Source organism: Heteronotia binoei, chromosome 15, assembly GCF_032191835.1.
Source record: "Heteronotia binoei isolate CCM8104 ecotype False Entrance Well chromosome 15, APGP_CSIRO_Hbin_v1, whole genome shotgun sequence".
NCBI lineage: Eukaryota > Metazoa > Chordata > Lepidosauria > Squamata > Gekkonidae > Heteronotia > Heteronotia binoei.
Genome location: NC_083237.1, coordinates 13,857,047 through 13,928,206, shown reverse-complemented (window position 1 = coordinate 13,928,206; position 71,160 = coordinate 13,857,047). Strand labels below are relative to the sequence as shown.

The following is a 71,160-nucleotide window of genomic DNA, read 5'->3' as shown; positions in this document are numbered from 1 at the left end:
TCCTCTTAGTCTAACAGTAAGAGTATCCATCTCTGCAACCTCTAGCAATTTCTGTATAAATTCATTTCTATCTGGAACTTTTGATACTTTCCAACATTTAGCATAAAGAATTCTCGCAGTAGTAATTGCATATAGCAATATTTTTTTTTCATGTCTAGGAAGATTATCTTTACACACATTAAATAAATATAATTCAGGGGCAAGCCGGGTTTTTATTTTTAATATTTTCTGTATCCACATATTAATTTGGGCCCAATATTTTTTCGCTATTTCACAATTCCAACAAATATGATATAAAGATCCTTTTACTCTCCTGCACTTCCAATAGCTGTTGGAGTATTTAGGATAAATTTTACTCAGCCTTTCCAGCGTTAGGTACCATCTATACATCATCTTGTATATATTTTCTTTATATACAGCGGATTTGGTTAGCCTTAAGTTTTGATTCCATATTTTTTCCCAGTATTCCATCTCAATGCTGTATCCAAAGTCTGTCAACCACTTTACCCAGCTTTCCTTAACAACTTCGCCCTGCAGTTTAATTTCTAAAAGCCAATTGTAAAATTTTGAGATAAGCTTCTGTTTTTCCTCAATTATAATATCAAATTCATATGATGTTTTGATAAAGCCTGTTTCTTTATCTCATTGAAATTTTGATTTAATCTGATTCCTCAGCCACCAGTCTAGTTTGACATTATAGTCTAAATTTAAGTTGAGGTCCGCATCTAATAGGTTTCTGTAGCTATGATTGGTGTCCCATCTGTACAAATTAGGATGGGTGGAAGCTTCTATGGGCGATAGCCAAAGGGGGGTTTTAGAATAAATCACGTTTTTGACTTCCATCCACACTTTATATAGCGATTTTCTGACTTCATGTCTGTGGAATATGTTTTCTCTAGAAGGAGGGGAATACCACAAATAAGAATGCCAGCCTCTGACTAAACCCATGCCTTCCAGAACTAATAATCGTTTATTTTCCAGCGTAAACCAGTCCGAAAGCCACATTAGACAACAAGCCTTGTAGTATAAATTCCAGTCAGGCAGGGCAAGTCCTCCTCTGGGTACGCTATCTTGTAATACTTTTAGTTTGATTCTTGGTTTCTTGTTTTGCCATATAAATATGGTAATCAATTTATTCAGCTGAGAAAAATAAGATTGCGGAAGAATGATTGGTATTGTCTGGAATAAAAATAGGATTTTAGGCAGTATGTTCATTTTGATGGTTGCAATTCTCCCTAGTAGTGAGATATGTAAGTCTCTCCATTTATTTAAATCGGTTTGAATTTCTGTTAGGATCTTGTCATAGTTATCTCTTTGCAGAGTTTTTAAGTCATTCGAAAAGATAATGCCTAAGTACTTGATTTTTTTTCTCATGACAGAACCCTGATTTCCTTTCCAGCAGCTCTATTTCCTCCTTAGTCATATTCTGAGCTAAGAACTTCGTTTTCTGCAGGTTAACTTTAAAGCCAGAAATATTTCCATATTCTTCCAATATTTTCATTAATTGTTCTATTGAGGCCATTGGGTCCTCCAGTATAAGAAGCAAATCATCGGCGTAAGCACGAACTTTATATTTTTCCCCTTAATGTTAGCACCTTGTATTCCCTCATCTTCCCTTATTTTTATTACTAAGAGTTCTAATGTTAGGATAAAAAGCAGGGGGGACAATGGACATCCTTGTCTGGTCCCGCGTTCAATTCTAATCGCTTCTGAAAGATCCCCATTGATACAAATCTTTGCACTTTGTTTGGAATAGATAGCTCTCACTAAGTTTGTAAAATTCGGGCCGCATCCGATAGTTTCTAAAGTCTTCACAATGAGGTTCCAATTGACGTTGTCAAACGGCATCAAGGGCAATACAGGCAAACTGCTTCCCAGGATGTGATCGGTAGTATTCCAAAATGTCCATGAGAAATCTTGTATTCTGTCTCATTGTTCTACCAGGGACAAACCCTGTTTGGTCTTCGTCTATATCTTTTTCAATCTGTTGGACAAGATCGTTGCGAATATCTTATAGTCCGCGTTCAGAAGTGATATTGGTCTGTAATTACGTATTTCTGTGGGGTCTAAATCTTTTTTGTGAATTAATGATATCAAGGCCTCACTCCAAGAAGGAGGGAGATTGGCTGTATCCTGGATCTCCTCTATCAGGGATTTGTAAGGCAGTAACAGAACCTCATCAAAAGTCTTAAACAGTTCAATAGGTAGACCATCTGGGCCTGGGGCTTTATTATTTTTCTGCTTTTTCAAGGCTTCTGTTATCTCATGTATTGTAATTGCGGCTTCTAGAGCATCACGATGTTCTTCTGATATTCGCTTGATCCCAACCTTCCTGATATATTCCTCCTGAGATTGTGAAGTTATCTCTTGTCTTTTATAGAGATTCTGATAGTACTTTTGAACGATTAGATCCATTTGAGATTTTTCTGTGATTTCTTCTTTTTCTTCATTTTTAAGCGATCTTATGGCTTTCTTCTCCCTTTCTTTCCTTAATTTGTATGCCAACCATCTGCTCGGTTTGTTGGCACTTTCAAAATAATTTTGTTTGGTCCACTTCAGTTTCTTCTCCAATTCTTCCACCAATAATAGATTTATTTCATGTTGGATTGCATAAATTTTGACTGCTACTTCTCTAGAGTTTGTATCCTTTTGTTGCTTTTCGAATTTTTCTAAGTCTCTCATTAAATCATTGTATGCTTTCATTCGTTCTTTTTTCCTTTTAGTGGAGTAACTAATTGCGATTCCTCTAATGTAAGCCTTGAAGACATCCCAAATTATTTGCATTGGGGTATCTTTTTTCAAATTATGCTGAAAAAACTGCTTAATATCCTCTTTTACTTTCTCGACAAATGGTTCTTCTTTTAAAATTTGCAAGTTAAGCGTCCAGCGAATTCTACGTATAGAGTCTTTCAGGATAATTTGAATTGGGTTATGGTCAGCATAGGTTTTAGGGTTAATGTTAGCTTCAATGACCGACCACCCCAGAGAAGCTGACAGCCAACGCATGTCCAGTCTGGACCAACACTTGTGCACATGGGAGAAATATGTAAAGTCCCTTGTTTGTGGATTCTTCATCCTCCAAGCATCAATTAGATTGAATTCATCAGCCATCTTAAAAAAAGTTTTCGGAAGTTGGGATCGGTTCTTTTTTGCCTTTGCTCTCTCATATTTTTTATCTTTTTTGATGTCAAATACAGCATTATAGTCGCCTACCATGCAGAAATTTTGCAGATTGTAATTTACCAGCTTTCCATGCAAACTTGCAAAAAACTGTTCTTGGTTGTTGTTCGGGGCGTATATATTGCCCAGGATGATCTTGTTCCCATTTATTTCTGTTTCAATCACAATTATTCTGCCAGATTCATCTTTAAATAGCAATTTGGATGGTATATGTGCTTTCAAGTAGATTGCAACGCCTCTCTTTTTTTTTGTCACATGAGTGGAAAAGTTGTCCTAGTTTTTGGTTCCGAAGATATTTTGTATCTCCCTCCTTTATGTGACTTTCTTGCAAACAGATTATTTGAGCCCCAGTCTTCTGCAGCTGCAGGAATGTACTCCCGGTCTAGGCATCATCTTGTTGTTAGATTACTATCTTCTAGGGTCTCTAAAGTTCTTATTTATGTTTTGGACCCCACTTCTTATTTCTTGTTATCTCCTCCACCACGCCTTCTTTCTCTCACTGCACTTTAGCCTTGCAGCCTTGCAGTCTCTCACAACTTCCCCCACTCCAACTTCCGTCCACTATTCCCCTCCTCTCTTCTCTTTCCCCCGCTTAATCTCTTTCCCTTTAAAGTATCAGAGAAAAGTCCAGACCTTTTATTTCTTTCCTTCGCCCGAATGAGCTTCGTTTCTCAGCAACCGCTGCCGTTACCATCTCTCATTATCAGCCACCATCGCAAGCGCCTCTCTCTTCCCTTCCCTTCCAGACACTCCGCGGCTCGGTTTTCTGGCTTATTGCGGCCCCCGCGGCTCGGTTTTTAACTTGATGCTGCTCTCGGGAGTCTGCCTCGCCGCCGCTTATGTCTCCAAATGCTTCCTTCTCTTTGAACTTCAAATGGACTAAAACTTGTGAGGGTCTGTTGCCCTGTCTGCTCCTAGCCGGCGGCCCAGTTAAACGCACCAGCGTTAGGAGGCTCCGGTCAGAGGGAAGGGGTGAGTTCTAGAGGTAAGCCTCCACTTCCCCCCAGATTCTCTGCCAGCCCCCCAGACTGTGAAACATCCCCAGACGCTTCTTTAGGAGGTGTACTGAGAAGTACCCTCCCTGGAGCCTACTAAAACGGAGTGTTCGCCGGAGCACCGTGAACAAGCTCCGCTTCACAGCACCGTGAACAAGCTCTGCTTCACAGTGCCATCTGGCTACTTTTTCTGATTTGGGTGGCTTGGATTTCTTGGGGTTAGGGTGAAGGTTTTTTGGGGGGAGGGGTTGGTAAAGTTCCTGTATTGTTAAAAGTCAAGTTTTTTACTGTTTTAAAAGCATTCTGTATTTGATTTGTTGCTGCTGTGTTGTGCTGCTGTTGTTCCTTTTCTCTTCTGGTTCTTGGGGGGGCGGGCGCTGTTTGGATCTAATTTTCATTGTTAAAAAGGTCACTTTTTTAACAGTTGAGTTTGTTGGCCTTTTCTCAGTGATCTGTTTGGATCTATTCTCTGTTGTTGCTGATTTTTGCATTCTGTCCTGTTGTCCCTTTTCCTGGGTCTGGTTTGGGGGGGGGGGGGGTTAAAAGTTAAGATTCTTTCTGTCGCATTTTGTTTTTTTAATGACCTCTGGTTGGTGTGGGGGTTGGTGTGGGGGTTGGGTGGGGTGGGTCACTTTCATGTTTTTATAGAGTTTTTGGAGTTTGAGGGTGCTTTTAGTTTGGCTAGTGCCACTAAATAGGTTGCCCTACCAATAAGGGTGTTTTTAGGGATTGTGTTTTTTGAAATTAAAAAAAAAATAATCCAGTTTAGGACTTTATCTTCTTTCAAAATTCAACTAGGCCAGATAGGGGCAATTTAAAAAGATTTTAGGTTTCTCATAAAAGGCAGCATGACTACTAGGCCACATCTCCATTTTAAAAAGACTAGGGTTGCAGTGCATCTTGCTTTCAGTCAGGGCTGGAGAGCTGGTGCATCCTTAGATTTCCATAGGGTAAACCACAGTTTCTCTCTAGTTATACGGGACACCTGATTTCTAGTTTGCAAGGAAATCCGGTTTGTCCCAGGATCTAGTTAGGAGAAGTTTAACTAGGAGGATATAACAAGGATTGCCTTCATTTCAAGGTAGCCTTTTAAAAACTGTAGCCAGGTAGAGACAGGGATGGAGAGCTGGCATCTGTAGATTGTGTGTTCTGTGACAGGGAAGCTGGAATCTTGGTTTTGTGTGGGACAATGCCCTGAAGCTGCATAGAAGTTTTGGAGGCTCTCCTCAAAACCCCCTGCTCCCCGGAGCCACTTTTCCCATGACAATTACAGTAGGGGAAGTGGCTCTAATTGTTTTTTTCTCTCCATTGGGAACAGTGTTCCTTTTGGGTTGCCCACAGATGGGTGCAGTCTTTTTGGGCCAGGGGGTTGCATGCGGGGGAGTCCCCTGAAGCTGCCCTGCAGTTTTGGGGCCTCTCCCTCAAACCTGCCTCTGGTCATAGCCACTTTCCCCACAGCAATTATAGTGGAGAAAGTGGCTAATTGGACTTTCTCCAGCATTGGTGGCAATGGGCCATTTGGGGAGTCCAAAGACAGGGACCCCCCAGCCCAATCTTTTTGGGACTTGGGGGTTTTGTAGGGCAGAACCCCTTTCGGGTTCTCTCTTCATCAAACCCCCTGTCCCCCAGTAGCCTCTAATTATGCCCTATGTTGCCACTGATTTCAATGGCTCATAGGGTATAATGGTGGAATGAGACCCCCTGTCCCAATCTTTTTGGGACTTGGAGGGTGTGTAGGGGAGAGTCCCTTGCAGGTCCCCTGCAAATATGGGGGCTCTCCCTCAAGCGACTTTCCCTCCAGGCGGTTTCCAATATACCCTATTTTGCCATTGATTTCAATGGCCCATCGGGTATAATTGGGCCATATATTCCGAAATAGCCATATATCTCCTATATATACGGCTATTCCGAGTACCGGTATTTGGAAATATATGGTATCCTGAATATTTTGGCCCCGTATATTTCCAAATCCAATTATTTCTGATTTTTTTTTTGCACACCCCTACTTTGCCCCCCTTCCCAAACAGCAAGAATACAGAGCATCACTGCCCCAAAAAGTTCCAATAATATTCTGTGGCTAATAGCCACTGATGGACCTCTGCTCCATATTTTTATTCAATCCTCTCTTGAAACTGGACATGCTTGTAGCCTCCACTAGGGATGTGCATTCGGTTCGGCCGAACCGTAGTTACAGCCGAATCAGTGCTGATTCGGCTGCATACGGAATAGGCTGCAGCCGATTTCCATAGGCGCCCATTATACGGCAGCCGAATAGGCTCGCCGTGTACTTACGAATAGCAAATTAGCTTCTGCAGCTTCAAAGGAGCTGCTTTGGCGCCTTTAGTGGCCTCTTCCCGCCTCTCCCTTAACCTTCCTGGGATCAGGGAGGGGGGGAAGGGAGAAGAGGAGCCCCAGCAGCCAATCCAAAGCATGCATTTGCAAAATGCATTGCAAATGCATGCTTTGAAGGGCTTTTTAAGGAGTCTTCCCTTCCTGGCTGACTCCTCCATTGTTGTTGTGTGTGAGAGATTGTGCAAAGGGCTGGCAGCAGTTTCTGGCCCTTAGCTCAAGCTGGTGCCTGCAGCTCTCTCACTCAGACTTCCCTGGACTAGAGAAGACAAGGTAAGACTCTCTTGGGGTTCTTGTTTTTATTTATTGTTGGTAAAAGGACTTTTTTTTAAGACTTAGAGTCCCTTTACTTAACCAGATTTGGGTGGTGGTGGTGGTGGGGTAGCTTATTTGGGGGTTTCTGCTTGGGGAGGGGGCCTGGGGTGGGGGGGGTTTGCCAATTTGCCCATATCTTAATTTAGTGAGAGGACTTTTAAAAGTGCAGTGTCCTTTTACTTCTCCTGATTTGGGTGGCTTGGATTTCTTGGGGTTAGGGTGAAGGGTTTTTTTGGGGGGGAGAGGGTGGCAAAGTTCCTGTATTGTTAAAAGTTAATTTTTTACTGTTTTAAAAGTATTCAGTGTTTGAGTTGTTGCTTCTGTGTTGTGCTGCTGCTGTTACTCTTTTCTTTGGGTTCTTGGGGGGGGGGGTGCTGTTTGGCCTAATTTCCATTGTTCAAAGGGCCACTTTTGTCCCCTTTTTCCTGGTTCTGGTTTTGGGGGGGGGGGTGTTGTTGACTTATTTGGCCTGAGCTTTCTTGCTGGTGAAAAGGCCACTTTTTAAACACTTGGCCTTTTGTGATTCTGCTGGTTTTGTTTTTTAAATTGCCTCTGGTTGGTGTGGGGGTTGGTGAGGGTGTGTGTGGGCTGGGTCACTTTCTTGTTTTTATAGAGTAGATTGTGTGTTCTGTGGCAGGGAAGCTGGCACCTGGGTGAGAGACCCAGAACCAGCAGGTTTTTTGTGGTTGGCCAGCTCTCCCCATGTTGTGTGGGGCAGGGCTGGAGAGCTGGCATCTGTAGATTGTGTGTTCTGTGGCAGGAAAGCTTGCACCTGGGTGAGAGACCCAGAACCATCAGATTTTTTGTGGTTGGCCAGCTCTCCCCATGTTGTTTGGGGCAGGGCTGGAGAGCTGGCATCTGTAGATTGTGTGTTCTGTGGCAGGAAATCTGGCACCTGGGTGAGAGACCCAGAACCAGCAGGTTTTTTGTGGCTGGCCAGCTCTCCCCGTGCTGTTTGGGGCAAGGCTGGAGAGCTGGCATCTGGGTTTGCTGCAGCCAGGTCTGCAGAGCAGACCTTGAGCAGATTGTGTTTTGTGTGGCAGTGACGTTGCAACTGGGTTTTATATTGCTTCCAGGCCTGCCCTGCAGGGTTAGAGTAGATAGAGGGATGTAGTGCATTTGGGTCCTATAGAGATTCTCTGATGTGGTTAGGTTTGGCTTTGGGTGCCACAGGAATTGGACCCCCTGGTCCAATTTTTTTTCGGCCTTGTGGGTTTTGTGTGGGACAGTGCCCTGAAGCTGCACAGCAGTTTGGGGGGCTCTCCTCAAACCCCCCTGCTCCCCAGAGCTACTTTTCCCACGACAATTACAGTGAGGAAGTGGCTAATTGGGCTTTCCCCATCATTGTTAGCAATGGGCCATTTGGGGAGCCCAAAGACAGGGACCCCCTGGCCCAATCTTTTTGGGACTTGGGGGGGTTGGAGGGGAGAGTCCCCTGCAGGCCCCTGCAAATTTGGGGGTTCTCCCTCAAACCCCCTGCCCCCCAGTAGCCTCTAATTATGCCCTATGTTGCCATTGATTTCAATGGCCCATAGGGTATAATGATGGAATAGGGGCACCCTCTTTGGGTGCCCCTGGAATGGGATCCCCTGGCCCAATCTTTTTGGGACTTGTGGGGCTTGGAGGGGAGAGTCCCCTGCAGGTCCCCTGCAAATTTGGGGGCTCTATCTCAAACCCCCTCCCCTCCATGCGGCTTCAAATATACCCTATTTGCCATTGATTTCAATGGCCCATAGGGTATAATAGGGCCGTATATTCGGTAATAGCCGTGCATCTACCGTATATGCGGCTATTCCGAATGCGGTATTCAGGAGTATACGGGGAATCTGAATTTTTCTCCCCCGTATACTTCCGAATCCGTGTCAATCCGAATTTTTTTTTTTTTTGCACATCCCTAGCCTCCACCACCTCCTGTGGCAGTGAATTCCAAACGTTAACCCTTTGGGTGAAGTAGCACTTCCTTTTATCCATTCTAACCCGACTGCTCAGCGATTTCATTGAATGCTCACAAGTTCTTTTATTGTGAGAAAGGGAGAAAAGTACTTCTTTCTCTACTTTCTCCATCCTATGAATACCTTGTAAACCTCTATCATGTCACCCCACGATCGACGTTTCTTCAAGCCAAAGAGCCCCAAGCTTTTTAACCTTTCTTCATAGGAAAAGTGTTCCAAACCTTTAATCATTCTAGTTGCCCTTTTCTGCACTTTTTCCAGTGCTATAATATCTTTTTTGAGGTGCGGTGATCAGAATTGTACACAGTATTCCAAATGAGACCACACCATCGATTTATACATGGGCATTATGATACTGACTGATTTGTTTTCAGTTCCCTTCCTAATAATTCCCAGCATGGGGTTGGCCTTTTAAATTGCAATCGCACACTGTCTTGACATTTTCAGTGATTTATCTACCATGACCCCAAGATCTCACTCTTGGTCAGTCTCTGCCAGTTCACACCCCATCAACTTGTATTTGTAGCTGGAATTTTTGTCCCCAATGTGCATTACTTTGCACTTGGCCACATTGAACCTCATCTGCCACGTTGACGTCCACTCACCCAACTTCAACAGATCCCTTTGGAGTGCCTAACAATCCTCTCTGGTTCTCACCACCCTTTCTGTCTGGGGCAGTGTTCCCTCTAAGATGAGTTAGTGTGAGCTAGCTCACAATTTTTTAGCCTCTGGCTCACACATCTTTATTTTAGCTCAGGAAAAATGGCCCCAGATCAAACTAATTTATGCAGTAGCTCACAATTTTCATGCTAGTAACTCATGAAGTAGAATTTTTGCTCATAACACTCCACAGCTTAGAGGGAGTTTGGGTCTGGGGCAAGTGATGCTCTGTATTCTTGGTGTTGAGGGAAGCAGTGGGAGGGCTTCTAGTGTCCTGGCCCCACTGGTGAACCTCCTGATAACACCTGCTTTTTTGGCCACTGTGTGATACAGATTATTGGCCTGATCCAACATGGCTTCTCTTATGTTCTTATGTTTCTTTCCTGAACAGGGCTCCCATCATTTCAGAACAACAAGCAGTTGGTTAAAAGATCATGAATCAATAAAGAAAACATAATAAACTTTTATCTCCCTTATCATGAACAGGTTGTGCCCATTGCTCTGTGTAATGAGAACTGCCTTCCAGGTTACAGCAAGAAATGGATAGAGGGGCAACCATTTTGTTGCTATGAGTGTGATCCATGTCCAAAAGGAAAGTTTTCAAATGAAAAAGGTAGGGAATGTCATACCATAAACCTTAGAATTTTAGATGCTGATATAGTGGGGAATCACTTGAGAAAGGGATGACCAGTAGTACAGAAGCAACTGCTGTTTCAGAGTGCCAGAAAAACAAATACAACTTAAAGTGAAGGCACAGTAGAACTGAACAAGTCCCTGTGCTTGTGTGCGTTAGAGAACATAGCGGTTTAGATTGGAACACAAAGCTGTTTTTCCATTGTATATGGTTACATAGGATATTGAAACTTTATGCATGTGGATTTTATGGCTTAATGGTAGGGCTTCTTTATCCAATCCTGGTAGTTCCTTTCATGGGGCAAATAACGAGATGTGGAATGGAATTGTACAGCCGTATCTCATCATATCTCAGAAGCTAAACTTGGAAGGGAGAACACCAAGGATGACACTGCAGGGGAAGGAAATGACAAATCACCGCTGCTTAAACACTTGCCTTGAAAAACTCATCAAACACCATAGCTCAGCTGTAACCTGTCAGCAGTTTACACATGTAATTCAGAGTCACCTTTGTTCTGATAAGCCAGGCTAACAGGGCCTGAAAAGCCAACCGCAAGAGCAGCAGATGGTTAGGGCAGCAGAATAAAGGAGATCAGTCTCTGCAAAGGACAGCAATGGCTAACCAGTTCTGCTTCTAATTTGACTTAAAAAAAAAAAAAAAGCCTTGCTGGGGTTGCAGCAATTCTGACAGTTGAAACAATTCAGCATTTATGTGTTTAATATTGGCCTTGGTTGTAGCCAATATGGCCAGAGCTGATGCATAAAAGTGCCTCTTACAAGCCAGACTCAACACAACTTGACTTTAAAGTTATGTCTTGCTTTTGGAATGTGTTGAACTTGCCTATGGCAGCTAAAGATGAAGCCCGAAATAAGTCATCTCAGACAACTTCTCCAAGCAGTTCTTGAGGTATCAAACACATGGTCACACACATAAACCTCATCAGTTTACACCCCAATGCCATACCTATTTCAGTTCTCGCTGAGACATTGGCATAATATGTAATTTTTGGTGCATCTGCTGCAGAGCTTATCCTTCTGAATTTTCTTTTCCCTACCCGAAAATTACCAGCATTTTCCCATGTGCCCATATTCTTCCCTTCAGAAGAAATGGGGGGTTAGGCATGCAAGTCTTTGGGTGGGGCCTGGGGATCCTCTGGAATTTCAGCTCATCTCCATAGTGTAAACATCAATTCCCCGCTTTTGAGGGTGGACATGACAACATTGAACTTCACTGATGTCCCTGTCCTGCCCATACTCCATCCCCAAATCAACAGAAGTTGCCAAACCTGTATCTGACAATGTTACCCCTCCCTCCTCTGCTGGTTACCAACATTAACCTGGCAATCCTGGGGGTAGTGAAGCAGCAAAAAAATGCACCTTGCCTTGACTGAAAAATTACATTGAAACAACTCTGATGTATTGAAGGATTATATATATATATATATATATATATATATATATATATAGTGTGTGTGTATGTGTGTGTTTCTGTGTGTGTTTCTGTGTGTGCATGCACCTGGAAGTCATGTGAACCTCTGATGACTAACCCGTAATGAGGGTGTGGAGAAATGCCATCTTAGTTCATGGTGGTGCTTGGTTGGGAGGGAACATGATCTGCTAGGCAGGCTTCGGGCCTAGTCTTCCCTTCACTCCCCCCTCCCTTCCGAAGTTAAACCATCAACTCTAGGGGGAAAGCCTCCTCGAGGGGCAGGAAGTTCTTTTGTTTTATTGGAGTGAGGCGGGAAAAGTTCGGTTCTCAGCTGGCCTTCGAGGAGAGAGGTTGTCAGTCTGTGCGCTCCTGACTGTGGGAGAGGCCTACTCAAGAGGAAGAGGACCCCAGGCAGTCAGACCGAGTAAGTCATCCACAAGGCAGGGCAAGTGTAGACCAGGGACAGGAGGATGCGTTTAAATCCACCTTTTATTTGTCATTCTGGCTGCTCTGCGGGTGCAGTGCTGTGTTAAACTTTTATATGCAACGTCTTTTGGGTTTTTTTGTTTGTCTTTTCTTCTCTTTTTCTCTTCTAATTAAATATTTTTACTATTTTGAATGCTGGCAGTCAAACTTTGTACCAGATAGATCCCCAATCGCTTTAGACCACGCTGCTTTATGAAGGGGGCCCCGGGGAAGGCATGCAGTTGGATAAGGTGCCAATCCTCCAGGGGTTCCCCAAAGAAGTGCTGTGGTCTCTGTGATACCCAAGTACAGGGTGGCAGAGGACCTTGAGGCCTGGCCTCAGAGCTGGAGAGGGGGATTGGGAGTCCTGTTCCTCTCAATCCGAGCCCCTAGACTGAGCAGGTGGTGGCAGCGAGCCCAAGTGGGCGGAGGAGAAATAGCTCCCTCCAGGAGTTGGCGACTCAATAGGGAGTTGGCGGGACCGGGTCTGAAGGCAGAATCAGGCCAGTTCCATCACATTTGGCGACAGCAGTGGGTGTCATGGGTGCTGGGGACCCTGCAGAGGAAGACGAGTCTGCCAAGGAAACTGTACCCCTGCCACCTGCACCAGTACCCCTGCCTCCTGCTGAAGAAGATCCCAGCCCCCCTGCCTCGCCCTCTCGGGTGGCTCGTGTGCGTGACCGCCTCCGTCAGGACCTCAGGGATCGGAGGAGGGCGGCACGCTCACAAACAAGACGCTCCCTGAGTCCTGAATTTTGAGAGGATTCTGGCCCTCCTAAGAGCAAGGATGCTTGAGTTGTAACAGGATCCTGGCTGCCTCCCAGAGCCAGCAATTAGCCCAAATGGGCAACAGCCAGCAGAGGGCTATATAGCTGTGGGCTTTGGGAGGAGGCTTTGTGGAAGCAACTAGTCATCTCCCTGACGTTCTAGCATCCACTCCGGCTTGACTTTGGTTCCTGAATTCCTGACTTTGGCTTTTGACTTCTGGATTCCCTGACCTCGGCTTCTGGACCTCGGACCTGCGATACTTGCACAGCGATTTGGATTTGGCACCTCGGACACTCCTGCTTGCTGGCTACAGACCTCGGACTGCCTCTGGACTTTGCCTGACCCGGCCCCAGCCGTGACAGTGGGATAAGAACAAACAGAAGACTTGATTGGCCAGGCATTTTTAGTTTTGATACGTCGAAGCACCCAGAGGAAGCAACAGAGGTTTTGTTTTATTTTCAGGTCAATTGGAGTAGGAAAAGTTTAGTTTAGTTAGGATGGAGCGTGCCAAGAGATGGGACATCCTGAAGATGACAAAGCCACAGCTCCAGGAAGAGTGTGCAAAGCAAAAGCTGGAGTGTGACAACATGACTGTAGCATATATGCAAGACCTCCAATTGGAGCATAATCAGCATGCAGGGTCACCTGCAGAAGTGCACCCCACCCAGTCAGAAGCAACCTTACAGCTACAATTGGAACTGGAGAGAATGCATATTGAGGCGGACCAAGACCGCAGACGGGAGGAAAGAGATAGGGATGAAAGACAGGCAGAGATCCGCAGCTGGGAAGAAAGAGAGAGGGATGAAAGACAAGCTGAGATCCGCAGACGGGAGCAGAAAGAGCAACGTCACCATGAGCTTGAGGTGCTACGTCTGAAAGCTGAACAAAGCAAAAAGATCAAAGTCACCCCCAAAGACTTTGCAGTGTACAAAGAGGGAGAAGACCCCCCCATATACCTCTCCAACTTTGAGAAGGCAGCCAAACAGTGGGGAATTGCAGAGGAAGACTATATGTCTTAACTCTGTAGCATCCTGACTGGGGAACTTGCAGCCATCTATCACAGCATGCCTACGGAAGATGGGGGGATAACTTTTGCAACCTATAAAGCCACTGTCTTGAAAAGGTTTAAACTGGGGGCAGACCACTTCCGAAAGCAGTTCAGGGGTTTAGCCCCACCAGAATGTAAATCCTATGCTGAATTTGGGGTAAAGCTAGGTGATCTTGGGAAGAGATGGGTAGAGGAAGAAAAAGCCCAGGATTTTAAGGCTTTGTTTCAGTTATTGATTTTAGACCAGTTCTACTTCAGACTTCCCAAAGAGTTGAAATGCCTGGTAAAAGATAGGAAACCTAAAACCATTACAGAGGCCTCAGAACTGGCGGATGAGCTGGTGCAGAACAGAGAGGGGTTGAATTGGATCACTTCCCAGGTGGGAAAGGGACAAAAGGGGTCCCTAAGGGTGGGAAGGAACAACCGTCACCCAAAAGGGAAGAGAAACCTGCCCAGGAAGAGGGTAGGAAATCCCCTGATTTAACTAATCAGGATCGGCCCCAGATTCGAACGTGCTACAGCTGTGGCCAGGCTGGACACTTAAGGTCGGCCTGCCCAGAGCTGCAAGCTGAAACCCCCAAACCCACAACAAAAGCACCAGTCACTCCAAAGGTGAAGGAGGAGTATGTGGCCATGGTAAGCCATTAATGTCTTTTCACCAGAATGGAGCCTGCAGAGGCCTAGAGTGATTTTGTTGAACCAGTAAGGCTTAAGGACCGGTTGGTTTTGGGATATGCTGACACTGGCTCTTCAGTCACTCTTGTGAGGGCAGATCTGGTGTCAGAAGCTGACATTGTCCTGATATGGCATTCAGAATCAAGGGGGTTCTGGGACCACCCGCCACAATTCCTGTGGCCCGGATGCCAGTGGAATGGCGAGGATCAGTAGGTCTTATGGAGATTGGGGTAATGAAGGAACAGACAGTTCCAGTGTTATTGGGCCGGGATTTGTTGGTTGGCCAGTACTCTATCAATGCTGTAACCCACAGCCAAACCCTCAGAGGAAAGTGGAAGGAGGAAGGCAACTTTAGGGAAGCTACCTCACCACCAACCAGGGAGGGGGAAATAGCCCAGGTTACTGAGGATGAAGGGAGGTCACTCACCCAGGAGGGAGATGACCAGCCTGTCCCAAGCCCTGAAGGAGGGTGTGCCCAATGGGAAGAGGGGTGCCAATTCACCCAAGGGCAGCAGGATGCTGAGGAGCCTTCCAGGCAGGAAAGAGTTCAGTTGTTTGACACTGAAAAACCAACTGAGGGGGCGGAGAACCCAAACCAAACTTTGGCTGAGTGTCCCGGGAATAGTGGGATTATGGGTGGCTTGGAGGAGCTGAGGGCAGAAAGTCTGGGGGAACCAGAAACGTTCCTGTCAGAGATCCAAAGTGACCCTAGTCTGGAACCGCTGCATAAGGTAGCAAGGGACCAGGAAGTGGAGTTCTCAGAAGCTCTGACTGAACAAGTGGTATGGAGGCAGGGTCGCTTATATAGGCTCTGGTTGCCACCTGGTAGACGAGTGACTTGGGAAGCAGTTCAACAGCTTGTGGTTCTCAGAAAATACAGGCTGAAGCTCTTGGAGCTGGCACATGACATACCATGTGCTGGACACTTAGGGATTAACATAACCAGACAGGAAGGAAACCTTGAGATGATAGATGATGACCCGTTAGATGTTCTAGCCTATTTTTCAGAACCGGTAAAGTGGGAAGAGTTGCCGTGGTCTGCAACTATATCAGTGCCGGACAAAGAAAAGATCCTTGTGGTTTTACACCAGTTTAAGGATATTTTCAAGACAGATCCAGGACGGACAGGCCTGGCAAGACATGGGATTGACACAGGTACTCAGGGGCCTATCAGGTGCCCCCCTTACAGAGTCAACGGTAAGGTGTTGGCAGATATCCGGAAGGAGGTCCAAGAGATGCTGAGGATGGGAGTCATACAACCCTCAGTCAGTCCGTGGGCAGCTCCAGTGGTGTTGGTGGCCAAACCAGATGGCTCAATTAGGTTTTGTGTGGACTACCGAAAATTAAACAGCATCACAAAACCAGATGCATATCCTATGCCCAGGATAGATACCCTGCTGGATATGCTAGGCTCAGCTAAGGTGATATCTACTGTGGATTTGTGCAAAGGTTACTGGCAAATGGAATTGGAGTCTGAGGCAAGGGCTAAGTCAGCCTTCATCACCCCAGATGGACTGTTTGAATTCAGGGTGATGCCCTTTGGCCTCCGAAATGCTCCCGCATCCTTCCAAAGGTTGGTGAACAACCTGTTAAGTGGCATGTCGGACTATGCTGTAGCTTATATTGATGACATCGCCATTTTCAGTAAGGATTTGGACTCTCACCTTGAACATTTGGTCAAAATGCTGGAGGCAATCCAGAAAGCAGGCCTCACGGTTAAACTGAACAAATGCCGGTTTGGAATGTCAGAGGTGGTGTACCTTGGACATAAGGTGGGGAGTGGGAGAATCGCTCCACTGTGGGACAAAGTGGAGGCAATCCAAAAATGGGAGGCCCCAAAGACCAAGAGGCAGGTCAGGGCCTTCTTGGGACTAGCTAACTATTATAGGCGCTTTGTCCCAGACTTTGGATCCATTGCTGACTCACTGTCCTCTCTCACCAGGAAATATCTACCCAACAAGGTGGCCTGGACTCCTACCTGTCAGGCAGCTTTTGAGCAGCTGAAGACAGCTCTGGTTTCCATGCCGGTACTCAAAGCTCCGGACTTTGATAAACGGTTCTTTGTTGCTACCAATGTCTCAGACTATGGGATTGGGGCTGTTTTGATGCAGGACTGGGATGAGACCAAACATCCTGTAGCTTACCTGAGCAGGAAGCTCATTCCTCGAGAAAAGAACCTGTCCTCAGTACAAAAAGAGTGTCTAGCAGTTGTGTGGACTCTAGATAAACTTCGCCCTTATTTGGGGGGACAAGAGTTCACCATCCTGACTGACCACTCCTCTCTGCAATGGTTACAGACTATGAAGAACACCAATTCTAAATTGCAGAGATGGTCCTGGAGGATTCAGGAGTACAATATGAAGATCGAGCACATTGCTGGACGCCACAATGTGATCGCAGACTTTCTGTCCAGAAAGGATGGTGACACTTAAGGTGTCAGCCTTCATGTATTGGAGAAATGCCCGAGTTTTTGTGTAATATTTTGGTCAATTGGTTTCTCCTTGTTTGTTTCTATTCTGCTACAGGGTCACCTCTGTAGGAGGCAACCCCTCCGACTCAGAATTTAAGGAGGGGGACGTGTGGAGAAATGCCACCTTAGTTCATGGTGGTGCTTGGTTGGGAGGGAACATGAAACTGCTAGGCAGGCTTCAAGCCTAGTCTACCCTTCACTCCCCCCTCCCTTCCGGAGTTAAACCATCAACTCTAGGGGGAAAGCCTCCTCGAGGGGCAGGAAGTTCTTTTGTTTTATTGGAGTGAGGTGGGAAAAGTTCAGTTCTCAGCTGGCCTACGAGGATAGAGGTTGTCAGTCTGTGCGCTCCTGACTGTGGGAGAGGCCTATTCAAGAGGAAGAGGACCCCAGGCAGTCAGACCGAGTAAGTCATCCACAAGGCAGGGCAAGTGTAGACCAGGGACAGGAGGATGCGTTTAAATCCACCTTTTATTTGTCATTCTGGCTGCTCTGCGGGTGCAGTGCTGTGTTAAACTTTTATATGCAACGTCTTTTGGGTTTTTTTGTTTGTCTTTTCTTCTCTTTTTCTCTTCTAATTAAATATTTTTACTATTTTGAATGCTGGCAGTCAAACTTTGTACCAGATAGATCCCCAATCGCTTTAGACCACGCTGCTTTATGAAGGGGGCCCCGGGGAAGGGGGAAGGCATGCAGTTGGATAAGGTGCAAATGCTCCAGGGGTTCTCCGAAGAAGTGCTGTGGTCTCTGTGATACCCAAGTACAGGGTGGCAGAGGACCTTGAGGCCTGGCCTCAGAGCTGGAGAGGGGGATTGGGAGTCCTGTTCCTCTCAATCCGAACCTCTAGACTGAGCAGGTGGTGGCAGCGAGCCCAAGTGGGCGGAGGAGAAATAGCTCCCTCCAGGAGTTGGCGACTCAATAGGGAGTTGACGGAACCGGGTCTGAAGGCAGAATCAGGCCGGTTCCGTCACAGAGGGCAAGAAGGATAATGAGATAGGAGGCAGAATAAATCCTTTTCCTGCTTCTGGTATTTCATGGAGGTATCCCATCCAAATGTTCTCTAGAGTCAATCCCGCTTAACTTCCAAGATCTGACAAGATCAGGCTTGCCTTGACTATCCGGGTCAGGGCTCTGTATTGAAGGATTCCTAACATAGTCCTCATCTTTTGTTAAAGTCAATATGTTTTACCTATACAGAATATAACAGGTATGCTTAGTGACCCATAAAAGGCATACTCACTTTGCCATTCCCTAATACAAGTCTCTCAGCCAAGGACGACTCTTCCAGTTTTCATGCCCATTGTCTACTGGGGGAGGCATTTTGTTCCATTAAGTCCATAAATAAGTGCAATTCTTCGTGGTCGATATTTCCACATGCCCTTAAAATCTGACCATTTTTTATCTTGGATGTGTATAGTAGGTGTATAGTATATAATTGGATTACTACTGCAGTATATATTGCAAACCCATTGATCAATTCCAATTTTAGCAGACTTGCCTTTTGTGAGAGGCTGAAATACTACTCAACTATTTTTCAAAAGATGCAAATGACTGTTTTTTATGCTCAGAAGGCCAATCCCCAAGTGATGATAAAAATCAATGCCTTCACAAGATGATCAATTGCTTGTCTTATGAAGAACCCTTGGGCATCAGCTTGCCTCTTTTGGCCTTCTCTCTCTCTCCGGAACTATAGCAATGGTGTTAGCCATCTTCATCAAGCATAGGAATACTCCTGTTGTCAAAGCAAACAACTGGAAACTCACACACACTCTTCTCATCTCACTACTGCTCTGCTTATCTGTTCCCTGCTCTTCATTGGTCGGCCTCAGATCACAATCTGCCTTTTACGCTGAACTGCTTTTGGCATAATCTTCTCTGTGGCTGTTGCTTCTGTTGCTTGGCCAAAACCATCACAGTGGTTCTGGCTTTCATGGCTACTAAGCCAGGATCCACGATGAGGAAATGGCTGGGGAAAGGATTTGCAAATTCTGTTTTTTTCTGTTGCTCCTTTATGCAAACAAGTATTTGAATAGTACGGCTTTCTATTGACCCTCCATTTCAAGATGTTGACATGAACTCTCTGGCAGAAGAAATTATAGTGGAATGCAATGAAGGCTCAACCATCCTGTTTTCTTGTGTTCTGGAATATATGGGATTTCTGGCTTTAGTTAGTCTCATAGTGGCTTTCTTTAATAGGAAATTGCCTGACATCTTTAATGAAGCCAGGTTTATTACCTTCAACATGTTAATGGTTTGCTGTGTGTGCCTGACTTTTATTCCAATTTATCTCAGCACCAAAGGGAAATATATGGTAGCCGTGGAGATCTTCTCTATCTTGGCATCCAGTGCTAGATTGTTGGGTTGCATCTTTTCCCTCAAACTGTATATCATTGTTTGGAAGCCTGCACTGAACTGCAAGGAGCAGCTAGTAAAGACTACAAATCAGAAATGAGATATTTGAAATGCAATTTTTTAAATTAGTATTAAAAATGCTAAGCTTTTACCTTTAAATTCTGTTAGTTATCTTCTTGTGTTCCAGGAGCCCAAACTAATACCACCAAAATGCATTAAAATATGCCTAGGATGCTTACCATCAGTGTTAATAATGCCCCATCAAGACTGGGGAGCTGGATCCCCAGTTCCCCATACCAAACCTTTAATGGCATAACAGTTGCAAATCAGAATACACAGAATAGAAAAAAATTAAACATTGGAGATAAAATCAAAAAGAAATCAAGATTACAAATGCATTCTTACATGGGCAGAATTAAATTTAAGGATCTCAGCCAAAAAAATTGCCACAGCCTTGCTAACTTCCCACTCAGTATCATTCCATAAATAATGACAGGGTGGCTGAATAGACAAATCTGGGGAGAAGGAAACTTTGCAAAATAGATCTTTACGGAGATTGTGATATATGGAAAAATCAAGCAATATATGCTGAATTGAGTCGGGAATATTTGCTCCACAGGAACAGAGGTCGTTTTCGCACTCACCTCCAGCTGGCGAGACCCCCCTCTTCACCGCGCAGGATCTGCGCGGATTTCGCACTAAATGCCGCGGAGCAGCCTTTTGCGCCGGAAACTCCCGTCACAAAAGCCGCTCAAACGGGTTTTTTTCTTTTTTTGGTGGTTTACGTTTGAGCGGCTTTTGCGACGGCAGTTTCCGGCGCAAAAGGCTGCTCTGCGGCGTTTAGTGCGAAATCCGCGCAGGTCCTCTGCGGTGAAGAGGGGGGTCGCGCCGGCTGAAGGTGAGTGTGAAAACGCCCAGAGTCTTTCACATAAAGGGACTTGAGGATATCTCCCTTGTAAAACTTTGAAGGGAAACGCATTTAGTCTAGCCAACATAAATGCCGTGTGATTACTTGGAATGGTTAAGTCTGATAGATAATGGGGCTTTTTGGCACAAAAAATATTGAGACCTAAGGATGCTGGGGAACAGATATAAGGGTCTGATAGGCATAGTTTCATGATCCCCAGTTCCATTTCTCTGTTGCTCAGGCACAGAAACTTCTGTTGACTCTGCCTCAACTAGCCAGGTACAGATTCCAAGACCGTAGCCAGAATCATGGGAGCAATATCCAGGCAACTGTCCATCAATAGATATAACTGGTATGTTATCTTGCTTTTAAATATTAGTTCAGTGTTCTTAATAAAGGGCACATAGGAAAGAGATTCTGTTACTTTTGGAGATAGTCCGAAATTGACATCCCAGTGACTAGCAGAATATGGAGGAAATACACTTTACTTGATTGAGAAGGTCATTTACAACCCCAAGGGGAAGATAATAGTTTTTTGATGTGTTTAATACTTCTTGATTGAAGGGACCATGTTCTGGCAGACTTGAGCCTAGGGAGCTGGTATCAGCCAAGCATCAGCACAGGCCTGGGGGAAGCAGGTGATGTAATTGTCATCTATCAGGATTCTATCCTCCCAGGCAAAGTCCCCTTTCCAGCTCACTGTCAGAAAAGAAGTATTCCACCCTCTATCACCAGTGGGAGGGAAATGATCATTTGAAGAAACTTTAATTACAAAAGTGGGAAAGGGCTACAGCAGTCATAATTAGCTAGCACATTTTAATTGTTCACAAACAACAAAATCACAATTGTGTCTGAAATTCATACACTTGGTTACAGTTATTGGTAACAATGAAGATAAAAGATGGCTAGAAGCACCTTTTTTAGAGGGCTGCAAAATTGGATCTTCATCCAATTGTCTTGAAATGTGGAGGATCTTTAATAGAGAGGGGAGAATTGATTTACTAAAATCTCAGTGCCATTTGGTAAGAAAGCAGCTATTCCAGAAAATCTTCCATTTCTCGTCATTGTCTCCCAGACTAAATACTGAGCAAACATCTAGTCTAACATGACTTTCCCATATGATAAACACTTTTCTGACGTTTAATGAAAATTATAGTCTTGCCTTTTCAGAAATTCTTATACGGAATTAAAATGATATTTATTCCAAGTTTAGACCCCTAGTCGGGGGAGGGGGCAAAACAGGCTGCATTCTTGTTAAGTTATTTTCAGTCATGGTGCCTGAAAAAAAACATTTTTGGATATTGGCAAGACATTTCAACCATGTTTTCTTCAATATTTCTGGCGCATCAGTCCCACACATCTTGCAATCCTTTGGGGAACTGAGTGTGAACCTTGCAATCATCCCTGGGCACAGGTGTTCACTCTTAGTGTTCTCAGTGCCCACAAGACTCTTTTCAGGCCACAAGTCAACATTGCAAAGAAGTTTATATAAAATATCCCCAGTGCTACTGTGAGCGCAAGAAAATAGCTGAGTCCACATATGACAATAAAGGCTTGAGGAATGGGGCTATAACTTAGGCTGGTATTGGGCAATTCAGAATTTGATTAAAATGATAAATAAGATAATCTTGATCCATAGCATTGCATTTTTTATGGGTTTGCCATGTGACAGTTGCAACTTGGCTGCACTTACGTGCTTAATACAAGAGACAATATTGGCCAGGCTTGGAGCCAGGCTATGGCCAGAGCTGATGTATAAGACTGCCTCTTGCAAGCCAAACTCAACACACCTTGACTTGAAAGCAAAGGTTTATTTTGGGATGCTCTGTGCTTGCCTATAAATCATTTCTATGTACATATAAAAAAGAATAAGTATCTCAGGCAACTTCTCCAAGGAATTTTGAGGCATCAACGGTATGGTGACACCTAAACCTCAACAAGTTAGAACTTGATCCCATAACTATTTCAGTTCTCAATGAGACAGGGAAAATGGCATAACATGTAATTTTCAGCGCATGTGCTGCAGAACCTACACTTCTCCCTAGCATAAAACTTTCCACATTTTCACATGTTCTGCTGCTGAGAAGCAATGGGGGTGTGGTTAAGTATGTCAGTCTCCAAGGCATTTTTCCTCAGTGAAGTTCCTGTCCTGCCCAGGCTCCAATCTCAAAGATCTCTAGGAGTTCTGAAAGCTGGAGCTATCAACCCTAGCCCCAATCCTCTGCTGGTGGATGGGGGGGACCTGGCAACCCTGAAGCAGGAAAAAATGCACCTAGCCCTGAGTGAAAAATTGCATTCAAATTACCCTGCTGTATGGAAGGATTCTTCAGTTTGGTGTAGTGGTTAAGTGTGCGGACTCTTATCTGGAAGAATCGGGGTTGATTCCCCACTCCTCCACTTGTACCTGCTGGAATGGCCTTGGGTCAGTCCTAGCTCTCGTGGGAGTTATCCTTAAAATGGCAGCTGCTGGGAAAGCCCTCTCAGCCCCACCCACCTCACAGGGTGTCTGTTGTAGGGAGAGAAGATATAGGATTGTAAGCCATTCTGAGTCTCTGACTCATAGAGAAGGGCGGGGTATAAATCTGCAGTCTTCTTCTTCTAATGTAGTCATCTTTTGCTAGGGATAATGTGGCTTCTCATATGCAGGATATAAGAAGTATGCTGAGTGGTCAAAAAAAAAGACATGCCCACTTGCCCCCTTCCTAAATGCTGTATAAAAGTCCACTAGTCTCTCAGCCACAGAACATACTTTAATTCTTCACGCCCATTGTCAATTAGAGGAGCAATTTTATTCAATTCAATCCATGTGTAATTGCAATTCTTAGTGGTATTTGTAAGTGCAATTCCCACATGCCCTTGAAGAACTCTGGCAAATTCTGTTTGTATATGCATTGTATTAACTACATACAGTTACTGTACATTAACATTTCAAACCCTTGGATCAAATCAAATTAAAAAGAAACCTTGAAGATTTTTGGCAGACCTCTGTCTCTTGTTCTTGTGAGAGGCTGAAATAGTATTTGTCTCTCTCTTTTTTAAAGATACAGATGACTGCTTCCAATGTCCAGAAGGTCAATATCCAAGTGATGATAAAAATCAATGCCTTCTCAAGATGGAAAACTACTTGTCTTATGAAGAACCCTTGGGCATATGCTTGGCTCTTTTGGCCCTCTCCCTCTCTGGAACCACAGCAATGGTGCTAGCCATCTTCATCAAGCACAGGGATACTCCCATCGTCAAAGCCAACAACTGGAAGCTCACGTGCACTCTGCTAATCTCCCTTCTGCTCTGCTTCCTCTGTTGTCTGCTCTTCATTGGTCGGCCTCAGGCTGTGATCTGCCTTTTATGCCGAACTGCTTTTGGCATCATCTTCTCGGTGGCTGTTTCTTCTGTTTTAGCCAAAACCATCACAGTGGTTCTGGCTTTCATGGCTACTAAACCAGGATCTAGGATGAGGAAATGGCTGGGGAAAGGCTTTGCAAACTCTATTGTTTTCTGCTGCTCCTTAATGCAAGCAACTATTTGTATAGTATGGCTTTGTATTGACCCTCCATTTCCAGATGTTGACATGAACTCTCTGGAAGAAGAAACCATAGTGGAATGCAATGAAGGGTCAACCATCCTGTTTTCTTGTGTTCTGGCATACATGGGATTTCTGACTTTAGTTAGTTTCATGGTAGCTTTCTTCGCTAGGAAATTGCCTGACACCTTTAATGAAGCCAAGTTTATTACCTTCAGCATGCTAATGGTTTGTTGTGTGTGGCTGACTTTTATTCCAACTTATCTCAGCACCAAAGGGAAATATATGGTAGCCGTGGAGATCTTCTCTATCTTGGCATCCAGTGCTGGATTGTTGGGTTGCATTTTTTCCCCAAAACTGTATATCATTGTTTGGAAGCCTGAACTGAACTGCAAGGAGCAGCTAGTAAAGAATAAAAAGCAGAAACAAGATATTTTAATGTAATTATTTTAATTTTGTGCTTCTTTAAATTCTGTTAGTTATCTTTTTGTATTCAAGGTGTCCAAATTCCTTCCACATAAATGCATTAAAATAGTTATGCTGTGAATAAGTTTATGTTTTAAAATTACTTTTGAAGTCCTGTCTCATAAATCTTTTGAACCTTACCCCCATGCTCTAAAATGAAAAAGCGGTGTTAACAACAAATAACTTTTGCAGGGGCAAGAAAGTAATTGAGGGAATGAAGTTTGTATTTAGTTTTCATTTGTAATGTTTTAATAGTAACTTGTAATTTAACTTGAGCCCTGAAAAAAAGAGTATAAATATTTTGATTATCAAAGAAATCAACAAAATAAGATGCAAGAAATAAAGTTATAGATTGAGTTTATGAATAACTAATCTGCATAATAAAGCTTTTTAAATTTACTGCATGGTATGCTTAAGGCAACACCACAGAAGCCCCAAACTTGACTGGCAACTCCACCCTGGATCAAAACTAAGGACATCAGTACTGTTATTTCTGCTTTCTAGTCCTTCCTTGCACAACAAAATGTGCCAAGAGAGATTGCTCATCAATCTTTTAATATTTATTTATTATTAGATTTATGAATTGCCTATCCCTGCTATAGCAGGGTTCTGGGTGATATACAACAAAGATTTTAAAAAATCAAGCATGAAAAAAGAATTAAATGAACAATTATATTCTAACACACAACTCTCCACCAATCAGTGTGAAGGCTGAAACGACTGCATAGAGCACTTGACCACCAAGGCCATAAGTGTTCTACTTCTGGCACACCACATGAAGCTGTAACTCAGTGGAAGAGCATCCAGTTTGCCTGAAAAAAGTCTCAGGTTCAGTTAACTGGATCAGGAAGTAGTTGATGTGGAAGACCTTAACTGGAGAACTTGGAAAGCTGCGGCTGGCAGATTAGGCAATCTGCCTTTGATAGAATACTATATACTCAGTATAAGGCAGCACCTTGTGTTCTTTTCCTTTATCTAAGCAGCACTTGAATCCAGGGCTTTTTTTTGTAGCAGGAACTCATTTGCATATTAGGCCACACACCTCTGATGCAGCCAATCCTCCAAGAGCTTAGAAAAAAAGAGCCTTATAAGCTCTTGCAGGCTTGGCAACATCAGGGGTGTGTGGCCTAACATGAAAAGGAGCTCCTGCTAGAATTCCATCCCTGGCTGTGATCAGTGGAGGAGTCCAATTGTATCCCAGCCATTTTGGTTCATAGCATGGCCATTTTCAATCTGATTTCAACCATCGGGTCTCTATGAATCATGCTGCCATTGCTATCCATTTTGAATGAAAATACTGACCATCCATCACAAACATATTTACATTATTGCATCTGCTGCCAACATTGCTGCAGAAAAGATAAGGGGAGAAACCTCGACAAAGCAATTGTACTAAGTAAATGACTGTCATTGAGTTGATCAAGTTCCAATGGCATTTCTGAAGGCACCAAGAAAAACAAAGTTAGCAGATCTACTTAAACAGTTACAATGCTTCCATAATATTATTCCCAGCTAAAATTAGGGAGTACAGAGAGGCAAGTCTCCACAAGTTTCTACATTTTCACCTACCCATTGGAGCTACTTTCATGTTGAACTCTTTGTATGTTAGGGCATTAGTTTAAACCTTTCCAGAGCTGTTGTCACAAATTAACAACAAAGTTCCTCTGAATGTGAACTTTGGGGAGTGGCTTGTCCACCATGGTGCCTCTTTAACAACCGTCAAAACTGTCTTCCCCTTTTTCTCATTGCCCTTGGTTTTCCCAATTTTGAGACTCCTAGCCATATCTTTCCACTAATAATATCCTTTTCCCCATACAGCTTACCTCGGAGTAACGTCCCTCTTCACCGTGCAGCATCAGCTCGGATTTCACACCGTCTGCTCCTCAAAAGCAGGAAGAGCCGCACCTTTTGCGTCGCTAACGTAAACTGGGTTTTAGCGATTTACAATTGCGACACAGAAACCCTGGCACTTCCTGCTTCTGCGGAGCAGATGGTGTGAAATCTGAGCCGATGCTGTGCGGTGAAGAGGGATGTCACTCCAAGGTAAACTGGGTGGGAAAGGGTTAATGTCAGCTCAAGTCAACTTATATTCCATTGCTAATAGTAAACTTGGCTGCTGGTGATAACATGGACAAGGATGCTTTGATTATCTGTTTTACACCCTGCAACTCCCATCATTCTGAAGCAGGTAACAAATTTGGAAGCTGCTATCCATTTTATTTTTTATGAGTTGTGCCTGTCAAGAGTAAACCATGGTTTCCAAAGGAAAAAGTGGGTTGGGGAGATGCTCCAATTCATTTAATGTTAAACACTGCAAATTGCATTATCACCTGAAACTCATGGCTGTTTTTGAGGCTACTAACTTCATTTTTGGATGAGTAATTCCTACATTCCTACAAGAGCCCCATGGCGCAGGGTGGTAAAGCTGCAATACTGCAGTCAGAGCCCTCTGCTCATGACCTGAGTTCGATCCCAGCGAAAGCTGGTTCAGGTAGCCAGCTCAGGTTGACTCAGCCTTCCATCCTTCCGAGGTCGGTAAAATGAGTAGCCAGCTTGCTGGGGGGAAAGTGCGGATGACTGGAGAAGGCAATGGCAAACCACCACGTAAAAAGTCTGCCGTGAAAAAGTTGTGAAAGCAACATCACCCCAGAGTCGAAAATGATTGGTGCTTGCACAGGGGACTACCTTTACCTTTCATTCCTACATCAGATAACCTTTATCTTCTGATTGCAGATAACATAGGGGGTCTTCTGTACACCTCTCAATTCCTTTGTTTCTTGGCAATGCCACTCCCATCATAATTATCCTGAACTCAATAGCCAATTTTCAAATGCCTTATCTTTATTTTCTGAGGAACTATGCCTTCCAGGGACTACAACACTTTCAGTGAAAATATGTGTGTGTGCAGGGGGTATTCTGGTTGTTAGGAAACACAGGGGGTCTTGATCCCCTTGTCATTTGATACTGCAACTCACATCACCATCCTGAAGTCAGTAGCCAATTTTGAGACTCCTAGCTTCATGTTCCTTGGAGTTATGTGTGCCACACCCTGACCTTAATAGCCTAGGCTACCCTGATCTCATCAGATCTCAGAAGCTAAACAGGGTCACCCCTGGCTAGTATTTAGATGAAAGCCCACCGAGGAATACCAGGGGCATGAAATGGAGACAGGCAATGGCAAACCATTTCTGATGGTCTCTTGCCTTGAAAACCCTATGCGGTTGCCATAATGATGAACATATATGAACATATGAAGCTGCCTTACACTGAATCAGAACCTTGGTCCATCAAAGTCAGTATTGTCTACTCAGACTGGCAGCGGCTCTCCAGGGTCTCAAGCTGAGGTTTATCACACCTATTTGCCTGGACCCTTTTTTAGTAGAGATGCCGGGGATTGAACCTGGGACCTTCTGTTTACCAAGCAGATGCTCTACCACTGAGCCACCGTCCCTCCCCTAAGTCAGCTGTGACTTTACAGGACTTTCTTCCACCACCGTATGTGTGCCACAGTGTCACAGTTGGACAGACCAAAGGAGAGAGAGAGAGGAAGGAGCAATTTTGAAAAATCACAGCAGCCAACACTAGTAGTAGTCTTCCTCAAACTGGAAGTCCTCCTTGTGGACTTCTACGGTTCTACAAGTTATGATTATACAAGTTAAGTGGCTGCAGTGCCAGTTCCTTAAGTTGCCTTATGCATAACTATTTCTTATCAATTTTCTCATGAACTTTAACATTAAACACGGTCATATCTCATTACCTCAAAAAGGAGGACTCCTTTATTTGATCTACTCAATTTTTGGCCACGTAGATGTAGTAGGGGAGTGGGAAAATTCCCTTGAGTATTGTCCAATTCAGATAGAAAGCCATAAAGGTGCATACTCAAGAACTGGGGTGCAGCTTCATTTGAAACCAGTGGGAAATACAAATGAAATAGATTTATAAAATTAAACCAATGAAACAAAAATAACAAAGCAAATAATATGAAAGAACATGATAATGTAGGTCCCTTTGCGAATTAATAATAAAAACGAAAGTAATGAAACAATCTCGCATGTAAAGGTCAAACAGATGTTTGTACTACTATTAATTAAATGGGAAAGTAAAGACGCTCAAGGGGTATTCTCATGTTAAGGAACTAAAAAGAAAGATATATAATATGTAAATTCTACAATCAGTGAAACGCTTGATGGGAAATTTCATCCTTGATTAAAAAAAAAACCTCTTTGGGTATTATAAGGTTTCAGAGTCTACCCATGATCTAGACCTAGAAAACCTTGGTTCCTTTAGTCCACAATTTTAATGCCCACAAAATTTCCAAGAAGACCACTGTCCCCATATAAAAAACATATAACTACAGTGGTTATAAATTAATGCAAATATTGGATATACTTTTGTGGGGGATAGGCTTAGAATCAGACACCAGAGCTTTTTGATGGGGGGGGGTGATATAACTTTAAAAAATAATTTGATGTTGATCAGGGGGAGCAAATTGTAGCTTTTCCATCTCAGATTCCAACAGGTCAAATTGAAGACTACTATAAATTATATGAGCTCACCCAATTGCAAGTGAAGTTCTGGCCCAAGTCTTCTCTAATCCCCCCCACCCCCAAGCAGAACAAGTCCACAGGGCCTGTAAGACATACCTGTTTAGAAAGGTTTTCAATATCTAATTGGAGGTGCTTTAACATCAATGGCGGTGCTTAATATCCACCATCCCACAACATTAATATTTATCTTGAACCAGGCAGAAGAATAAGACACTTAAACACCAAAGGATTCAATGATTAGCGCTATTAATGCGATCTGGGAATTAAAAATTGTATTTTAAGATATTTTAATATTGTTGTATTGTATTAATTTAAAATTGTTGTTCAATTGTTTTAAATGTTGTTAGCCACCCTGAGCCCAATAAGGGAGGGTGGGATATATTGCAATAAATAAATAAATAATACTAAGCAGAATATAACTGTTGTAATCTTAAAACAAGCAATGGGCAGTCATAATCATTGAGTAGTTTTAACTCCTGCTATTTGAACTGAGACTTAGTAGTATCTCCATGTGCTCTTCATGATCATGTATCTGTTTTCTCTCACTTTACTGGTGTAAGTGAAAACATGGTTCTCCCCCCCCCCACACACACACACTTTAAACCTATTAACACTTCCATCAAACCACCATGAAGGTTTACTAAATATTACAAATAATAGAATGCTTTCAAAGCAGCTTTAAAAAAGGTTTAAAAATACAATTATGGGATCAGATATTACTTGGAGAGGGGAGTTTAGTCTAGCAGTAATTCCACCCCCCCCGCCGCCAACTTATCTGGCCATTGAAGCTGAATGCTCAGCTGCTGGTTGTACTATAACTATTTCTGTTCAAAGCAAGCAATTTCCTGTCTGATTCTGTCCTTGAGGAAAAAGGTCACGCTGAAGTTCCAGTTACATTTTGCAATAAATGTGTGCATCTGTGATTCTGCTATCCACGATGCCACTGAAAGCTGAAAAGTTTTGCCAAAGAGGTTATCTGCCCTACAATTACTAAAATGACAGTGATTGATGTGTTTGGCAAAACTCCAAAGATTTTCCAGAACGTAAGAGCAATAATGAAAGTTTGGTGGAAAACACAATAATACTCCCCAAGTGCCATTCCCAGCTGACAATATGACAGAGAGACAGAAAGGGATGTGTTACATAGACCAGTTTCACAGGCTTCTAAGAAATCGATCTCTCTCCACTGTCACTCAAAGTCTGCTTTAGAGACCGGTAATGAGGCAGATGTCTTTCTTTTATTATAAGGGTCCCAAACCATCCACACCAACCTGCATAAAATTGGCAAGTTCAGCAGTGATACAGTAGAGAAGAGGGTCTCATTCTAGGGAGAAGATTGCCCATTGGCACACTGAAGGCCGAGATGTTTCTGCTGATGATGCTGGTCTTTTACCTAGTGTGCAAACTATGCACAGCGAAGCATGAGGTGACCGAAGCCCTTCAGATTCCACATGAGTGGTACCAACCAGGAGAAATCCTCATTGGTGGGATTGTGTCTTTGGTCACTTTTAATTTCCCCATTCTTTCCTTTGAAAAAAATCCTTCTAAGATACCAAGAAACCCTCTACAGTAAGTACTCTTCCACCACTCAAGTGATGTGATTGGTCTTTTTATTTTACTGTGTTTTGATGTTGCATTAATTGTCAATCACTTCGGTTCTTTGGTGGGAAGAGGGGATGATGGAGTAGTCAGAACTGAGGGCTTCACTGCCCATGTGCCTGAGATCTTTTCATGTTAAAAAGGGCTTTTTGGTAGAAAAAAAGCCCAGCAGAAACTCATTTGCATATTAGGCCACATCCCCTGACACCAAGCCACCTGGAACTGCTTTCTTGTGCATTCCTGCTCAGAAAAAGCCCTGATGTTAAACAAGAATTAGTGACAGAGTAGATGTTCCTGTTGGGGCTTCCAAAGCGGAAAGAGTCAAGCATCTGCCATTTTAATGCATATCTATATTGAGAATGGTGATAAAGAAATAAAAATGGGTAAAAGAAGGGAGAAAATAAATGGACTACACATCGAACAGGAAAAGAAACGTGAGGATTAAAGTAGTCGGGGCTTTTTTGTTGTTGTTGTTTTTTATCTGGAATGCACAGGAATGCAGTTCTGCTTGGCTTGGCATCGGGGGGGGGGGTGGCCTAATATGGAAATGAGTTCCTGCTGGGCCTTTTCTACAGAAAAAGCCCTGAAAGTAGTTGCTTGTGAAATATACTAGATATACTAAATACAAGAGTAGTTTTCCCTGCCATCTTCTGACTTTAGAGGAAGGAATTCTGGATGAAAAATATCCTGTTGCTTTCACATGGAAATGTTGGTTCCCTTTTGTATGTTTTGTTTTCAGTGTTACTTTTAGCACTGTTTCCTTATAATCAATGGCCCCAGTCCAGGTACAGTTAATCAACAATAATTCTCTTTAAAAGGAATGACATTTAAGAAACATCACACACACTAATATTGTTCCTCTGGTTTTAGCAGGATGTCCTCCAGACAGAAGGCTGCTGTTCACTGCAAATGACACCTGCTCTTTAACTTCTGAACAAACAACAGCAAATGCCTTTTGCTTTTCAGCCACCTATATATTTTTCCTTACAATTACTTTATATCCATATTATCTTTGGCTCGCCACGACTTTGCATCACGAATTGAAAGGTTGGGATGGATTAATTGAAGTGTTTCAGAAAGGTGTACAGTTTTAGACCATTCACGTTCTAAAGTTCAGGGAAGGAATGCAAAGAGCTGAGCGAGTGAGCCACTGCATTCACCAGTTCAGTTGTTTTTCTCCATTGGTTCCTATGTAAACACCGAATATTACTGGAGATCTAAAGGCGAAAGGAGCCTATATATTTGAGAGATTAGGCTCATTGGTTTATTTATTTTGATCATCTTAATCTTGCCTTCATGGTGCCTTGCTAACAGATTTGAAACAAAAGTATAATAAAATATGATATATCAAAAACTGGACTGTTTCTGACTTCAGAAAGAATTTTCACATATCCACCTGCAAATTTATAGACACAAAATGGGGGGGGGGGATATTTTCAGCAGTGAATGATTTCTTGCATTGTTATCACTAAATTGTTATTCCTAGAGCATAAAAGGAAACAGTGGTGCCATAAAGACCATAGGCATCTTCCATGAGACAACCAGTCTATTTGCTTGCAGGTTCACACCCAAGTTCTACCAGCACATCCTTGCCTTGGTATTTGCGGTGAATAAGATCAATGAGAATCCCAAGATCTTGCCCAATGTAACTCTTGGGTTCCACATCTATGACAGCTGTTTTGATTCACGGATGGCCTACCGAACCACTTTGGATCAGCTTTTCAAAGTGCACAAGTTTCTTCCAAACTATAAATGTAGCATGTCTGAAAATCTAGTTGGAGTCATTGGGGGACTCAGTCCAGATACCTCCTCCCGAATGGCTGACATCTTAACTGTTTACAAGACTCCACAGGTAGAATTTATGGATGATTTTTTTTTTTGCATTAATTTCACCATAACTCCTTGTGTTTTCCTGATTCAGGAAGAAATCTGATTCTATGACTCTAGAAAAACTGCATTTCTCTTCCCTTCTCTGACCTTTGCAGTCACAACTGGCAGATGTTTACACTCACGGTTCTGGTCTTGACCTGTGGGTGCCCTCTAAGAAGTCGGACGCTGACCACTTGGGGGTTGCATAACTAGTTAGCATGCCAGAATCTCGTTTGCTATTGAACCAGATGGCATGCACTCCCCTCTGCAGTTTTAGAGGGGAGATATAGAAAGATCCCTATGAAGGAAGAGGGTCTGTCCTTCTGGAGCAGGGGCCATCAAAACTGTTGAACATGTTCTTCTCTCATGCCAGTTTTACCAGGAGGTACGAGCAAGGTTAATTAGTCCCTTAATAAATAGATTTCAAGGCAATTTCCGTCTTTCTAACTTTGAGACCACTAGGAAGCTTCTTATGGGAGTGAACCCACAGATTACAGGTCCCTGTGCAAGGTTCTTTTCAGTTGCATGCAGAATTTGCAATGCTATATTATGTTCTGAAGCCAAAGTTTAATTGCTATTTTGCATACCTTATTCCCTACTGTTATCTTATGCACTATTTGAATATTTTGTAAGTATTTTAGCTTTGTCTTTTTTTAGCTTTTGTACTTTTTTCTGATTTGTGCTGGTCGTTGATCGTATTAAAATTGAACAAAGGTCCTGTGGGTGAAACACAAACCCAGACAAAACTAAGTGACTATGTGATCATCAGGGCAAGTGGTTTGCTCCTGCTGCTTATCTGCTCCTCTATACCTTATACGCTAGACCTGAAACCAGTCAAGGGAGCCTCTCTTAGGTGTTCCTGAATTCAGGGGGAAAGTGCTAAACTTTGTATAATGAAAAATGACCAACCAGTTGCTTGGTAAAATCTGCTGTAGGGAAGAAGATGACGAAGTAGCATTAATGAGGCAACAGGAAGAGAAGTTGAAAGGAAAACTCAAGCAGTCAGAAACATTATAAAATTCCGCTATACCTACTAGCAGAATCTGTCTCAGTTTCTCTCCTACCTATATATATTTTATTTTCCTTAAGAATTCATGTGAAGTTAATGCTGGATGATGAGGTAGGATAGAAATAAAGCAGGTCAATAAATCTAAGGTAATAACCACAAACCGATACTAATTTGATTGCTAATATGTGTTGATTCCCATGGTCCAAAATGGATCTAAATATTTATTGGATTATAATAATTGTAGAATTGTTTGAATAACTTTCTGTTCTCCTTTCCAATTTATTAATATAGTTATCCTATGGCTCCTTTGAATCAGCAGTGGATGAAAGAACGCACTTTCCTTTCTTTTATCACATGGTCCCCAGTGAAGCAATTCAGTATTGGGGCATTATCAAGCTACTTCTGCATTTTCAGTGGAAATGGGTAGGATTCATAACGTCCAGCGATGACACTGGGGAACATTTCATTCAAGTTTTGGAACCGCTACTTTTCCAGAGCGGAATCTGTCCAGCCATTATTTTAACCCTTCCAAAAAATGTCCGTTATTATTCTTTTGGAGAGATTATTGATAGTATGCTGAGTAAAATAGGAGCAGTCACAGAGAAGAAAGTCAACACATTTGTTCTATATGGAGATTCGGCTTCTCTGACAGGCGTAGCGAGCATTCTGTGGGTATTAACAACATCAGCTTTTTTGTCAGGTTTGGATTATGAGGAGAAGATATCTGTGGGGAAAGTGTGGATCACAACAGCCCAGCTCGATTTCACATTCCATACTACTCAAATTGCCCTTGATATAAAAATGTTCCATGGTGCAATTTCCTTCACAATGCATTCAGCTGAGGTTCCGGGCTTCCAAAAGTTTCTTCAGAATATAAAATATCCTGAAGGAGATGGGTTTTTCAAAGAGTTCTGGGAACACGCTTTTGAATGCTCCTTTGGATTAGACTCCACTGTGCCGACAAATGGAAACAAAACATGCACCGGGAAGGAGCGCCTAGAGAGTCTTCCTGCAACAATGTTTGAAATGAAGATGACCAGCCATAGTTTCAGTATCTATCATGCAGTGTATGCCCTGGCACATGCCTTGCATGCCCTCTATAGTTCTAGATGCAAGCTCAGAGCAGTAGATGATGGGGACAGGATGGCACCTCAAAGTGTGAAACCCTGGCAGGTACTACCTGGCATTAAATCTCTATGATAATGTTCATATGGTGGTGTAATATACTATGGTTAATATGAAAGCCCACACTTTCCACAGGAATACGGCCATACTGCCTTCAGAGAGCCAGTTTGGTGTAGTGGTTAAGTGTGCGGACTCTTATCTATGGTGTATTTATATAGAACTCTCTCCACAGAACTATTAGGTAGCAACAGATATTAACATATACGCATAGATTTTTATATATGTGTGTATTGTTATAGCTGAATGAATTAGAATCTAATCCATGTTGAGAAGGTGTGTAAACTTAGTCACTAAACAGTTTCCAACTCTTTCTCCCCACTCTGAATTTCATTCTGTTTTCACCCAGCTTCACTCGTTTCTTCAGAGAATCTCATTCAACAGTAGTGCTGGAGACAACATGCGGTTCAATAACCACGAAGAACTAGCAGGTGGATTTGATATCACTAACCTGGTTACATTTCCAAATGACTCCTACATCAGAATGAAGATTGGGAGACTGGATCCTAGGGCCCCTGCAGACCAAGCATTCATAATTCATGGAGAAAAAATAGAATGGAATAGAGATCTGATCCAGGTAGGAAAATACTTGCACCATCCCCTCATTTCTGTGAAGATAGTGCCTCAGCTAAAACATGAGGGCACTATAGTTAGGGAAGGAAAAGAGAGCAAGGACTTTCCCATGCTCTCCTCAAGCTTTTCTGCTTAGCTTTCACCCCAGAGTCCAACAGTGTTCAGCAGAGGTCACAAGAGACAGGCTTCCTCCATTCTCTTACTTTCACCAATTTATGTGTTTGCTCTTAGCCTCCAAGAGGCTTTCTTTAGAAATTGTAAGTCAGGGGTGAATGGCAAAATCTGAAGCCATTACCCATAATGAGACTGTATGATTCATGAAAATGTCCAGTGAAGTATGAAGAAATGCTACTGCATTTATGAAAAAGCAAATGATAATGCAATCCTTCCTTCCTTCCTTCCTTCCTTCCTGAGAGCCAGTTTGGTGAAGTGGTTAAGTGTGCGGAGTCCTATCTGGTGTCATGAGCCCTAACGAGGAGGAGATGGAAGGGTTAACAGACCTGGAAGAGTTGCCAGCCAGTTCCTCAGCTGAACAAACAGCAGCTGGCCCATCAATCACTCTCCAGGCACCAGTGTCAACCTTCTCCAAGCTCTCCTCCTCCCATCTCAAAAGTTTGACGCAGGCTCCGGAAAGAACTTTCAGAGCGAAGACATGAGGCATGCTGATGCTTCAGATCTCTCAGCCTTGAGTTCTAGCAGAGTCACTGCCACCCAGGGAGCAGGCTGATTGAGACTCCCATATAGCTCCCACCCAGGACCTTGTAGAAGCTATTCTCTGGCTTGCATCTACACTCCTTTCTGATTCCTGATCCTGACCTGCTTGATTTCCTTGGCACCCTGACCTTTTGGCTTTTGGACATTGACTTCTGATTCTGGTTTGTGATTCTGCATTGGTGACTTGACTCCTGCTTAACTTCCTGGACTTTGACCTTGGACTGGCTTTGGACGCCTGCCTGCCTGCACCCTGAGAACATGACATCTGGGAGAACCAGGTTTGATTCCCCACTCCTCCACTTGCACCTGCTGGAATGGCCTTGGGTCAGCCATAGCTCTGGCAGAGGTTGTCCTTGAAAGGGCAGCTGCTGTGAGAGTCCTCTCAGCCCCACCCACCTCTCAGGGTGTCTGTTGTGAGGGAGGAAGATCAAGGAGACTGTGAGCTGCTCTGAGATCCAGAGTGGAGGGCGAGATATAAATCCACTATCTTCTTCTTCTCTTCCTTCTATCCTTCCTTTCTTCCTTCCTCTTGTATTTATTAGCTTTCTTTTTTACTAAAGCACTCAAGGCAACTTACAATATTAATAAAATATGTAATATTATAAAACATAAGAAAAAAATTAAAGTCACAATTTAGAACTGAAATGCAATCCTAAATAAAGTAAGCCTTTAGCTACCAGTTTGGTGTACTCTAATCTGGGGAATTGTGTAGTGTGGTGAACTCTAATCTGGAGAATCATGCTTGATTCCCTACTCCTCCACATCAGCAGCTGAGTGACCACGGGTCAGTCACAGTTCTCTAAGAGCTGCTCTCTCAAAAGCAGTTCTTTCAGACCTCTCTTAGCCCCGCTTACCTCACAGGATATCTGTTGTGGGGAGAGGAAGTAAAGGAGATTATAAACCTCTGTTAGACTACAAATGAAGAGCAGAGTATAAATCCTCCTCCTCCTCCTCGCCTCCTAAAGGCCTAAAGTGAGGGACAAGATTCACCTTTTTGGGGAGCTTGTTACATAAGAACATAAGAGAAGCCATGTTGGATCAGGCCAATGGCCCATCCAGTCCAACACTCTGTGTCACATAAGAACATAAGAGAAACCGTGTTGGATCAGGCCAATGGCCCATCCAGTCCAACACTCCGTGTCACACAGTGGCAAAAAAACAACAACAGGTGCCATCAGGAGGTCCACCAGTGGGGCTAGGACACTAGAGGCCCTCCCACTGTTGTCCCTCTCAAGCACCAAGAATACAGAGCATCACTGCCCCAGACAGAGAGTTCCAGCAATATCCTGTGGCTAATAGCCACTGATGAACCTCTTCACTCATTTCTTCAGAGCCAGTTTGGTGTAGGCTAATTGTCTTTTTTTTCACAGTGGGGGCATGATTCTCATGCCAAATGTGCAATAAAGCTGCTGTGAGAGCCCTCTCAGCTCCACCCACCTCACAGGGTGTCTGTTGGGGGGGAGATATAGGAGATTGTGAGCCGCTCTGAGTCTGTGATTCAGAGAGAAGGGCGGGGTATAAATCAGCAATCCTTCTCCATATCTTTATCCAATCCCCTCTTGAAGCTGTCTATGCATGTAGCTGCCACCATCTCCTGTGGCAGTGAATTCCATGTGTTAATCACCCTTTGGATGAAGAAGTACTTCCTTTTCCATGTGTGGTTTTGGCTGTGAAAAGGCCTTCTCTTGTGTACCCACCAAAGAAGCATCTTTGTCTGATAGAACAGTCAGGAGGGACTCTCCCTGTGAACATAATTCCAAGGCAGAGATATCCGAGAAACAAAGTTACTCCAGATACCCTAGGCCCAAATCATATAGGCCTTTAAAGGTCAAAAACAACACCTTGAATTGGGCTTGAGAGCAGATCCGTAGGCAGTGTAATTACTGTAAGATCAGTGTCACATCCTCCCAATTCCTGGCCCCCAAGCAGCAGTCTAGCCTCAGCATTCTACACTAGCTGTAGTTTCTGAAAACTCTTCAAGGGTAGCCCCAAGTAGAGTGCATTGCAATAGTCCGGTCTAGCTGTAACTAAGGCATGGATCACTGTGGCTAGATCTGACTGACCCAGGAACAGATGCAGCTGATGCACCAGCTGATGATGGATAAAAACACTCAAGACCTCCACAGCCATCTGGTTTGCTACAATGATTGCTCTCTCCAGCAGCACTCCCAAGGCGGAACCTGACTTTTCAAGATAGGAGATCTCAGGTCCCTGATCTACCTTTCTACTAACCCAGAGAACAAAGCTTTCAGTTTATGAAAAGGACCCTATTCTGTGACTCCCCATCTGTCTACTGAGGATACAGAAACTACAAAGCCAACAGGCCAGTCCCAGGATCTTATCATCCCTGGGATCTGAGGTCAAAGCCACAGATGTCATTTTGTACCTAACAGCAATCTAACAAATATGACCCCTCTGAAAAATCCATCTATGAGATCAAAAGTATTATTCTTCAATTGAATTGTCTGTTGGTTGTATTCTTTGAAAGCCAGTGTTGCTAGGACCAGCTCACATTACTTTCCTCTTTCCCCTAAGGATAGATTCCTCCCCTCTCACAATGCAATGACAACTGCCATCCTGGTTTTATCAAGAAAACAAAGGAAGGGAAACCTTTTTGCTGCTATGATTGTATTCCATGTCCAGAAGGCACAGTCTCCAACCACGAAGGTAGGAAATATATCCGGGAAGAAAAAAAAATCGTCTCACAAAATATCCAACAAAAGAGACAGGGAAAAAATGCAGAGAAGATTCTTGGTTGTTCGTAAGTTTTCTATTGAGCATTTCTATTGAGCATTTGAACCTACTGCACAGCCAAAAATAAATTGCCACATGGTGGCAATTTATTTTTGTCTATGCAGTTGGTGGAAACAAAGACTTTTTGAACTGGACATCCATTCAATATCTGTTGAGATGAGATTAAATATCAAGGTGAAGATACAGAAAGGGAAAAAAAGATAATCTAAAGTATGGAAAAACAAGAGAGTTGAACTTTCTCTCAGGAAAATGGGTAATTTGGGAGAGAAAGAGAAGGCTGATAATGAGATAGGAGAGGAGGCCTTTAACTAGAGTTAAACACCTAGCAGCCTAACTGCCCCTTCTTCTTGAGGTTGGAATTCCCTTTGAGAAAAGAGAGTCATATTCTCAATTGGTCTTCCTCTTTCCCATATTCTCAATTGGTCTTCCTCTTTCCCTGCCTCCTTGATTTTAAGTGTAACTTATGGAGTTACCTGCTCTCTGCTGCCTTCACATTGCTCTTCTGTAGTTCTTTGGTCCACGGAAGATCTCCATGAATGAACAACCTCTTTATTTATTTATTTATTTATTTATTTATCTGGGATTTATATCCCGCCCTTCCCACCGAGTGGCTCAGGGCGGCTTACAACATACATGGAGGCCTTCCTCTCTGTGTCTCACATTGAGAACTGACAGCCGCCATTGCTCCACCAGGACTGCTGTGCCCCAACTTGGTGTGCTTGTCACTTTTGTCTTTCGATCACGGTACTGACTGAAGATTTCTAATACACCAGAAAATGTGTAGGTAGAAAATTTCAGGTTAAATGACTCTCTGTGTTCTTCAAGAAAGAGGAAGGGTTTGAAAATTACAATGGCAGGACTAATTTACTCTTTTATTAAGGTGACCTGGATATAGGGTTGCCAAGTTCCCGGGCTGAGCGAGGATTCTCCCACCCTGGAGGTTCTCAACCCTCCAGCCCACATTGGGATGGCAGGGAGATCCTCTCACAATGTCACTGGTGTGATGCATTGCATCGCGATGATTGCACTGGCAACATCGCACCCCGGGCACTCTGGGAACATCTGGGAAAACTCTATGGTTTTCCTGGAAGCTCTAGCAATTTGGAAGGAAATGTCTAGAGTTTTCCTCCCAAATTGCTAGAGCATCTGGGAAAGCCATAGAGTTTTCCTAGATGCTCCTAGAGTGGCCAGCGCATGATGTCACCAGAGAGATGATGTCACTTCTGAGTGATGTCATTGTGCCACGCACACAAAGCATGTGCAAAAACCATCCCCCAACGGAGGCCGCGGGGGATTGGGCAACCCTACCTGGATACCTGAGGCCAGCCTGATCTGATCAGATATCAGAAACTAAGCAGGGTCAGCCCTGACTAGTGTTGGGACACCTATCAGGCATGAAAAGGCAGGAAATGGCAAACCTCTTATGTTGAAAACCCAAAATATATAAATATATGTAATTTGGTTTTATTTCAAATATTTAAACCTTCATTCCTTCCAAATGCTGGAGCATTCAGACCCTAAAGGGATTTATTTGCACCAATGGTGGGAGTGTAAAGTGATCCAACTGTTTTGGCAGTCAACCTTTTAAACACATTCAAATGATTTGGGGACTGCTGATTCCAGAGACTCCATCTATAGATTTATTGCACATTTGGCATGAGAGTCATGCCCCCACTGTGGAAAAAAAGACATTTAGCCTCACTATTCCTTATGGCAACAAAACATCTAATTGCTTCGCAGTGGAAGAATACTACACCTCCTACCGTCAATCAATGGTATATAAAAGTCTGGGACTATTTTATATTTGATAAAATTGCTGAAAAAATTAATGAATCAGAAAACAGTCCTGCCTCCTACCCAGAAAAATGGCTCCATTTTTGGAGAAAAAATGAACCATTCCATTGTTGAGCCAGTCTAGATGATCTCATACTTCAGGAGTGGACAACGGTAGCTCTCCAGATGTTTTTTGCCTACAACTCCCATCAGCCCCAGCCATTGGCCATGCTGGCTGGGGCTGATGGGAGTTGTAGGCAAAAAACATCAGGAGAACTACCGTTGGCCACCCCTGTCATACTTCAGTCAATGTTTTAGCCCACTTCTGATTTAATAATAATTATTCATAGATTATAAGTTAGTTGTATATTTTAATCATTAAAAAGTTTTAAAATAAACCTTTTTTTGCTTTGTATATGTCTAAATGTGTGTGTTGTGTCAGTAAAGGTCTGGATGGACCTTGAAAACCCTTCGGGATCACCAAATGTCAGCTGTGACTTGATAGTACCTTCGAACACCAAGGTAAATCCTATTTTTAAAAGAACTGACAATTGCTTGAAAATAAGTGCATTTTCTTTTCTCAGATATGGATACATGTATCACCTGCCAAGAAGATCGCTATCCAAATGAAGCCCAGGATCAATGCATCCCCAAGGTTGCCAACTTCCTATCTTTTGAAGAACCTGTTGGCATAGCTTTAATCTCCTTGTCTCTTTTCTTTTCTCTAATGACAGTGCTGGTGCTCACAACCTTCATTAAATATCGGGATACTCCCCTCGTCAAAGCCAACAACTGCAACCTCACTTACATTCTCCTCGTTGCTCTCCTTATCTGCTTCCTTTCCTCTTTGCTCTTCATTGGACGACCTAACAAGGTGACCTGCCTCTTCCGGCAAACGACTTTTGGCATCATCTTTACAGTTGCTGTGTCTTCCGTGCTAGCCAAAACTGTCACAGTGGTAGTAGCATTCATGGCCTCCCAGCCAGGGAATATTTTCCTAAAATGGGTGGGGAAAAGACTTCCATATTCCATGGTCATGTCCTGCTCCCTTCTCCAAGTAGTCATTTGTGCTGCTTGGCTCGGAACATCTCCACCATTCCCAGATTTTGACATGCACTCAAGGACTGGTGAAATCACAGTAGAATGTAACGAAGGGTCAATAACCATGTTTTATTGTGTCTTGGGATACATGGGATTTCTAGCCACCATCAGCTTCATTGTGGCTTTTCTAGCTAGGAAGTTACCTGATAGCTTTAACGAAACCAAATTCATCACCTTCAGCATGTTGGTCTTCTGCAGTGTCTGGCTCTCCTTTGTGCCAACTTATCTTAGCACAAGAGGAAAAGACATGGTGACTGTGGAGGTCTTCTCGATCTTAGCCTCCAGTGCTGGGTTACTGGGCTTCATCTTTTTGCCCAAGTGCTATGTAATCTTACTGCAGCCAGATCTGAACATCAAAGAACAGCTAACAAGAAGAAGGCATTGAAGTATTTACAATAATAACTGTTAGTTATGCATTTAATTGCCTGTTTCTGACCAGTTCGACCAAACAGGCCAGATCTGAACTAAACTTGATCTTATGTAACTGAAGTTAACACAATTTTATCTTTGCCTATGGAGAAAGCACTTTCCTGGATTTCCTTGGTTTTCCTCTTCATAATTTTATTGTGGTTTTCTCCTGTGAAAGAGAGGGAATTTCTCAAAGCTGGTAGTGGATTTCCCTTATGGATTAAAATAATCATTTTAGATGTATAAAAGTTTTAATAAAATTCTGACTGGCTTCACTGAAAGAAAAAAATGCAATTTTAAAATATTTTGATCATAAATTCTGCAGAAATTTAGTGTTTCTGTAAAGCAAAACAAATCTTCTCAAAATGAATATATTCGTGTCAGAAGCCTTCCCCACTGTTTTTGTGTGTAGGAAATAGATATGCATGAGCACCAATTGGTTTGGCTCACATGGACTGTATTCAAATGAACAATTTGGCCCAACATGGCCATCCCCACCCCCAGATTTAAAAGACATGTTTACACACACACATCTGGGCCTAGGGTTGCAAGGTCCAATTCAAGAAATATCTGGAGACTTTGGGGAAGGAGCCAGGAGACATTGGGGTGGAGCCAGAAGCAAGGCTGTGGCAAGCATAATTGAACTCCAAAGGGAGTTCTGGCCATCACATTTAAAGGGATGCACACGTTTTAAATGCCCTCCTTCCTATGATTGGATTAAGACAGCAAATTGTGCAGCAAATTAGCATATAAATACAAGAACGCAGCCTATTATAGAAAGTTTCCACTGGTTTGGTGTAATGGTTAAGTGTGCAGACTCTTATCTGGGAGAACCGGGTTTGATTCCCCACTCCTCCACTTGCAGCTGCTGGAATGCCCTTGTGTCAGCCATAGCTCTGGCAGAAGTTGTCCTTGAAAGGACAACTGCTGTGAGAGCCCTCTCAGCCCCACCCACCTCACAGGGTGTCTGTGAGGAAGATAAAGGAGATCGTGAGCCACTCTGAGATTCGGAGAGGAGGGTGGGATGTAAATCCAATTTCTTCTTCTTTTTCTAAGATATAAACTTTGGGGAATCAAAGATCCCTTTGTCAGATACCATCAGAATTAATCATTTGCGGGGGGGAGGGTTTGTAGCAGGAACTCCTTTGCATAGTAGGCCACACACCCCTGATGTAGTCAATCCTCCAAGAGCTTACAAGGCTCTTATTACAGGGCCTACTGTAAGCTCTTGAAGGATTGGCTACATCAGGAGTGTGTGGTCTAATATGCAAAGAAGAAGAAGAAGATATTGGATTTATATCCCGCCCTCCACTCCGAAGAGTCTCAGAGCAACTCACAATCTCCTTTACTTTCCTCCCCCACAACAGACCCCCTGTGAGGTGGGTGGGGCTGGAGAGGGCTCTCACAGCAGCTGCCCTTTCAAGGACAACTTCTGCCAGAGCTATGGCTGACCCAAGGCCATGCTAGTAGATGCAAGTGGAGGAGTGGGGAAATCAAACCCGGTTCTCCCAGATAAGAGTCCGCACACTTAACCACTACACCAAACCAGTCCACCAAACCAAAGGAGTTTCTGCTACAAAAAAAGAGCCCTGGTCATTAGCTATACCATTGGGTATCTAATGAAGGGAGAGTCAAGTCCTGAAAGTGTATACTCTGAAACTGTTGCTTGTCTTTAAGATGCTATTGGATTCAAATCTAGCTTGTCCTTTGTAGAATCACAGCCTGCAACAGAAACTACCGAGAGAAGATCAGGAAACAGCAGTTATTTTGGTCTGCCATTGCAACTCCTTTAAGAGGAAAGACGAATGTTACATCCAGGGGTCATTTTGTAGAAAAAAGAGGCGCTAGAGCTCATTAGCACAACTCCTTTCAATAACTCACTTGCATATGCCACACACACCCTACATCACCGGAAAGTATACTAAATTATATCAGCCCAGCATCTACCTTCAAATGATTCTGGAATTATTATAATTGCAGAGGTGGAATTCTAGCAGGAGCTCCTTTGCATATTAGGCCACACACCCCTGATGTAGCCAATCCTCCAAGAACTTTCAAAAAAGAGCCTTGTAAGCTCTTGGAAGATTGGCTACATCAGGAGGGCATGGCCTTATATGCAAAGGAGCTCCTGCTAGAATTCCACCACTGTATAATTGTCATAATAAAACCTTATTCCCATCATACTTTTTCCTATGTGGCCACAGTGACATGATGAAGATTTCATTGATATGTTTTGGTTATTTTCCCTTTTTTGGTGTGGGGGAAAAATATTAGAAAGTTTTTCAAATCTTTGAGTTCATAGATCATAGTTTATTATTACAGTCTCAGCACCAGAATACAGTGTAAACATAATATGAAAAGGTAAAAACAGACATAGTATGCAAAAATAGAGATCTAAATTTAAGAACATTTAAAATGCAATTCCCACAGTCTAAGAATGAAAGCACAAAACTCAGCAACTGAATGTGTAATCTCTGGATTCTTGTCTGATTTGTATTGTATTAATATAGCCAGTATCCTATTGACTAATGGAGTAATGATTCTAAAATGAGCCTCGCTATAGTATGGGCAACTGAAAAACATATACTCTACAGATTCAACCTCACTTAAAGGGCATGAGCACAGCCTTTCAGAGTAGGGGATTTTATTGTACCTGCCTTGCATAACTGCAGATGGATGGGCAGAACATCTAGCTAGAGCAAATGCCCTTCTGAAATTTCTTCTTTCCAACGAAGTCAGATACGATGCCGACTCAATAGTGCTTTTGATATTTAACAACGCCCCAAGTTTTGATGCACAAGAGATGTCAGACTGTCGCTCTATATCATCAGTGCTTTGTTTAATTATCCCTTTAGCTTGTTCAAGTCCATAAGATAAAAGTAGCTGAGGTGAAAAGCCGATTTTGTGAATATGGCTGTAAAACTTCAGCAAAATTCTCACTGGGGGTTTGAACAATGGAGCCCAGAAGCAAGTATTGGGGGGGAGGGATTGAAGAAAGAAAGAGCACAATAAAAATTTTGAGGTTCCAGAGCTCCACTCCTGTGAGCTCCTGTTCAAAAGGAGGATTGGTTATCTCAATAACTGCACTAAATAGCTCCAAGAGGCATCTCCTGGGCAACTTTTAAGGAGGAGTGACTAGAGCAGGGGTGGCCAACGGTAGCTCTCCAGATGTTTTTGCCTACAACTCCCATCAGCCCCAGCCATTGGCCATGCTGGCTGGGGCTGATGGGAGTTGTAGGCAAAAAACATCTGGAGAGCTACCGTTGGCCACCCCTGGACTAGAGGACTAGAAGAAGACCTCACTGCTGCAGCTGCTGTGCATTTCTGATTTCTCTCCTTGTGTCTCTTGAGTCTCTGCGGGCAGCCTCCCAGCAGGTAGAGAAATAGGGATGTTCCTGACAAGCAAAGCCTGGAACCCCACAAGCAGCTGCAGCAACTACTAGACAATCAGTGGCTCTGTTGTAAAGCAGACAGCTTTTGCTTTGTAGCAGGGCTTCTCTTTCTTGCAAGCCCACTCACTACATGGGGATCTTGCAGCAGGGAGAGCTCTGCTTGCTTATCACAGATCTGTCTAGCAGTTTTGAAAGGTGCAGGAGGCTCGTCAGCATAAAGAGACTAGCAATCCCATTTGCTTCCTTCTGCTCTTCAGTATCAGCTTGGTCTGCTTCACAGTTGTGCCTCCATCAATTAATGAGACTGGCAGGTATGAAATAGTCCCAATCCGCTCTGTTTCCCCACCACCCTTTGATTCAGCTTCCTGTAGGACAGGGAGAAAGATCCAGAGGATTCTATAGCCTTTCACTTTGCTTCTTAAGTAATGGGGGGTGGGCCCTGATCAGTTTGGTGTAGTGGTTAAAACGCTTGGGGCTCTTTAGCTTGGAGAAACGTCGACTGCAGGGTGACATGATAGAGGTTTACAAGATTATGCATGGGATGGAGAAAGCAGAGAAAGAAGTACTTTTCTCCCTTTCTCACAATACAAGAACTTGTGGGCATTCGATGAAATTGCTGAGCAGTCGGGTTAGAACGGATAAAAGGAGGTACTTCTTCACCCAAAGGGTGATTAACATGTGGAGTTCACTGCCACAAAAGGTGGTAGCAGCTACAAGCATAGCCAGATTCAAGAGGGGGTTAGATAAAAATATGGAGCAGAGGTCCATCAGTGGCTATTAGCCACAGACTCTTATCTGAGAGAACTGGGTTTGATTCCCAACTCCTACACTTAGAGCAGTTGGAATGGCCTTGGGTCAGCCATAGCTCTCGTAGGAGTTGTCCTTAAAAAGGCAGCTACTGTGAGAGACTCTCAGCCCCACCTACCTCACAGGGTTTCTGTTGTGGGGGGAGAAGATATAGGAGATTGTACACCTCTCTGATTCAGAGAGAAGGGCAGGGTATAAATTTGCAGTCTTCTTAGATGGCCCCAGGTAGCCTGATCTTGTCAGCTCTCCGAAGCTAAGCAGATTCATATGGTATTCATACAAAATTCATAATCCTGTAGTAATTGTTACAAGAGCATCAACTGAGCTCTTGTTTCAGTGGGTTTCAAAGGGTTTTCATCAGGCTAGGGATTAATCAAGTAATCAATGTGCTATACATATGTCCTTAAGACAATTCTTCAATGGGATCAGAGACCTCCATACAGACTTTTCAAAAGGTAGCTTGCTCAATGGCTATCTCTCTTTGATTATATGTATGTTTATTTCTGAGTAATATTGTCACAGTTGCATTTTTTCATACATCCTCACTAGGCTTGCCAACAACATGAAAGAAAAATGATCTATCCTTATAGTAAAGGCTTAATGTATGAGAAAGGGCATTTGTAGCTTTTTATGGCATGGCAGTAAATGACTAGCTATGCTAGGTCTTCTGATGGAGATGTCCCATCTGAGGTACTGGACTTCTGCTGCTGCTTGGTGGAGTGGTGGGGACAAAGGCCACTTACAGACATAAGAACAGAAAAGAAGCCATGCTGGATCAGGCCAATGGCCCATCCAGTCCAACATTCTGTCACACAGTGACCAAAAAAACAGGAGGACCACCAGTGGGGCCAAGGCACTAGAAGCCCTCCCACTGCCCCCCCCCCCAGCACCAATAATACAGAACATCACTTGCCCCAGACAGAGAGTTCCAGCTACACCTTGTGGCTAATTGCCACTGATGCACCTCTGCTCCTTATGTTAATCCAATCCCCTCTTGAAGTCCTCTAAGATTGTAGCTGCCACCACCTCCTGTGGCAGTAAATTCCTCCTCTACTGACTAAGATAGGAATGCAGTTCTGTTGCTTACCAAGCTTGTATTACACGACATCAAGGATAAAGCAGAGGAATTTGGGGTCATTGCATCCACATCTCTCAGGAGGTGACTGAGGTTAGATGTACAGCAAGCACTGATTGTCTCACTGGTCATCTTTGAAAAATCTCTTACCTCCCACCAATATATCTCCCAATTGCACTTGAATAATATACAATCAATATATTTAAATATATAATACAGTTATTTGTGTTAGATATCTGTAGATGGCTGTCCTCCTCAAGTGGATAGAAAAAGTTGTTCACATTCTTGTTTCCTCCATTTTATCCCCAGAACTGCCCCATGAGGTAAATTAGACTGAGGGTGTGTGACTGGTCAAGGAACACCCAGGAAATTTTCATGACAGAGGGGTATTTTAACCAAGTTCTCTCAGGCTGTAGCATGATGCTCTAATCACTGCTCCATATGGGGTCTCTAAGAGGTCAAACATAATGGAAAATGTCATTCTAAGAACATGTCATCCCTATGAGCATAGATAAGACTTTCCACACCATTTATTATTATTTTTGTTGCTGTTATTATTGTTGTTATCATATGGCAGTGTGTGTAGTATGGCCAGGAGATCCTAAGATTGTCTGGCAGCCAGAAGTTCTAGCTCTTTTAGTGTTATGTATCACTAGGTGATGAGCTAGACTTGTTTTTAAGGCAAGAGACAATTCAAAGGTGGTTTGCAATTTTCTGGCTCTGTGTCATGACCCTGGTATTCTTTGGAGGTTACCCTTCCAAATACTAGTCAAGGTCAACTTCAGAGATCTGGCAAGATCAAGCTAGCCTGGATTAGCCAAGTCAAGGCTTTCCACCACCGTTTCCCACATGAATACAATACTGAAAATTGTGGGGCTCTGGAAGGCACCTCTGTGATTCTGGATAAAGTCAAAAGTTGCAGGATCTCTCTCTCTCTCATTGTATAAAACAGATTGATATATCTCAGCAGAGGTCCGATCCATTCATCCATCGGGATTATAAATTTAGTTCCAGGTGGAAGTTCCCTGAAGGTTCAGGCTACAGGGATGTCCTAGATATCTGTGGCTTTGCTGTTTTGATCTAGGCAAGGTGGAAGTCAATTGGAACACTTCCATGTTAATGTCAGCAATGCTCCAACCCATTGGCTCCCAGCCTAGAGTGTGAGTCTAGCCAACCTTCAGATGGGGCCTGGAGTGTTTCTGCAGTTAGAGTTGATCTACAAAACACAGCAATCTCTTCCATCTAGGAAATGGCAGCTCTGGAGGGTGGACTGCGTGGAATCACATTCCAACCAACTTCCCTCCACTCTCAAAAATTGGCCCACACCAGGGCTTTTTTGTACGGAAAAGCCCAGCAGGATATCATTTGCATATTAAGCCACACCCCCTAACACCAAGCCAGCTAGAACTCTGTTCCTGTGCATTCCTGCTAAAAAAGAAAAAAAGTCCTTGCCCAGACCTGTTTTCAGCAGCTCATATGAGTTATACTTGCTACCGACTGAACTGGAGCATCAGAATGTTCTTGAACAGGCAGATGCTGACATCCTGTTGTTTTAATGATTGCTTATTGCAAATTGTTTAATTGAGAATTTTATCTTTTGAATGATGTACTGTACACCATTTGTGTTTGTAACCCGCCCTAAGCCTGCCTTGGATGGGCGGAATAGAAATCCCATTAATGAAATCCCATTAATAAATCCTCTACAAACCTAACCCCCCCCCAAAAAAAAAAAAACCTCCAGGAATTTCCCAAGTGTGAGTTGGCAACTATAGCATCAGGTCTCTAGTTGCTGTCCTGCTAAGTAGCGACAGAATATTTTCTCTGGCCTGACAAACATGTTTGTTCCAGTGGCCAAAAAATACACAGGGAACTGTGTGGGGCGGGGAGGAGTGCAGCAGAAGAGTGCATTATCTCCTCTATAATTATTGGGGAAATGTCTCTCTGCAGTAGTTTCACCAAGCCAAAGCTCCCATGGCTTTGAGAAGGGATAAAAGAAATCAGCAAATAAATCTCTCTCTGCGTAAGCGAGGCTTCTGGTCAAGGGATAATTAAAACCAGACAACTGCCCCCTGTTGAATGCTAGGGATGAATTGGACATGCTGTTTCCGAGCCGGCTGCCACCCAAACAAGTTCATTTAAACCAAACTGCTGCTGACTGATGATGCTGTGCGCAAAGAAAAAGAAGGAACATCGACGTCCAGAGGGAAGCTTTCCTGCCTGGATGTTTCTTGTGCCGAGTGTGACGCTGTTTCTGCTGCTCCTCCCTCACATGGTGTGCAACGTGCCGAGCACGAACTGTGCCACCTCTGACCCCCCTCCCATTCCCCATGAGTGGCAGCAGCCAGGCGAAGTCCTTGTCGGCGGGATCATAACACTGATCAATATTGTGTTCGCCAACTTGAAATTCAAAGAATGCCCTTCTCGGGAGGCAATCGACACTCAAGTGTATGGAATAATATCATACGAATTTAAAAGCAGTGGTGGCTGTCTTTGATTGGTTCTTTGTACTGATTGCAAAATGTATTCATTTTTCTTTTAAAAAAAGAGAGAGGAGTTTTTTTAAAAAAAATGTATAAATGAAGTGAATAAGGGAGGGAGGGAGGGACGGTAGCTCAGTGGTAGAGCATCTGCTTGGGAAGCAGAAGGTCCCAGGTTCAATCCCCGGCATCTCCAACTAAAAAGGGTCCAGGCAAATAGGAGTGAAAAACCTCAGCTTGAGACCCTGGAGAGCCGCTGCCAGTCAGGTGAGGGACGGTGGCTCAGTGGTAGAGCATCTGCTTGGTATGCAGAAGGTCCCAGGTTCGATCCCTGGCATCTCCAACTAAAAAGGGTCCAGGCAAGGAGGCATGAAAAACCTCAGCTTGAGACCCTGGAGAGCCACTGCCAGTCTGAGTAGACAATACTGACTTTGATGGACCCAGGGTCTGATTCAGTATAAGGGAGCTTCGTATGGTCGTAAGTGGGAAAATATATCATTATAACATGCAGTTTGTCCGAAAACACCATTGTAAGGAATGATTCATAGACTGGCGAACAGGGATATTTTGGAGAGAGAAAAATCAGTGGAGGCGCTTCACAAATGGTGGTCCTCCAGTTTTACTTGTCTCACCCTGTTCACCTCCTATTCCACTGGCTCGGATTGCTCCTGGTTGTGTCTGTGATGAAGAAATTGTGAATAAAATCCCTCTTTCTCTACTGTGACTCAGAGCATTAGAGGGTGCTTAGAAGCAGCACAGAATTATCTTTATGTCTTTATGTTGATTATGGAAATCACACTCCCTGATTTTTTTGTAAACACACTCAGAAATATGAAGCTCCAATGTCTAAGCAAAAACTGCCCCCCCCCCGCTTCATAGAGCACACATTGACTCCATACAGAGGCCCATTAGCCAATTTAATGCCTAACATGTTATAGCAGGAGATGCCTTCATTCCAATCGGTACATTTGGCATCTGTGCAATCGGAGGCCTTCTTTCTTGCAACGCAATTCCTGAGGAATGAAAAGCTAGTGAAGGTGTGTAGGACACCCCACCCACCCTCACTTCAAGATTTTAGATATTATATATGATTGTATCATTCCGTTGAGCCTTTCAATGCAAACGTTTGGGTTGAAATCTATTGGCACCAAAGTGTTCTTCCATAGGTATAATCTCTGTTGGATGAAGGACTGGATTGATACTGAATTTTGACTTTTCCTTGGGCATTTCCCCCCCCCCCCCTTATATCCACTGATTCCATTCTGTGATTTACTGGGAAATGTCAAGACATTATGAACACCTGTGCCTTGAACTTGCTCAATATGTGAAAACAGGGAATTTCAACAGCAAACTATTATTCAGAAAATTTATGTTTCCCTAATTTCTGCTACTGTGTGGTTTCAGGCTGTGGACAGGCAAACTCTACAAATACAGAAAGCAGTATTTATCAGCAAGTTTGGTGAAGTGGTTAAGTGTGTGGACTCTTATCTGTGAGAACCAGGTTTGATTCCCCACTCTTCCACTTGCAGCTGCTGGAATGGCCTTGGGTCAGCCATAGCTGTCGCAGAGCTGTCCTTGAAAGGGCAGTTTCCATGAGAGCTCTCTCAGCCCCACCCACCTCACACGGTGTCTGTTGTGGGGGTGCAGAAGGTAAAGGAGATTGTAAGCTGCTCTGAGATTCAGAGTACAGGGAGGGGTATAAATCCAATATCTTCTTCTTCTTCAAACTAGACACAAACAGGGGATCAGTGAACAGACTCTCCCACTTTTAAAGGAGATACTAAATGCATTCCTCAGATTTCTGTATACCCCATAGTAAAGAATATGTGAGCTCCTTATTCATTAAGAAGGCAAATAGCAGTGGAAGAGGGATATTTAGGATGGGTAAATTGATACTAGAAAAATAGTTTTAGGAGAAAGGAATAGATCCCACATTCCCCACCAGCAGGGTCTGTGAAGGTTGCTTTTATCTTCTCGCAAACTGGTAGATCCAAATTATAAGTTTTTTGATTATTAAATTACTGTTATTCCAGCGTGATAACCAAGTTCTATCAGCACCTTCTGGCTTTAGCATTTGCTATCAATGAGATCAATGAGAATCTCAAAATTTTGCCGAACATCACTCTTGGGTTCCACATCTATGACAGCAATTATGATCCTAGGATGACCTACCGAACCATCCTGGACCTCCTTTTCAGATCAAAGAGATTTCTCCCCAACTATAAATGTGGTGTGCAAAGAAATGTAGTTGGAGTGATTGGAGGCCTGGATTCCGATACTTCCTCATGCATGGCAGAGCTCTTACAAGTATACAAGATTCCACAGGTAAGAGTTACAGATAGGACTCAGAGTTCTTCTTAACTTTTACATGTATTTTGCTTTTCCATTCTCTTTCTTGTAGTGATATCATAGTTCAGGGGGGGGGGGGGAGTTGAGAAATATTGCTTGAATAAAGCAAAACATCCCAAAATGTAGACTTTTGTAATAGTACAAAAAGGATAAAGGTGTAAGGGAAGGTCTATGTGTGTGGACAGAACATGTAAAGGAGAGATGGAGTTTGTGGATGATGGGGAGGGTTGGTGGCTCAGTGGTAGAGCATCTGCTTGGGAAGGAGAAGGTCCCAGGTTCAATCCCTGGCATCTCCAAAAAAGGGTCCAGGCAAATAGGTGTGAAAATCCTCAGCTTGAGATCCTGGAGAGCCTCTGCCAGTCTGAGAAGACAATACTGACTTCGATGGACTGAGGGTCTGATTCAGAATAAGGCAGCTTAATTTGTTCATATATGTTCATATGTCTAAACAAAAGTAATTTGTGAAGAATGGTTTGAGTTGAAAAAGAAAACATGAATTGGACAGCGAAGGATTTCTGATGTTTTTGATCACATAGGAAAGTGCATTGTGACAGAACTTGACTTGCCCAATCTTTGATGCACTCTGAAATTGCCCCTCACATTTTGTGGGTTGGTGGCTACTTGAGAATATAATATTCACATCATGTAAGAGCAGAGCATATGATATATTCCTGCTGTTGATACATTATGCTACAGGCAGAGAAAAGGGTGCCCCTGCCACCCTGCCGTTCCATTGTTCTGAAGTAAAATAGACCCAAATTCTCCATTTTTGAAGCTGCATATGCTGCAGGTCTTAGAAAACCCAGATCAAACTCTTCTAAACGAATTCTGTTCTAATTTGGTCAAAGTCCTCATCTTTCTCGAGGAACAATACAAGGACTTTGCATCACATATGTAACTGGAGTTCTGGCCTTCCAGGTGAGCACTGGCTCTTTTCTGTTTGTGACCGCAGCACACATGGATAAGTGGCTTCAGCCTCCCACACCACTCTCTGTTTTTCCCATGGCTGTCTTCGGAAATATAGCCTTCAGTAGCTACATGGGATGGAGGATGCCAAAACATTGTGTGTGGGAGGAGGCCAGTGCTGCTTTCCCATGTGTGTCATGGTTCCAAACACAAAGGAGACAGTGTGCTTCTGGGAGGGACAAAACTTGAGTCACCCGTGTGATAGAAAGTCCTCTTGTTTCCCAGCAAATACAAGGATTTTATAATGTATAGATGAAACCACAGACAGTGCGCTATCTGGGGCTCCTGCCTTTGTCTAGTAAAGATGGCTCGTCTTTAAAAGGTTCATTAAAGAAGGTGGAACTCAACATCCATTACTGCATGTTTGAGCTGGGAAAATCTCTTGTATTTCCTTTTTTCAGAGGCTAAAGATAAATCTTTCACTTCAAAGTTTCTTATGATCCCTTAGCCTATAGTAGCAACAAGAGATTAGGGGGTGGATTGGTGAAAATTGTAATGAATTAAATTGCCTAAGATTAAGTTTCCATTCCTTTTTTTGTGGATCTCTCACCGATTCTTGTACAGATTTCATACGGGTCATTTGAATCAACATCTACGGACGAAACCCATTTCCCTTCATTTTACCGCATGGTTCCCACTGAAGCTCTTCAGATTACGGGGATCGTCCAATTACTTTGGCATTTCAAATGGAAATGGGTTGGACTTATCATTATAGAAGATGATGGTGGAGATAATTTCTTACATTCAATGGAGCGTCTGTTTTCCGAAAATGGAATCTGCTCAGCTTTCACCAGAAGAGTTCAAAAGAATGCCCGATCATTTAATTCTAAAGAAACTATCATTTGCATTAAAAATAATATTCCAGATTTCATGGAGAGCAGCACCAAGGCGTGTGTTATTTATGGGAACACTCAAACTGTTACATGGTTAGAATTTATGATATGGCTTACAACAGTTTTCCTTCCACTACGGTTCCCAGGATATAAGGGTAAGGTTTCTGCAGGAAAAGTATGGATCATGACATCCCAGACTGATTTCTTGGCCAATCTGTTTCAAAGATATTTTGATATTCAAATGTTCCATGGTACTATCTCCTTCGCGATTCACTCAGCAGAACTTGCAGGATTCCAAGAATTTCTTCAGAATACCAATCATTTGGAGGAAAGAGGAAATACATTCATCCAGGAGTTCTGGGAGCAAGCATTTGACTGTTTAATTCCAAATTTGGTTAGACCCACAGATGCTGATGAAGCATGCACAGGAGAGGAGACCCTAGAGGACCTTCCTACAACATACTTTGAAAAGAGCATAAGTGGCCATAGCTATAGTATCTACAATGCTGTCTATGCTGTGGCTCATGCATTGCACAGCATTTATACATCTAGATTCTTCTTGAGAAGAACACAGGATAGTGGGAGATGGACTCCTTTGAATGTGCAACCCTGGCAGGTAACATCATCTCAATGAGAAATACGTATTGTCATGATGTAAGTTCTACATGATGCTGTAACTCAGATTTTTTGTGTTGGCCACTCAAGTCTACTGTATTTCCCCAAATCATTTCCTTTAATTGTCAGATACTGGTACAATGAATGGTGGTGAATTGTGTCCTTGAGTTGTATGCAATTTATGGTGAGTCTTTATGGGGTTTTCAAAAGAAAAGACATTCAGGGCAAATTCCCATTCCTTGCTTCTGCAGAGAAAGAACCTGAATTTTCTTGGTGGTCTCTCAGCCAAGTACTGACGATGGCTGAAGAAGAAGACCGTAGGTTTATACCCTGCCCTTCTCTCTGAATCAGAGTCTCAGAGTAGCTTACAATCTCCTTTATCTTCTTCCTCCACAACAGACACCCTGTGAGGTGGGTGGGGCTGAGAGAGCTCTAACAGAAGCTGCCTTTTCAAGGACAATGCTTGAGAGAGCTATGGCTGACCCAAAGTTATTCCAGCAGCTGCACATGGAGGAGTGGGGAATCAAACCTGGTTCTCCCAGATAAGAGTCCGTGCACTTTCTCTCGGCTTGACTTCGCGAACGAAGATTTAAGAAGGGTGCAGTTGTCCACGTCTGCTGCAGGCTCGCTGGTGGCTGACAAGACCAACGCGGGATAGGCAGATCCGGCCACAGTGGCTGCAGGGAAAAGTCTGATTTGGGGTTGGTGCTGTAGCAGTGCGATTCTTCCTCAATCTCCTTTTGTCCTCAAGACCAGCTATGCGTGCGTTCTTAAAGGAAGAGACAGCCTGGTGGATGGTATGTCTCCATGCTTTGCGATCTGAGGCTAGGTCTCAGATCACTTTACTACTACACCAAACTGACCCGGCTTACCTTCTGAGATTGCACGAGATTGGGCTAGCCTGGGCCATCGAAGTCAGGGGTGTGTGTAATACATCAACTTCTTACATAATCTGATTTCTCATGCATCAGTAATATTAGAATTTTTCAACTGCAAAATCACATGACATAAGAATCTCTGTAATACTGAGTCTCACACTAAATATTATTTTCAAGGGCTGGCAGCAGTTATGCAAGTTGAGGTTCTTCACATTACTGATTCATGATCCTTTCTCTATGACAGATGCCTACACCTCAGTCTGGGACTTTCTGCATAAAGAACATGTCTTCTGAAATGAGCCAGGGCATTTCCATTGAAAAGGGGAACTATAATTCATGCCTCATAAACCACATACCATCCCTCCAACCACACCCCTAACTTGGGGATTCATCATTAAAAGAAGTTATGATTTTGTCCTCTGCCATTCTCTTCCTCTAACTGATACCTGAGAGCCAGTTTGGTGTAGTGGTTAAGTGTACAGACTCTTATCTGGGAGAACCAGGTTTGATTCCCCACTCCTTCACTTGCAGCTGCTGGAATGGCCTTGGATCAGTCATGACTCTTGTAGAGTTGCTCTTGAAAAGGCAGCTGAGAAAACTCTCAGCTCCCTGCATCTCACAGGTTGTCTGTTGTGAGGGAGGAAGATAAAAGAGATTCTCAAAGGTTTCAGGTTTTCATGGCTGGTAACATCATTAGCGTTTGTAGAATCTTTCGGGCTCAGGTGCCGTGTTCTACTGGAGAAAGTTTTTCTTCCAGACGTTTCGTTCTCGGCTGCGGAGAACATCCTCAGTGACGTTGCAACCGGAGCAGGAGCTCTGACCTTCTTGGCTGCCCGAAAGAGTCTACAAACCCTAATAAAAGAGATTGTGAGCCGCTCGGAGTGGAGGGCGGGATATAAATCCAATATCTTCATCTACCTCACAGAGTGTCTGCTGTTGGGGGTGGAGAAGGTAAAGGAGAGTGTGAGCCGCTCTGAGACTCTTCGGAGTGGAGGGCGGGATATAAATCTAATATCTTCATCTACCTCACAGGTTGTCTGTTGGGGGGGAGGAAGATAAAGGAGATTGTGAGCCGCTCTGAGATTCTTCGGAGTGGAGGGTAGGATATAAATCCAATTTTTTCTTCTTCTTCAGTATCATTTATGGAATAATCACATTCATAAGGGCAACATCTTCTTATAAAATAAAATTAATTAAGCTACTTGAAAATCTAGGTGAAGAAATTATACTGTCCTGCACATATTTATCTCTCCCCCCCCCCCCGCCCCTTCTAGCTTCATTCATTGCTTCAGAGGATTTCATTCAACAATAGTGCTGCAGAACAGATTGTGTTAAATGAACATGGAGAATTAGCTGCTGGATTTGATATTACCAATCTGGTCACTTTCCCTAACAACACATACATCAAAGTTAAAGTTGGAATGGTGGATCCTCGGGCTCCTCCAGGCCAAGAGGTCACCATTGATGAAGATAGCATTGAGTGGCACCCAGAACTCATACAGGTAGGAGGATAAAGATATCATATTGAAATGAAATAAAAATATACAGGTCTCTAACAAATATAAAGAGGGAGAGGCAGCCAAAGCCTTCTTGTGCCTCGCTTTATATTGATAGCACCTGCCAACTTCTTCCTCCATGAACACTCTTATAGGAATAGAAATTAATTTTTTATTGTATTATAAAATCCGTGGTCATCCCCTGAAATGTATGGGTTTAAGGTGGAAGAAACAAAAGCCATTTTTTCCCATTTCATTTATTAGCTTCTATGGGGAGGGACAGTGCTTGGTAAGCAGAAGGTCCCAGGTTCAATCCCCAGCATCTCCAACTAAAAAGGGTCCAGGCAAATAAGCGTGAAAAACCTGGAGAGCCGCTGCCAGTCTGAGTAGACGATACTGACTTTGATGGACCGAGGGTCTGATTCAGTATAAGGCAGCTTCATATGTTCATATATGACCAAAGGTCTTAAGCTCAATCAGGATGTAACAATCATCAAAACGTGCATTGGTATACAACAGAGCTATCCATATTCACAGAATTCAAATGTTATAGTCAAAATATTCAAATCTAAAATAAAATATTAAAACAGGAATTTCTAATAAAACTGATCGTACAGTTAAGTAAACCTAAAATAGTCATGTTAACCACACATCTGCCAGATCCCATTACCATCAGATCAATCCAGATTTCGCACGTTTTGGAGATAAGATTATCGTTAAACATTTAGGAAGCAAAAGCCATTCTTCACACAATTCATAATAACCACATTGATTGAAACATGCTGAAACGATGAAAAATATGTTTTCACCGAGTAAATTATTACTGGGGAGAGAAGGTGGTGTGATATAACCTGATCTGGCCAGACCTTGGAAACTATGAGCGTTTTCGCACTGACCTTTTACTGGCGCGACCACCCTCTTGACACCGGAGGATCTGCCCGGATTTCGCACAAGAAGCGCCGGCGCACCCAAAAGAGCCGGCTACTTCCGTCGCGAAACCCGCTCAAACGGAAACCGCCAAGAAGCAGGAAACCGTTTGAGCGGGTTTCGCGACGGAAGTAGCCGGCTCTTTTGGGTGCGCCGGCGCTTCTTGTGCGAAATCCGGGCAGATCCTCCGGTGTCAAGAGGGTGGTCGCGCCAGTAAAAGGTCAGTGCGAAAACGGCCTAAGTGTCAGCGAAGGGTTCATTGAAGTTTCAAAATGATCAGACTCGTCTTTGTTTAAAAACTAAGTTTCATTTATTGATTACAACAATGCTACGCTCTACACAGGTTTTTTGAAACTGATAACGAATAGGGAAAGGTATTGGCATTTATGGACCTACATCAAAGCAATGGGGGTTTAAATCACTTCTCATAATAAAGTTGCAGTTTGTCTTTTGGAGGCACTCGGTTCACACGCCCTTATCTTTCACGTATGTAAACTGTATCTCCCTCCCGGTGGTGTCCTTGCTTGGCTCCAGCAGGCGCCTGAGAAGCGGCCGAGCATTTTGCACTTCAAAGACCTTGCTGGCCTTTGGCGCCTCAATCACCTTCTCCTCTTCCCCCCGCCCCCCCATACATTCTACAATGGCACTAGTATTAGTGGGCGAAGATTCATAGGGTTAGTTAACAGTAAATAAACATTTCAAACAGCAGAGTTAGCTTCAATAGAACACAAGCTGACACTAAGCAGGGTTGGTAGATAGCTGGGAGACCACCAAGGAAAGCTCCGCAGAGGAAGGCGATAGTAAACTACCTCTGCTTCTTGCTTGCCTTGGAAGCCCCTTGCTTGGGTCGCCATAGGTCGGTCACAATGTGACTGCCCTTACATGTGTGAACTATTATGCAGAACTGGACCAGAGACCAAAAGCATTGGTAATATTCATGCCATTCCTTACTGCTCTAATATGCTTTGATTTTTTTTTCTGTGTGGGTATGGGTGTGTGCACACGAGTGTGCATGCATGCATGCCTGGGAGTCATGGTAACTTCTGGCAACCCCTGCTGGGGCAGAGGACATTCAGAGAAGTGGCTTGATAACAGCCTGTCTCTGTCTCCCACTCCTGGAATTCCAAGGAGGTCTCCCATCCAAGTACTTTCCAAGGTCAGCCCTGCTGAGCTTCTATGATCTGAGATGTGGCTTGCTCAGGATATCTGGGTCAGGGCTACATTCCTTACTGCTGAAATGCCAAAAGCCACGTAGTCATGAGAGGCTCCCCTGCTGGAGCAGGATCAGTGGGTCATTTTGTAGAAAAATAGGTGGTGGAGCTCATCCAGGGATTGTTATGAGGCTGCACCTACTATCCAATGGACAAGGAAGTGGAACTCTCAGAAGGAGGAGGTGGAACTCTCAAAAAGGTTCAGGAGCTGTGCTCCGGTGAGCTTCCACTGAATCCGAGGCTTGGGTTTGTCTCTTCCAGTGTCTGGTTCCACACAGTGGTGAACCACTTGCCTTGGAGGGCCAAAATACCATATAAAGAGACTGATGCTTCTCTGTTATGTTAGCATTTTAAATTTCATTATGGTATCATTGATGAGCGACGGTAGACTCCTTCAGTTGCAAGGCTTCTCACTTAGCAGAAATAAAACTTTATTGATAATAATTTTGTTTTTATCACCTTATTAGACCTTCTGATGATTCAACATTGTTTAGGTATTCTATTACTGCTTTACCCTGACCAGGGCGGGGCTTTTTTTGAGCAGGAACATGTTGGAACTCAGTCCTAAAATGGCTGACTGACTCCATCTTAGTAATGGTAATGTTGTTTCTGCAATGTCATGCTGAGTCATGCTGCATCATGATCCAGCTGTTACCTGTTACTGAGGTAAGGTGGGATGACCTCACCTGTAATTAGGCTTTGTGCTGACTCACAGAGCTGATGCAACCCTGATGATTGGTACGTGTACTTAGGGAAGCTCAGTGAGCCTGCCCAGTCTGCCTGTAAGGATTGTGGGTACTGTGCGGCCCACTGTCTGGGTGGCAGCAGACACTGCTGGTGTTGGATCCTAGGCTACTGTGCTTGGATCGTGCTGTGTATACTTACTGCTGTATACTGTTATCTACTGAAGTGTGTACTGATTACTGTGTATGACCTTGGCCTGGCAACGACTCTGAATATTGGATACTATCCTGGTAAATATATCTACCATTGAATACAGCTGTTTCTCTTGTCTATTAATTCTTGTGTTTTGCCTGTCCCTCTCCTTCAGCTCTTCTGCTGCGTGCAAAATACTCTAACAGAACACAGTTCCGGCTGGCTTTGTGTCAGGGGGTGTGGCCTAATATGCAAATGAGCTCCTGCTGGGCTTTTTCTACAAAAAGCCCTCTGTGAAACAATGGTGGTGTCAGGGGTGTGGCCTAATATGCAAATAAGTTTCTGCTGGGCTTTTTTTACAAAAAGCCCTGTGTGGAACAATGGTGGTGTCAGGGGGTGTGGCCTAATATGCAGATAAGTTTCTGCTGGGCTTTTTCTGCAAAAAAAAGCCCTGGACTAGGGTACTCGAATTGTGTCAGATCTTCAAAGCTAAGCAGGGCCAGCCCTTTTAAATACGAGGATGAGAGGCCACAGGATCACCTAAGTCAGCTACAGCTTCCACTTTGCATAATCAATAGTGTTTTATGATTTGTTGATCGCTTTGTGAGCAGAGAGATAAGCTCATTTTTTTCACTTCTTTAATAACCAGCATCAAACATTTGCAGAGCCTATGTTAAGCAACATTTTCAAAACGTTTTGAGGAATTTGCAACGTTTTGAGCAATGGTTTCTTTTTTTTCCCCCACCGTACATAGGTTCCTCCATCCTCTTTGTGCAATGACTACTGCTATCCTGGTTTCAGTAAGAAAATGAAAGAGGAGGAAAAATCTTGCTGCTATGATTGTGCTCCGTGTTCTGAAGGAAGCTTCTCAGAACAAGAGGGTAGGAGACACACTCTTCAACAAATAGAATTCCAACCCAATCTCTGAACTCTTTTGGAACAAATGGCAAACGTTGCACTGGGCATTTAAATACCACCCATTGATGGCATTGGGCCTTTGCCAACTAGGGAAATAATATGCTAACAGCATTTTTACTTTTTAAATTATTTCTGTGTTCTACTGTTTGCTTCATTCTCTAGGAAAATGATAGAACATAACGTAAGAGCCTTGCTGGATCAGACCGATAGCCCATCTAGTCCTGCACTTGTCCCACACTCTTACTTTGGAAGGTCAATAACAGAGCAAATAGGCCGAGGCTGTTATATTCAGAGATTTATTGCCTTTGAATGTGGACCTTCACAAATATAAGTCTGGTGAGGCTATTGTATGCATAACTAGGGTTTTTTGTAGCAGGAACTCCTTTGCATATTAGGCCACACACCCCTGATGTAGCCAGTCCTCCAAGAGCTTACAATAGGCCCTGTAAGAAGAGCTCTGTAAACTCAGGGGTGTGTGGCCTAATATGCAAAGGAGTTCCTGCTACAAAAAAAGCCCTATGCATAATAATAATAATTTTTAATTTATATCCCGCCTTCCCCGCCGAAGCAGGCTCAGGGCAGCTTACATAACATAAATACATAATTACAATAATACAGCAATAAAATTCATAACAATCGATTCAATATACAATTATATTTAAAACAGCATTTAAACTAATAATTTAAAACCACAGTATGATATGGTGCTACAGGCTTGATATATGCGTATAAACATAGTTTTCACATAGTTTTAATTGTGATGATACAATGGTTCCACATTAAAAGGTCAGCTGGAAGAGGATGGTCTTGCAGGCCCGGCGGAACTAATTAAGGCTCTGCAAGACCCACACCTCTTCTGGTAGCTGGTTCCACCAGTGGGGTGCTGTAATCGAGAAGGCCCGCTCCCTTGTCACTTTCAATTTGGCTTCCTTCGGCCCAGGGATTGTCAGCAGATTTTGTGAGCTAGATCTCAGTACTCTCTGGGGAACATATGGGGAGAGATGGTCCCTAAGGTAGGCAGATCCTCGGCCATATAGGGCTTTAAAGGTAATAACCAGCACTTTGTAACGAACTCGGTACACAATTGGCAGCCAGTGCAGTTCCCGCAGCCTAGGCTGTATATGTTCCCACCTAGGGAGTCCCATTAATAGTCTGGCTGCCGCGTTCTGCACTAGCTGCAGTTTACGGGTTCGGCACAGGGGCAGCCCCAGTATGTATGCATAACACACATGTGGAACAAATATTGTCCTCGGAGATAAAAATCAGAAAATTCTGCACCTGTACTTATGCAAGAATTTGATTTGACCAGTGTAGTGATGCAAAATGTAGACTTGATGGAATTTTGATGAGGAAAATTAACACATAGTAATTAATGAGAACAAGATCAGGACTGGCTTTGGCAGGAGCTGTTCTCTAAGGAAAGTCACAGTTAAAAGCGATCATGAGAGATCATGGGATTGCCGTTTACTTGAATGCATGATGAAAATGTCAATGGTAATTGTAAAATCACATGGGGCAAAGAAACCACAAGGGAAAATATTGACAATTTTTTAATGTCATTTTAGGTTACGTTGGCACATCAGCTGACATTCAGCACTGAAAGCACTAAATGCAAGGTATCTTGTTAAGGCATTTCCAGTTTGGGGGAATAATTAGCATGGTATTAAACTGCAAAAAAATAGGTTTGATATAGCTAGCTTTCACACAGAGTCTTTCCCAATTCCTTCTCACACGGCTTTATATAGAGACAGTTCCTATGAATCTCAGAAAACCTTTTTTATGTGATCAAAGATCACTGACAGCATCCAACCAAATGTTGTTTTTCAGATATGGACCATTGTATCAGTTGTTCAGAAGACTGCTATCCCAATAAGGAGAAAGATCAATGCATACCCAAGACAATAAGCTTCCTCTCTTTAGAAGAACCTTTGACCATAATTTTAGCCTTTTGGGCCTTTTTCTTCTCCTTGCTTACAGTGTTGATACTTGCCATCTTCATTAAGCACCAGGACACTCCCATTGTCAAAGCCAACAACCGGAGCCTCACCTACATTCTTCTTGTCTCCCTCCTTCTTTGCTTCCTCTGCTCTTTGTTCTTCATGGGACGTCCTACTAAGGTGTTCTGCCTCCTCCGACAAACAACTTTTGGCATCATCTTCTCAATAGCTGCTTCTTCTGTACTGGCAAAAACCATTACAGTGGTGGTGGCTTTCATGGCCTCCAAGCCAAGAAATATTTTCCAGAAATGGGTGGGCAAACAATTGGCTCATTCTATTGTCTTTTCCAGCTCCTTACTTGAAGCCATCATTTGTGTTGTTTGGTTAGCAACCTCTCCCCCATTTCCAGATTTGGACATGCACTCTCTTACAACAGAAATCATATTGCAGTGTAATGAAGGGTCAGTTGCCATGTTTTACTGTGTCCTGGGTTACATGGGGATACTTGCTAGCATCAGCTTCATTGTAGCTTTCCTAGCCAGGAAATTGCCTGACAGTTTTAATGAAGTCAAGTTCATCACGTTCAGCATGTTGATCTTTTGCAGTGTTTGGTTGTCCTTTGTTCCTACCTACCTGAGCACAAGAGGAAAATATATGGTGGCCGTGGAGATCTTCTCCATCTTGGCCTCTAGTGCTGGGCTCCTGGGCTGCATCTTTTTGCCCAAATGTTATGTCATAATATTGAAGCCTGAGTTGAACAACAGAGAGCAGCTAGTTAGGAGAAAACGTTAAGTATAGAATGGTCACACTGTTGGGATCTTTTCATCTGATAGTTTACATTTCTAAACCCGCTGCAAACCAGGCTATGGAATAGAAACACCACCGATGGCCTTAATCTATGATACCATTTCAATGTAAACAAAAAGGGTGCCTCTTTGTTGCTTCAACAGTCTTTATCAGCCTTTGATGTTATGAACCATATCATCATTAAACATCTGGTCATCGGCCCGTATGTCTTGACTCATTTATACTTACTCTGATAGTCTAGTGAATGTGGTTTTAACAAAATTCTGAATTATTTCAATTACATTGAAAATCCCAATTGATTCTTCACATTTAGCTAATCCAAGTAACCAGAAAAGTACTACACTTACATGACTGTTGAAAATTTGTCCTTTAGCAACAGTTTGGTTTTTTTTAAAAAAAATCATTGAGTGCTTTTATTATATAAAATATTCTTTAAAAATGAATTCAAAAAATGATTTAAGTATGCCAAACATCACTTAGGAAATGTCAGGTACAACCATCTAAGAGTCCTCTACATATAATACTCTTGTTATTTTTTTTTTTTAACCATGGCAAAAAAAGAAGAAGAGAGAAATAATTTTATGTCTGAAAATGTCATTGTTGGACATTGGCTATGGTATAAAATTAGCAATCGCCACTAAAGGTAATAAAAACCCTCCCTTCTGTCATTGTGCCTGGTTACTTGTTGGAGAGAGGTTGTGTCACAATGGAAGAGCCTCTGCTTTGCATGCAGGTTTAATCTGCAACTTCTCTGGTTAAAAGGTCCAGTCAGTAGGTGATGTGAGACACCTCTACCTAAGATGCTAGAGAGCCACTGCCAGTCTAACAATACCGACCTTGAGGAACCAAAGGTTTGAGTCAATATAAGGCAGCTTCACATGAGTTCGTGTGTGGCCTGCTTTGATAACCTTTAATGTTTACCTAACATTTTAGAGGTTTTGTTGTAGCTATATATTAGCCCTGAAAACATTACCACAACAGCCTTTGTGCGGGAGGATTTTTTTAAAAAGAATACGACTGCAGAGTCATACCCCGCCATTCTCTCTGAATCAGAGCAGCTGACAACTTCCTGTACCTTCTTCCCCTACAGCAGACACCCTGTGAGGTGGATGGGGCTGAGAGGGCTTTCTCAGCAGCTGCCCTTTCAAGGACAACTTCTTCTTATTATAACACATGTGTAATGGTAAACATGGGGAAGTCCATGGCAAACCACTCTGTAAAAGTCTGTCATGAAAACATCCTGATGTGACAGCACCCCATGGGTTAGTAATGACTGGTGCTGGCACCTTTACCTTTAATGGTAAACAGGAATAAGAAGCAGATAAGGATTCCTTTTAAACTGATACTTGCAACTCTGAATGAGACCTATTTTGTACACTGGTGCTAAAATGAGAGTATTTGTAGAATACAGTGCTGGAAACAGAATTTGGAGTTTTCTGTTTGAAAATTACAGTCTACTAGTAAAAGGTGACCTCTGTGACATGTTATCTGCTGGCAGAATGAATCCATTAATGCTTGAAAGAACTTTGATGCTGTTTAGGATCATGTTTGGGCTTCTTCCACTTTTAGTAAGCTTAACTATATCCTTAAAGATAGATCCAAGTGGGCAGCCGTGTTGGTCTGAAGCAATAGAACAAAGCAATAGACAAATGCACCTTTAAGACCAACAACGTTTTATTCAGAATGTAAGCTTTCGTATGCTCTAAAGCAGGGTTTCCCAAACTTTTCTTTCCCGTGGCCCGGTTATTTTTACACTTCTCCTTCGTGGATCACTAAAATTCGAGGGTGGAGCCAGGAGATTTTGGAGGTGGAACTGGGAAACAGGAATTATGTCATTTCCTGTGGTGTCACTTCCAGGTCAAGGGCCAAGTGATGTCACTTCCAGAGCACATGAAACCAAAACTCCACCTTTTCATGTGATGTCACTTCCAGGGCACTCCCCCAAACCTGCCTCTTCTTCTGAAGTAACTTCATTTTCAGAAAAATCTCTCAAACTCATGCTGAGCCAAAATGGGGGTGGAAAGTGGGTGGTTTGCAACTTTTTCATGCATTCCCAGGGTCCTCTCTTTCCACCCTCACACCTGCATGCACCTATCTGTTTGTGTGTTCTTCTCCAGCTTGCAAGCACTCCTAATGCCCATGTTCAATTGCCTGCACCATCTTCACACCCCTTCCTCAACAGCACTGGCCAGTGTATGCAGTTGGAAGTGCTGTTACCATTGCCATCAGGAATGCCAGTGCTGTGTACCACTCACACTGGGCCATGGCAGCTGCTGTACCTCAAAATATGCTGACACATTTAGTTGGCCCTTCCTTCAGCTGCTACTACTGGAACCCTGCCTCAATCTACAACCAAGCTTGCTTGGTTTCAAGAAAATCTTTTGACAGCTATTTTTCATACTTTTCCTTGACTGAAACACTGGGAAATTGCTGCGAAGTGTAGCAGAGAATTGTACTACAATTAATGAATTAATTTAAAATTATTTAAAGTTCATAAAAGCTTTTCTGCAGTTATCCCGAAAAGGATATTTATGAGGGGCTTGCAGCTTTTTACTGGCTGTGTTTCCCTAGCTTTTAAAAGCAACATGCTATGCAGATATTTAGCCAGTGAACTTCTTTCACCCTTTTTAATATCTGCAGGAGTTTAATTTTGGTGTCAGACAGCTGTTAAAAGCAGGACCAGTAAAATGGTGCCAAGTTCATAGTACCATCACTTTCAGTGCTGTTGAGATATACAGCAGTAATCTCCAATAGTCTCTTTCTGCCCCACACCTCTAACTCTCACTCACTCACACAAAAATCTCATAGAAAGGCCAGCTGACTACAACTGGGGGTGCCAATTTTTCATTGACAGAGCTCCTATGTCTGCAACAACAGTATGATGAACAGAAAAGTTTCATCCAGTAAAAATGGAAGGAAAGAAAGAAAGGGAAAGAATGAAATGGAAGGAAAGGAAAGGAAAGGGAAAAGAAAAGAAAAGACATGGAAAGAAAGACATGGAAAGAAAGACATGGAAAGAAAGAACATAAGAGAAGCCATGTTGGATCAGACCAGTGGACCATCCAAGTACAATATTCTCTCATACAATGCCCAAAAAACACCAGAATGTCCACCAGTGGGGCTAGGGCACTAGAAGCCCTCCCTCTTTTGCTTCCCCCCAACCCCAGCACCAAGAATACAGACAGAGCATCCCTTGCAGATGGAAAAAGAAAGAAGGGGAGACAAAGGGGGGGAAAGCCTTACTCACCATCAGATTACCCCAGCCAGCAACAATTCTGCCCAGGGGTCATTTGGTAAAAAATATAGCTACTGGGATGCCCACTCCCCACCCCTTCTGGCTGAAAAAACACACACCCCTTTTTTGCCACCCAGGCCTCCTGGGAAATCTCCCCAAAAGAACATACTGCAAGGCACATGGAAGCTCATACCTTGAAGAACACTTCATGGATCTAAAGTGCCAGTGGATGCCAGCTTTTCTCTCCAACACTGGGAGAGGGGGAGAAGGAAGGAGAGGCAGCCCAGCTCCTCTCTGCACAACACAGAGACAGGGGAAGGAAGGAAGCCAAATGGATCTCAAACTTTGCAGCCTGTGTCATTCTTCAAGGTTAGCTTTTCTCTGCACAACACAAAGATGGGGGAAGGAAGGAAGCCAAATGGAGCTCAGGCTTTGCAGCCTGTCAGTCTTCAAGGCTAACTTTTCTCTGCACAACAGAGAGATGGTGGAAGGAAGGAAGCAGAGCAGAGGTCATGCTTTGCTGGGGGCAGGGCTAGCTTTGTCTTTTCTTGTGACCCAGTAGTGAGGCTTCCATGGCCCGGTATCGGGTCCCAACCCTGCAAATGTGAAACCGTGCTCTAAAGCAGATTCCATCAGACAAAATCACCCTTTTTGTCTGATGAAGTCTGCTTAAGAGCATACGAAAGTTTACATTCTGAATAAAACTTAGTTGGTCTTAAAGGTGCCACTTGTCTGGGTGGCCATAATAGCTGGAGACCAGCCAGGGACACCTTGAGGGGGGAATGATGTGAGTGCGTGCGCGCGAAGCGTGCGCGCGCTGCCGGAAACAGGAAGTGACGTCACTTCCGGTGACGTCGTGCCACCGCCGGAAACAGGAAGTGACATCACTTCCTGTGACATCATTTCCCCCACGCCACCTGCCAGAAGCAGGAAGTGACATCATTTCCCTCCGCTGGCTGTTTTTGATAGCCCTGCGCCCCCTCTTTCATTTGATATGTGTCCCGTGCGGGTGCCACCCTCCCGCCGGGAGATGCCGCAAAATGAGCCCCCTTGAGGCTTATGGCGGCAGGGCTCAGGGGAAGCGAGCTAGACTGCTGTTCTTTTGAGGGGTTATAGAGTGTTTCGAGCCCGTCCCTGTGGCATCAGTCCCATCATTGTGGGACCCAGGGGGCCGGCGCAGCGGCCCGCTGAAGCAGCCTGTCGGTCACTTCCGGGTTCCTGTCCTGCATCTCGACCTGTGTTATTAGTGACAGGCTGCTTCGGCAGGCCCCCTGGGTCCCACAACGATGGGACTGATGCCACAGGGACGGGCTCGAAACACTCTATAACCCCTCAAAAGAACAGCAGTCTAGCTCGCTTCCCCTGAGCCCTGCCGCCATAAGCTTCAAGGGGGCTCATTTTGCGGCATCTCCCGGCAAGAGGGTGGCACCTGCACGGGACACATATCAAATGAAAGAGGGGGTGCAGGGCTATCAGAAACAGCTGGCAAAGGGAGTCGGGAGCTCACCCCACTGGGAAGGAAGGAAGGAGGGAGGGAGGAAGGAAGAAAAAAAGGAAGGAGGGAGGGAAGGGAGGAAGGAAGGAGGGAGGGAAGGAAGGAAGGAGGGAGGAAGGAAGGAAGGAGGGAGGAAGGAAGGAAGGAAGAAACGAAGGAGGGAGGGAAGGAAGGAGGAAGGAAGGAAGGAGGGAGGGAGGAAGGAGGGAGGAAGGAAGGAAGGAAGGAGGGAAGGAAGGAAGGAGGGAGGGAGGGAAGGAAGGAGGGAGGAAGGAAGAAAGGAAGGAGGGAGGGAGAGAGGGAAGGAAGGAGGAAGGAAGGAGGGAGGGAGGAGGGAGGGAGGAAGGAAGGAAGGAGGGAGGGAAGGAGGGAAGGGAGGAAGGAAGGAAAGAAGGAAGGAAGGAGGGAAGGAAGAAAGGAAGGAGGGAGGGATGGAGGGAAGGGAGGAAGGAAGGAAGGAGGGAAGGAAGAAAGGAAGGAGGGAGGGAGGGAGGGAAGGAAGGAAGGAGGGAGGGAGGGAGGGAGGAAGGAAGAAAGGAAGGAAGGAGGGAGGGAAGGAAGGAGGAAGGAAGGAAGAAAGGAAGGAAGGAAGGACGGAAGGAAGGAGGAAGGAGGGAGGGAGGAAGGAGGGAGGAAGGAAGGAAGGAAGAAAGGAAGGAGGGAGGGAAGGAGGGAAGGGAGGAAGGAGGGAAGGGAGGAAGGAAGGAGAGAAGGAAGGAGGGAGGGAGGGAAGGAAGGAGGGAGGGAGGAAGGAGGGAGGAAGGAGGGAAGGGAGGAAGGAAGGAAAGAAGGAAGGAAGGAGGGAAGGAAGGAAGAAAGGAAGGAGGGAGGGAAGGAAGGAGGGAGGAAGGAGGGAAGAAGGAAGAAAGGATGGAAGGCCGGCCGCCCCCTCCTGCCAGCCGCCCCCCCCGCTTTCGGCCCCCTCCCTCCCTGCCTGCCTGGAGGGCTTACCTTCTCCAGGGCGTGGGTGGCCTCCCCTCCGGGTGGGCGAGCTGGCCAGGAGGCGCAGCCGCGGCTGGTGCTGCTGGCGGCGCTGCTGGCGGGGCTGGCGGCGGCTGAGGAGGAGGCAGCCGAGCCCACCAACCCGGGGCCTCCCGCCACGCTGCCACTGCCACAGGCGCCGGTGGCCCGCCTCCCACTCCGTCCACGGCCTCCGCTGCGGCCTCCGCCGCCTCCACCACCTCCGCCCTACGCCAGCGAGAGGAGCCGGCGGGCCGCGCGGGGAAGGCGGCAAGTGAGGGAGCCAGCGTCCCTGCGCGTGCACACGGCGGTGTGGCGGGCCCTAGAGCCCGCCACACCGCTGTGCGCACGCGCAGGGACGCTGGCTCCCTCACTCGCAGCCTTCCCTGCCCACGCGCGTGGCCCGCCGGCTCCCCGCTGGCTAAACCGGGACTTCTAATGGTCCCGGTATAGCCAGCCCGGGAGGCGGGAATTGGGGGCCAGAACCGGGACTTTCCCGGGTGACCGGGATGGTCTGGCCACCCTACTACTGCTTTGTTCTATGTCCCTAAAAGAGAGCTTATTCTTCTCTGAGTCACAATCAGTATCATTTATCATTTATGTAACATGTAGTTGATTTTTCCCCACAGTCTGCTTACTGGGCATCTATTTCTGCATTTGCATCCAAGACAAAGATTTTGTTTCACAGACAATGGTTGCCAGTGTTAAGGTTATCATTTATTAGTTATTTACAAAAAAAACCTGTATCTCATCTTTACAAAGGTCTTGTAAGGGCAGTTAAAGAAAACATACATGATAAAATAAACATATTAAAGCCATTAGAATCAATCCCCCCAAAAAACACATATCACTAAAGCAAATTAAAAACAGAGTTAAAATAAACAGAAAACACAGAAAGAAGCAATTAAAAATTAGTAAGGAAGGAAGGATCATTGAGGGAATGCCATATGATAGAGGAAAAGTCTTCTCCCCACTGGCAGAAGATGGCAGGAGAAGCGGACAGACTTACCTCCCTGGGAAGACAGTTTCAGAGCATTGGTGTTGTAACCAAGAAGGACCTATGGGAGTTAACTATGGGAGTTTGTTATCGCCCACCAAATCAAAAGAGAGAGGACGATTATAATATGATGGAAGGCTTAAAGATAGCGGCTAAACATAAAAACTGTGTCGTAATAGGTGATTTTAACTACCCGCAGATTGATTGGGTCAATATGTGTTCTGGTAGAGAGAAAGAGATTGAGTTTCTAGATGCTCTCAATGACTGTGCTATGGAGCAGATGGTCTCAGAACCTACCAGGGGTGGGGCGATCCTAGATTTGGTCCTAAGTAATGCCCAAGACTTGGTGAGAGATGTAAAAGTGATTGCTCCGCTTGGGAGCAGTGACCATAATGTTATTGATTTCACCGTTTGTATAAATAGGGAGTTGCCCAAAAAGACCGCTACAACCACGTTTAACTTTAAAAGGGGTAAATACACTGAGATGAGGAGGCATGTGAGGAGGAAACTGAAAGGAAAGGTAAATACAGTGAAAACCCTTGAGGAAGCTTGGTCACTATTTAAAACTATAATCCTAGAAGCTCAGATAAAATACATACCACAAGTTAGGAAAGGCACAAACAGGCATAAGAAAAGGCCTGCATGCTTAACAAACAAAGTAATGGAAGCTGTAAAAGGTAAGAAGGACTCCTTTAAGCGGTGGAAAGCCAGTCCAAGTGAGATTAGTAAAAGGGAACATAGGCTGTGGCAAATCAAATGCAAGACTGAAATCAGGCAGGCAAAAAGGGACTATGAGGAGCATATTGCAAAAAACATAAAGACCAACAATAAAAATTTCTTCAAATATATTAGAAGTAGGAAACCAGCCAGGGAGGCAGTGGGGCCCTTGGATGACCATGGGGTAAAAGGATTACTGAAGGAGGATAGGGAAATGGCTGAGAAGCTGAATGAATTTTTTGCCTCCGTCTTCACTGTGGAAGACGAGAACTTTTTGCCCGCCCCAGAACCAGTAATTTTGGAAGGGGTGTTGAAAGACCTGAGTCAGATTGAGGTGACAAAAGAGGAGGTCCTACAACTAATAGACAAATTAAAAACTAATAAGTCACCGGGTCCGGATGGCATACATCCGAGAGTTCTGAAAGAACTCAAAGTTGAACTTGTGGATCTTCTAACAAAAATCTGTAATCTTTCATTGAAATC

At 43.8% G+C, this 71,160-nt stretch overlaps 3 protein-coding genes across 3 annotated transcripts; all 3 read left to right on the top strand.

Moving 5' to 3' along the window:
* Positions 1-30,090: 30,090 nt before the first annotated feature.
* LOC132583087 (vomeronasal type-2 receptor 26-like) lies at positions 30,091-41,686 on the top strand. Its single transcript, XM_060254752.1, has 5 exons — positions 30,091-30,296; positions 31,887-32,178; positions 34,736-34,963; positions 38,214-38,340; positions 40,785-41,686. Exons 1-5 carry the CDS (start codon positions 30,091-30,093, stop codon positions 41,684-41,686), a joined length of 1,755 nt encoding a protein of 584 aa, XP_060110735.1.
* A 7,458-nt stretch (positions 41,687-49,144) lies between these two features.
* LOC132583086 (vomeronasal type-2 receptor 26-like) lies at positions 49,145-54,376 on the top strand. The gene is made up of 3 exons (XM_060254750.1): positions 49,145-49,428; positions 51,494-51,785; positions 53,340-54,376. Exons 1-3 carry the CDS (start codon positions 49,145-49,147, stop codon positions 54,240-54,242), a joined length of 1,479 nt encoding a protein of 492 aa, XP_060110733.1. The 3' UTR covers positions 54,243-54,376.
* A 2,146-nt stretch (positions 54,377-56,522) lies between these two features.
* LOC132583085 (vomeronasal type-2 receptor 26-like) lies at positions 56,523-63,258 on the top strand. The gene is made up of 3 exons (XM_060254749.1): positions 56,523-56,603; positions 60,366-60,499; positions 62,367-63,258. The coding sequence occupies exons 1-3, from the start codon at positions 56,523-56,525 to the stop codon at positions 63,256-63,258; spliced, it is 1,107 nt and encodes a 368-aa protein (XP_060110732.1).
* The last annotated feature ends 7,902 nt before the right edge of the window (positions 63,259-71,160 follow it).

Excerpts from the sequence above, each read along its gene's own strand:
- LOC132583087 (XM_060254752.1), top strand. The coding sequence starts at position 30,091 with ATGTTTCTGCTGATGATGCTGGTCTTTTACCTAGTGTGCAAACTATGC. Across the intron at positions 34,964-38,213 it reads GGAATAGAGATCTGATCCAG|ATTCCTCCCCTCTCACAATG; the intron begins GTAGGAAAATAC and ends CCCTAAGGATAG. Across the intron at positions 38,341-40,784 it reads CACAGTCTCCAACCACGAAG|ATATGGATACATGTATCACC; the intron begins GTAGGAAATATA and ends TTCTTTTCTCAG.
- LOC132583085 (XM_060254749.1), top strand. The coding sequence starts at position 56,523 with ATGGTGGATCCTCGGGCTCCTCCAGGCCAAGAGGTCACCATTGATGAA. Across the intron at positions 56,604-60,365 it reads GGCACCCAGAACTCATACAG|GTTCCTCCATCCTCTTTGTG; the intron begins GTAGGAGGATAA and ends CACCGTACATAG. Across the intron at positions 60,500-62,366 it reads TCAGAACAAGAGGGTAGGAG|TTGTATCAGTTGTTCAGAAG; the intron begins ACACACTCTTCA and ends AGATATGGACCA.
- LOC132583086 (XM_060254750.1), top strand. The coding sequence starts at position 49,145 with ATGCTGTGCGCAAAGAAAAAGAAGGAACATCGACGTCCAGAGGGAAGC. Across the intron at positions 49,429-51,493 it reads GAGGCAATCGACACTCAAGT|CGTGATAACCAAGTTCTATC; the intron begins GTATGGAATAAT and ends CTGTTATTCCAG. Across the intron at positions 51,786-53,339 it reads AAGTATACAAGATTCCACAG|ATTTCATACGGGTCATTTGA; the intron begins GTAAGAGTTACA and ends ATTCTTGTACAG.